The sequence below is a fragment of the Bos grunniens genome, chromosome 15 (genome assembly GCF_055505025.1).
Source record: "Bos grunniens cultivar Pamir isolate PY7600 chromosome 15, Bosgru_T2T1.0, whole genome shotgun sequence".
Classification (NCBI taxonomy): domain Eukaryota; kingdom Metazoa; phylum Chordata; class Mammalia; order Artiodactyla; family Bovidae; genus Bos; species Bos grunniens.
The window spans coordinates 1,854,385-1,915,332 of NC_141179.1; the positions used below are offsets into that span (position 1 = coordinate 1,854,385).

A 60,948-nucleotide genomic window follows, 5' to 3' on the forward strand; every position below is an offset into this window, starting at 1 on the left:
GTGTAAATATATATATAACTAATTCACTTAGCTGTACACCTGAAACTAACACAACATTATAAATCAACTCCAATTACAAAAAAAAAAAAAAAAAAGACTTGAGTCCTTCTTAACGTGTCCCTCTTTAAAGTAATCTGAAATCTAAACTCTGGATTATTACAATTATATCTTCTTAGATGTAAGCATAGGAAGCCACTTCAGTCATTTTAAAGGCATAAAGGTAAGAGAACAAGGAAGTTTCAGCAGATTATTTATAATGATATTTGCTAGTGACTGGATTGTGTCCCCCTAAATTCATATGTTGAAGCCCTAGGCCCCAGTATGACTATAGTTGAAGACAGGGCCTTCAGGGATGTGAAGTGAAGTGAAAGTTGCTCAGTTGTGTGTGACTCTTTGCAACCCCATGGACAATAGAGGTGGATTCTTTACCAGCTGAGACACAAGGGAAGCCCTTGCTGCTGCTGCTGCTGCTGCTGCTGCTAAGTCACTTTAGTTGTGTCCAACTCTGTGTGACCCCATAGACGGCAGCCCACCAGGCTCCCCCATCCCTGGGATTCTCCAGGCAAGAACACTGGAGTGGGTTGCCATTTCCCTCTCCAATGCATGAAAGGGAAAAGTGAAAGTGAAGTCGCTCAGTCGTGTCTGACCCTCAGCAATCCCATGGACTGAAGACCACCAGGCTCCTCCGTCCATGGGATTTTCCAGGCAAGAGTACTGGAGTGGGGTGCCATTGCCTTCTCCAAAGGGAAGCCCTTCAGATCAGATCAGATCAGTCGCTCAGTCGGGTCTGACTCTTTGCGACCTCATGAATCGCAGCATGCCAGGCCTCCCTGTCCATCACCAACTCTCGGAGTTCACTGAGACTCACGTCCATCGAGTCAGTGATGCCATCCAGCCATCTCATCCTCTGTCGTCCCCTTCTCCTGCCCCCAGTCCTTCCCAGCATCAGAGTCTTTTCCAATGAGTCAACTCTTCGCATGAGGTGGCCAAAGTACTGGAGTTTCAGCTTTAACATCATTCCTTCCAAAGAAATCCCAGGGCTGATCTCCTTCAGAATGAACTGGTTGGATCTCCTTGCAGTCCAAGGGACTCTCAAGAGTCTTCTCCAACACCACAGTTCAAAAGCATCAATTCTTCGGCGCTCAGCCTTCTTCACAGTCCAACTCGCACATCCATACATGACCACAGGAAAAACCATAGCCTTGACTAGACGAACCTTTGTTGGCAAAGTAATGTCTCTGCTCTTGAATATGCTATCTAGGTTGGTCACAACTTTCCTTCCAAGGAGTAAGCGTCTTTTAATTTCATGGCTGCAGTCACCATCTGTAGTGATTTGGGAGCCCCACAAAATAAAGTCTGACACTGTTTCCACTGTTTCCCCATCTATTTCCCATGAAGTGATGGGACCGGATGCCATGATCTTCGTTTTCTGAATGTTGAGCTTTAAGCCAACTTTTTCACTCTCCTCTTTCACTTTCATCAAGAGGCTTTTGAGTTCCTCTTCACTTTCTGCCATAAGGGTGGTGTCATCTGCGTATCTGAGGTTATTGATATTTCTCCCAGCAATCTTGATTCCAGCTTGTGTTTCTTCCAGTCCAGCGTTTCTCATGATGTACTCTGCATAGAAATTAAATAAGCAGGGTGACAATATACAGCCTTAACGAACTCCTGTTCGTCAACAACGAACCAGTCTGTTGTTCCATGTCCAGTTCTAACTGTTGCTTCCTGACCTGCATACAAATTTCTCAAGAGGCAGATCAAGTGGTCTGGTATTCCCATCTCTTTCAGAATTTTCCACAGTTTATTGTGATCCACATAAGGTTAAATGTGGTCATGAGGGCAGAGCCCTAATGCAAGAGTCCTTATAGGAAGAGGGTTGGGAGCGGGGGCTTCCCTGGTGGTTCAGGAAGTAAAGAATCTGCCTGCAGTGCAGGAGACCTGGGTTCAATCTCTGGGTTGGGAAGATCCCCAGAGAAGGGAATGGCAACCCACTCCAGTATTTGTGCCTGGAGAATTGAAAGGGCAGTGGAGCTTAGCTGGCCACAGTCCATGGAGTCACAAAGAGTCCAACATGACTGAGTGATTAACATTGTTTTCTATAAGAAGAGGATGAGATATCAAAAGTCTCTCTGGCTCTCTGACCTCCACCCACCAAGTCTGTAGAGAAGGGCCATGTGAAGACACAGTGGGAAGGTAATTTGCAAGCCAGGAAAAGAGGCCTCACCAGAAACCAACCCTGATGGCACCTTGATCTTGGACTTGGTAACCTCCACAACTGTCAGAAAATAGACTTCTGATGTTTAAGCCACCCAGTCTTTGGTATTTTATTGGATTTACTTTTTGTGGCAGCCCTAGCAGACCAATTCAATACCACTAGATAGACTTAAAATTATTATTTAACCAACCAAACTTGGAATTAGTAAGGACCTGGGAAAGAGTCCAAGGAAATGAAAAAATAGTAAATTGCACATGAACTAATTACTCATGTTTTATATCAGGGAATCAACAGATATTGGAGAGAATTGCTAATTTAAGAAAGGGAAAATTAAAATACAGTATTCAAAGTTAAAATTGTGCACCATTTAGGAGTGCTTTAGCTTAAGTTAATAGACAATCTAAGTGTTGTAGTTATAAGAAACAGAGTTATTTCCCTCCCCCGACCCATCACCCATAAAAAGAAGTGCAGGGGTGAACATCTACTGGCAATAGCTCAGAAGTACCCCCTGTCAGGGCCAACATCACTGCAAATCTCTCAGCCTTCTCTTAATGTTCACGAATTGGATGCTGTAGTTCCAGCCATTAAGTCCTCAATCTAGGCAAGAATAAAAAGTGGGGGAGAGGGATAGCACCAGCAGACTAGCCTTTATTTTTAGCCATAAATGTTTTAACATGGTCATTCTCAGGTACAAGGAAGAAGGGGATTAGAATGTGTATTCTGTTTCAATCTATCTTTCTGTTTGTTGGGCCTGCCAGGTGGCTCAGTGGCAAAGAATCTGCCTGCAATGCAGGAGACCTGGGTTCAATACCTGGTTCGGGAAGATCCCCTGGAGAAGGAAGTAGCAACCCCACTCCAGTGTTCTTGCCAGGATAATCCCATGGACAGAGAAGCCTGGACAGCTACAGTCCATAAGGTCGCAAAGAGTCGGACACGACTGAGCATGTATGTAAACCAAGACATTCCTCTTACTAAAATGGTTACACATACCTGCTTCTAAGGTGTGAGGCAATGGATAAAGGTAGTTGGTCCAGAGACTTTTGTTTTTATTTTTATATAATATTGAAAACCTTTGAAGGATGAAAAAAATTAATGCCTCATATTTATAGGTTACTACATATCATTGAGAATGTGACACTGGAGAAGACACTGACAGAATGTGGTCCACTGGAGAAGGGAATGGCAAACCACTTCAGTATTCTTGCCTTGAGAACCCCATGAACAGCATGAAAAGGCAAAATGATAGGATACTGAAAGAGGAACTCCCTGGGTCAGTAGGTGCCCAATATGCTACTGGAGATCAGTGGAGAAATAACTCCAGAAAGAATGAAGGGATGGAGCCAAAGCAAAAACTATACCCAGTTGTGGATGTGACTGGTGATAGAAGCAAGGTTCGATGCTGTAAAGAGCAATATTGCATAGGAACCTAGAATGTTAGGTCCATGAATCAGGGCAAATTGGAAGTGGTCAAACAGGAGATGGCAAGAGTGAACATCGACATTCTAGGAATCAGCGAACTAAAATGGACTGGAATGGGTGAATTGAACTCAGATGACCATTATATCTACTACTGTGGGCAGGAATCCCTTAGAAGAAATGGAGTAGCCATCATGGTCAACAAAAGAGTCCAAAATGCAGTACTTGCATGCAATCTCAAAAACGACAGAATGATCTCTGTTCGTTTCCAAGGCAAACCATTCAATATCACAGTAATCCAAGTCTATGCCCCAACCATAGCTGAAGCAGCTGAAGTTGAACGGTTCTATGAAGACCTACAAGACGTTTTAGAACTAACACCCAAAAAGATGTCCTTTTCATTATAGGGGACTGGAATGCAAAAGTAGGAAGGCAAGAAATACCTGGAGTAACAGGCAAACTTGGCCTTGGAATACAGAATGAAGCAGGGCAAAGGCTAATAGAATTTTGCCCAGAGAACGCACTGGTCTTGGCAAACACCCTCTTCCAACAACACAAGAGAAGGCTCTACACATGGACATCACCAGATGGTCAACAGCGAAATCAGATTGATTATATTCTTTGCAGCCAAAGATGGAGAAGCTCTATACAGTCAGCAAAAACAAGACCGGGAGCTGACTGTGGCTCAGATCATGAGCTCCTTATTGCCAAATTGAGACTTAAATTGAAGAAAGTAGGGAAAACCACTAGACCATTCAGGTATGACCTAAATCAAATCCCTTATGATTATACAGTGGAAGTGAGAAATAGATTTAAAGGCCTAGATCTGATAGATAGAGTGCCTGATGAACTATGGACTGAGGTTTGTGACATTGTACAGGAGACAGGGATCAAGACCATCCCCATGGAAAAGAAATGCAAAAAAGCAAAATGGCTGCCTGGGGAGGCCTTACAAATAGCTGTGAAAAGAACAGAAGGGAAAAGCAAAGGAGAAAAGGAAAGATATAAGCATCTGAATGCAGAGTTCCAAAGAATAGCAAGAAGAGATAAGAACGCCTTCCTCAGTGATCAATGCAAAGAAATAGAGGAAAACAACAGAATGGGAAAGACTAGAGATCTCTTCAAGAAAATTAGAGATACCAAGGGAACATTTCATGCAAAGATGGCTCCATAAAGGACAGAAGTGTTAGGGACCTAACAGAAGCAGAAGATATTATGAAGAGGTGGCAAGAATACACAGAAGAACTGTACAAAAAAGATCTTCATGACCAAGATAATCACGATGATGTGATCACTCACCTAGAGCCAGACATCCTGGAATGTGAAGTCAAGTGAGCCTTAGGAAGCATCACTGCGAACAAAGCTAGTGGAAGTGATGGAATTCCAGTTGAGCTATTTCAAATGCTGAAAGATGATGCTGTGAAAGTGCTGCACTCAATATGCCAGCAAATTTGGAAAACTCAGCAGTGTCCACAGGACTGGAAAAGATCAGTTTTCATTCCAATTCCAAAGAAAGGCAATGAAAAAGAATGCCCAAACTACCACACAATTGCATTCATCTCACATGCTAGTAAAGTAATGCTTAAAATTGCTCCAGCCAGGCTTCAGCAATACATGAACTGTGAACCTCTAGATGTTCAAGCCAGTTTTAGAAAAGGCAGAGGAACCAGAGATAAAATTGCCACATCTGCTGGATCCTGGAAAAAGGAAGAGGGTTCCAGAAAAACATCTATTTCTGCTTTACTGACTATGCCAAAGCCTTTGACTGTGTGGATCACAATAAACTGTGGAAAATTCTGAAAGAGATGGGCATATCAGATCACCTAACCTGCCTTTTGAGAAGCCTGTATGCAGGTCAGGAAGCAACAGTTAGAACTGGACATGGAACAACAGACTAGTTCCATATAGGAAAAGGAGTACATCAAGCCTGTATATTGTCACCCTGCTTATTTAACTTCTATGCAGAGTACATCATGAGAAACGCTGAGCTGGAAGAAGCACAAGCTGGAATCAAGATTGCTGGGAGAAATATCAATAACCTCAGATAGGCAGATGACACCACCCTTATGGCAGAAAGTGAAGAGGAACTAAAAAGCCTCTTGATGAAAGTGAAAGAGGAGAGTGAAAAAGTTGGCTTAAAGCTCAACATTCAGAAAATGAAGATCATGGCATCGGGTCCCATCACTTGATGGAAAATAGATGGGGAAACAGTGGAAACAGTGTCAGACTTTATCTTTTTGGGCTCCAAAATCGCTGCAGATTGTGACTGTAGCCATGAAATTAAAAGACGCTTATTCCTTGGAAGAAAAGTTATGACCAACGTAGATAGCATATTGAAAAGCAGAGACATTTCTTTGCCAACAAAGGTCCGTTTAGTCAAGGCTATGGTTTTTCCAGTGGCCATGTATGGATGTGAGAGTTGGACTGTGAAGAGAGCTGAGCACTGAAGAATTGATGCTTTTGAACTGTGGTGTTGGAGAAGACTCTTGAGAGTCCCTTGGACGGCAAGGAGATCCAACCAGTCCGTTCTAAAGGAGATCAGCCCTGGGTGTTCTTTGGAAGGAATTATGCTAAAGCTGAAACTCCAGTACTTTGGCCACTTCATGCGAAGAGTTGACTCATTGGAAAAGACTCTGATGCTGGGAGGGATTGGGGGCAGGGGGAAAGGGGGACGACAGAGGATGAGATGGCTGGATGGCATCACCAACTCAATGAACATGAGTTTGAGTGAACTCTGGGAGTTGGTGATGGACAGGGAGACCTGGTGTGCTGTGATTCATGGGGTCGCAAAGAGTCGGACACGACTGAGTGACTGAACTGACTGATTGACATATCATCATGGACCTCCAGGGTCCTTAGTGAACTGTTGAAGCCACAAATTTAAGTCATTGACTGCCAAAAATCTACCTGATGTGGGGCTACTTCAGTAGCTCTACATTCATTTAGCATCCCCAAAGTGTTTAAACCATTGTTTAAAATCAGCCTCCTCACTGGACTATCTACTCCAGGTTTTAAAGATGGCTACTAGATCATTCTTGGCAAGACCCACAGCTGCACAGAGTAGTGGTCAAGAGCATAACCACTGGAGTTAGAAAGACTTGGGTCTAACATCCTGTTAGAACTTCTCACCAGTTGTGTGAACTTGGACAAATCGCTTCAGCCTCACTTTCTGAGTCTCAATTTTCTCAGTTATAAAAGAGGGCAGTAACACTTCACCATTCAGTGTTAGCAGTGAAAATTCACTACATTTCTAGCACTTAAAATGCCTAGATCAATACTTGTTGAATAATTTCCGAATGATTTTATTTGTCTATAAAATTGCAATTTCCCTCAGAATTCTCATTTGCAATGTGCACATCATTTTCACATCAAGAGTCATTTTTGGTGACTCTTATGTAGGCTTTTAACTTGAAGTTGCACACCATCTCTCAAGTAGTTAACACATAATAGAAACTGAATTTTTAAAAAAAATACTTTAAGAAATCCTTAAGCAAAATGAATTATTGGGCTTCTGTTGAAAATGTGTGACCAAGCTGATGCAGGATGCTTCATGTCTTTTACAAGCACAAAGCAATGTTGTTTAAAACTAAGAAATGAAAAAAACCCAAATTCCACAAACAAGGAGTAAACGAACAGCTAAACTTCTACTATCAAGTCTTGATATTAGAACTACTCATTGGGAATTCAGGATTGAATATACATTTTAGATGCTGGAGCTGTATTGCCTTTGTGAGTATGGAGGCCACATTCATAGAGCAGGGAGAGAGGATGGGTCAGAGCTGGAACTTTCTACCTAAAGTTGCAAGCCTAAAAGTGGCTTCTATCAGGTTGAATGGCAGAAATGGAACTAGAATATTGATTGGTCAGGGGAAGTGGTATAGAAGCTTTCCATTTACCCTGGACCATTGGTGGGAAATAGTGTTACTCACAAGAAATCAGAGATCCAAGCCAGTTCTACACTTGAATGTGGGGCCAAATTCATACTGCTCTTGGGGTATGGAAAGCCCAGGCTGAGAAACAACATTAAAAACTCATTAAGAATCATAATAGCATTATATATCAGTTAGATTCATCTTTCTTAGTAACAAATAAAAATCTGGGAAAACATTTTAAAACATTTGTAAGAAAACATTGGAAAGTGACAAAAAAGTATATAGAAACTAGACAAGTTCAGTTCAGTTCAGTTCAGTTGCTCAGTTTTGTCCAACTCTTTGCAACCCCATGAATCCCAGCACGCCAGGCCTACCTGTCAATCACCAACTCCCGGAGTCCACCCAAACCCATGTCCATCGCCTCAGTGATGCCATCAGCCATCTCATCCTCTATCGTCCCCTTCTCCTTCTGCCCTGAATCTTTCCCAGCATCAGGGTCTTTTCAAATGAGTCAGCTCTTCGCATCAGGTGGCCAAAGTATTGGAGTTTCAGCTTCAACATCAGTCCTTCCAATGAATACCCAGGACTTAAGGATGGACTGGTTGGATCTCCTTGCAGTCCAAGGGACTCTCAGGAGTCTTCTCCATCACCACAGTTCAAAAGCATCAATTCTCCAGATCTCAGCTTTCCTTATAGTCCAACTCTCACATCCATACATGATCACTGGAAAACCATAGCCTTGACTAGATGGACTTTTGTTGACAAAGTAATGTCTCTGTTTTTGAATATGCTTTGTCTAGGTTGGTCATAACTCTCCTTCCAAGGAATAAGCATCTTTTAATTTCATAGCTGCAATCACCATCTGCAGTGATTTTGGAGCCCAGAAAAATAAAGTCAGCACTTTTTCCACTGTTTCCCCATCTATTTCCCATGAAGTGATGGGACCGGATGCCATGATCTTCATTTTCTGAATGTTGAGCTTTAAGCCAACTTTTTCACTCTCCTCTTTCATGTTCATCAAGAGGCTCTTTAGTTCTTCTTCACTTTCTGCCATAAGGGTGGTGTCATCTGCGTATCTGAGGTTATTGATATTTCTCCCCGCAATCTTAATTCCAGCTTATGCTTCCTCCAGCTCAGCGTTTCTCATGACATACTCTGCATAGAAGTTAAATAAGCAGGGTGACAATATACAGGCTTGATGTACTCCTTTTCCTATATGGAACCAGTCTGTTGTTCCATGTCCAGTTCTAACTGTTGCTTCCTGACCTGCATACAGGCTTCTCAAGAGGCAGGTCAGATGGTCTGATATGTCCATCTCTTTCAGAGTTTTCCACAGTTTATTGTGATCCACACAGTCAAAGGCTTTGGCATAGTCAGTAAAGCAGAAATAGATGTTTTTCTGGAACTCTCTTCCTTTTTCCATGATTCAGCGGATATTGGCAATTTTATCTCTGGTTCCTCTGCCTTTTCTAAAACTGGCCTGAACATCTGGAAGTTCACAGCTCATGTATTGCTGAAGCCTGGCTGGAGAATTTTAAGCATTACTTTACTCGCATGTGAGATGAGTGCAATCGTGCAGTAGTTTGAGCTTTCTTTGGCATTGCCTTTCTTTGGAATTGGAATGAAAACTGATCTTTTCCAGTCCTGTGGCCACTGCTGAGTTTTCCAAATTTGCTGGCATATTGAGTGCAGCACTTTCACAGCATCATCTTTCAGCATTTGAAATAGCTCAACTGGAATTCCATCACCTCCACTAGCTTTGTTCGTAGTGATGCTTCTTAAGGCTCACTTGACTTCACATTCCAGGATGTCTGGCTCTAGGTGAGTGATCACATCATCGTGATTATCTTGGTCATGAAGATCTTTTTTGTACAGTTCTTCTGTGTATTCTTGCCACCTCTTCATAATATCTTCTGCTTCTGTTAGGTCCCTAACACTTCTGTCCTTTATGGAGCCATCTTTGCATGAAATGTTCCCTTGGTATCTCTAATTTTCTTGAAGAGATCTCTAGTCTTTCCCATTCTGTTGTTTTCCTCTATTTCTTTGCACTGATCACTGAGGAAGGCTTTCTCATCTCTCCTTGCTCTTCTTTGGAACTCTGCATTCAGATGCTTATATATTTCCTTCCTTTTCTCCTTTGCTTTTCCCTTCTGTTCTTTTCACAGCTATTTGTAAGGCCTCCTCAGGCAGCCATTTTGCTTTTTTGCATTCCTTTTTCTTGGGGATGGTCTTGATTCCTGTCTCCTGTACAGTGTCAGGAACCTCCATACATGGTTCATCAGGCACTCTGTCTATCAGATTTAGTCCCTTTAAATCTATTTCTCACTTCCATTGTATAGTCGTAAGGGATTTGATTTAGGTCATACCTGAATGGTCTAGTGGTTTTCTCCACTTTCTTCAATTTAAGTATGAATTTGACAATAAGGAGTACTTGATTTGAGCCACAGTCAGCTCCTGGTCTTCTTTTTGCTGACTGTATAGAGTTTCTCCATCTTTGGCTGCAAAGAATATAATCAATCTGATTTTGGTGTTGACCATCTGCTGATGTCCATGTGTAGAGTCTTCTCTTATGTTGCTGGAAGAGGCTGTCTGCTTGACCAGTGCATTCTCTTGGCAGAACTCTATTAGCCTTTGCCCTGCTTCATTCTGTACCCCAAGGCCAAATTTGCCTGTTACTCCAGGTATTTCTTGCCTTCCTACTTTTGCATTCCAGTCCCCTATAATGAAAAGGACATCTTTTTTTGGGTGTGAGTTCTAGAAGTTCTTGTAGGTCTTCATAGAACAGTTCAACTTCAGCTTCTTCAGCATTACTGGCCAGGGCGTAGACTTAGATTACCATGATATTGAATGGTTTGCCTTGGAAACCAACAAAGATCATTCTGTCATTTTTGAGATTGCATCTAAGTACTGCATTTCAGACTCTTTTGTTGACTATGATGGCTACTCCATTTCTTATAAGGGATTCCTGCCCACAGTAGTAGATATAATGGTCATTTGAGTTCAATTCACCCATTCCAGTCCATCTTAGTTCACTGATTCCTAGAATGTCGATGTTCACTCTTGCCATCTCCTGTTTGATCACTTCCAATATGCCTTGATTCATGGACCTAACATTCCAGGTTTCTATGCAATATTGCTCTTTACAGCATCGAACCTTGCTTCTATCACCAGTCCTATTCACAACTGGGTGTTGTTTTTACTTTGGCTCCAAACTTTCATTCTTTCTGGAGTTATTTCTCCACTCATCTCCAGTAGCATATTGGGCACCTACCAACCTGGGGAGTTCATCTTTCAGTGTCCTATCTTTTTGCCTTTTCATACTGTTCATGGGGTTCTCAAAGCAAGAATACTGAAGTGGTTTGCCATTCCCTTCTCCAGTGGACCACATTCTGTGAGACCTCTCCACCATGACCCATCCGTCTTGGGTGGCCCCATATGCCATGGCTTCGTCTCATTGAGTTAGACAAGGCTGTGGTCCACGTGATCAGATTGGCTAGTTGTCTGTGATTGTGTTTTCAGTCTGTCTGCCCTCTGATGCCCTCTCTCATTGCCTACCGTCTTATTTGGGTTTCACTTACCTTGGACGTGGGGTCTCTCTTCATGGCTGTTCCAGCAAAGCGCAGCCGCTGCTCCTTACCTCGGACAGGGGGTAGCTCCTCTAGGTGGCAGCCCCTGACCACTGGCCTGGGGTAGCTCCTCTCGGCCGCGTTCATGTGCCATCGCTGCCGCCCCACTTCTGTGCCATTGCTGCCACCGAATGTACAAGAGTACACTCTTAAAATTCAACAATTACAAATAGTGTGATTTGTGAGGCTCTTTGTCTACTGACATTCCCCAGTGTGGAGGAAACTTGGGGTAGTAGAAAGCCAGCGCCTTACTCTGTAAGATGGCACAAGATGAAGGGCAGGGCTTGTGGAGTAGCTAGAAAGTTAGGGGGAGAAATTGTAGAGAAGTTACAGAAGAGGTGAACCAAAAAACCACAACATAAACTGAGCCAAACTTGTTGGCAGCCCACTAAACTATAGATGTTTCAGGGAGGCCCCAGGTGATAGGTGGTGGGTAGAAGTCGGAGGGACAGAGAAAACATTTCAGCTGCTGCACACCTCATGGGATATCAAGGTTAACCACCTGCTAGGCCAAAATAAGCAGAGAAGGCAATGGCACCCCACTTCACTACTCTTGCCTGGAAAATCCCATGGACGGGGGAGCCTGGTAGACTGCAGTCCATGGGATCACTAAGAGTCAGACAGGACTGAGGGACTTCACTTTCACTTTTCACTTTCATGCATTGGAGAAGGAAATGGCAACCCACTCCAGTGTTCTTGCCTGGAGAATCCCAGGGACGGGGGCACCTGGTAGGCTGCCGTCTATGGGGTCGCACAGAGTCGGACACGACTGAAGCGACTTAGCAGCAGCAGCCCAAAATAAGAAAGATAAAATCCTTCAGAGAAGCATAAAATGCAGCGTCTTTTCAACACAGCATTATGTATCCAGTGTGTAATCAATCTAAAATCAGTAGGAATGAAAAGAAACAGAAAAATGTAAACCATATGCTAGAGAAAAATCATACAATAGAAACCAGTTCTGAAATGACCATGGGATTTTCCAGGCAAGAGTACTGGAGGAGTGCTATTGTCTTCTCTGCTGAAATGACCTAGATGCTGCAATTAGCAGACAAGGAACTTGAAAACCACTGTTATTATAACTATTCAAATATTTTATAAGAAAACATATGCAGAATGAAAAACAGATTGATAATCTCAGCAAATGAATAGAAATTATAAAAAATAATAAAATAAGAATGGCATTTCTATACTGGTGGCATAAAAAGCTCTGGTAATTGCTGTTGAAGATAAAAATTATTAAAATGGAACTAAAATAAATATTTTTTAAAAATAAAAAAAACAACTTCTCCTCTGTGAAAGAGAATGTCAGGAGACTAAGAAGACAAGCCATAGACTGGAAGAAACTATTTGGAAAGAATATCTGATGAAGGACTGTTAAAATTCTTAAAACTCAACAATAAGAAAACAATGTGATTTAAAAATGGGCCAAAGAACTCAGTAGATACCTCACCAAAGAAGATACGCATGCAGAAAATAAGCATATGAAGAGATGCTGAAATCATTGGTTATCAGGGAAATGCAAGTTCAAACAACAATGAGTTACCACTACACACTCACATGAATGGTCAAAAATCTGGAACTAAGTGAAAATTTTAAAACTGAAAAATACAATGTCTGAAATACATACTCACCACTTCTATTCACGATTGTACAGGAAAATCTAGTTAGTACAATAGGACAAGTAAAAGATGTAAAAGTCATATATATTAGAAAGAAATAGAACTGTCTTTATTTGCACATGACATGATCATATACATAGACAATCCTAAAGCATCTATTGTATATATGTAATATATATAATATAATCTTTCATATGTTTTATATATAATGTAATCTATTACATATATATATATATATAATGAATTAGTGATTAGAATGGTTGTAGGATGAGAGTGCAATTTAAAAAGATTTATTTTCTGTTTTCTATAGCTTAGATGTATAAGAAGGAACAAGTTCCAAAGACTTAACAAATACTTGGGGTCTGACAGAGGTAAAAAATAAACTTTAATAAAGCAAAAATTTAGGTGAGAAAAAGTGCATCAGCAAAACTTTGTAAAATAAAGGAGAGAAGAGATTTAGCTCACCTAGAAAGAAAACCAAATCTCTGATTGGTAAGATTACTTTGACTATTTAAGATCTAAACATACCTGTAGCATTTTTTGGTTCAGAGATAGTGCTTTCTTTGAAGTGACTATGTCTGGATCGAGTACTGGTGCCCTGTCAAGGGTAGAAGGCTCTGATTACCAGAAACTCTGATTCTTATTTTATATATAAAGTTGGACCCTTCTGGTTTTAGTTTCACTGAGAGACCAATTCCATGGCTAGCAGATGGACACTAAAGTGAATGTGAAACAAAGCTCAAACCATACTTTCTCTTCCTAAATCAAGGATGTAGGGAGGACTTGGATTTGAAGAGGGAGAGAAATTTATGGAAAACATTTATTTGAAGAGAGATGTTACCTTTTAGTTCCCCTTCACCCCCGACTGCAGCTTCAGATAGGAAGTGAGGTTTTATTCTCTTATCTCAAGCCTAATGAAGGAGCTTCCTTGAGAGCCTGATATGAGTCCTCTGGAGCCTGGGGGTACTGTGGACAGGTGTCTGATTTCAGGCCATCACGGAAGGAAGGATAAGGACTGACATTGCTAGGTGGTGTAGCCAACAGAAGACCACCAGGCCACAAGAGCCTGCATGGCTCTAATGTACAGAGAAAGACAGGCTTCCCTTGTGGCTCAGCTGGCAAAGAATCTGCCTGCAATGCCAGAGACACCAGTTCAGTCCCTGGGTCAGGAAGATTCCCTGGAGAAGGGATAAGCTACCCACTCCACTATCCTTGGGCTTCTCTGGTGGCTCAGACAGTAAACACTGAATCTGCCTGCAATGCCAGAGACCTCGGTTCAGTCCCTGGGTTGGGAAGACTCCCTGGAGAAGGGCTTGACAACCCACTCCAGTAGACAACCCATGCCTGGATAATCCCCATGGAGAAAGGAGCCTGGCAGGCTACAGTCCATGGGATCTCAAAGAGGTGGACATGACTGAGTGACTAAGCACAGCACAGCACATAGAAAAAGATGTACCAGTGTTTTCTGTGAACAAAGCATAGATCACGTGGGAGAAAGAGCATGTGGCTGGAGCTATGCGGAAGAGCTTGAAGTACAGAATGTGAACTCAAGGTTGAGGGCAGAGAGTTTCAGAGAATCAAATGCATCTCTTTTGTTTTGAGGATTGTGACTGATGGTTGTTGGGGCCTTGAAAAGTCCCTGCAGATCCCTTGAGAGCACCTAGAAGAAAAAGTTGGCTTTAACCACCTGCCCATACCAGAGAGGATGAAGTCACCCCATCAAGTAGGACTCTTATCTCTCCTACTACTCTACATATACAATGAGATTGAACAGTTAAGTCAAAGGATAGCAAATGGTTTCAGATAGGTTTCTCACTGTTGGAGTGGAAATTCACAATGCAAGGGATATATGCAAGGAGAGGAGGTTAAAATGATCTATTTGACAATGGATTAAAGTTAGAGATATCAGTATGGACTCATGTCTACCTTAATAAAGGAATAGATAGTTACATACAGAAATATTTACAGATATGTGTGCATGCACAAGGTTAATAAACATGTATATATTTCTTCAGTCTTCTGGAAGTTTCTAAAGACAATCCAGTAACAATGGGTACCTCTAGCACCCAATACTTGGTTTCTAATACCATTCTCCAAAAAAAAGGAACCAGAATACCACAGTTCAAAAACATCCAACACTACAGTTCAAAAAGCATCAATTCTTCAGTGCTCAGTCTTCTTTATAGTCCAACTCTCACATCCCTACATGACTACTGGAAAAGCCATAGCTTTGACTAGATGGACTTCTGTCAGCAAAGTAATGTCTTTGCTTTTTAATATGTTGTCTAGGTTGGTCACAACTTTTCTTCCAAGGAGCAAGTGTCTTTTAATTTCATGGCTGTAGTCACTGCAGTGATTTTGGAGCCCAAAGGAAAGGAACCAAAATACTTTGAAGAAAAGCAGATTCTAAACCTGGGGCAAGAATTAAACAAGCTGATCCTAGCATATCTTACAGTGACAGAAAGTAAGGAAATACTTTAAAAAATCCCACATTGATGGGGGTATATCAAATGGATACAGGAGTCAATTGGAAGAGTTTCCAATGGCCAAAACTGGAATAATTTGGGAAACAATATAAATAAATAAATGGTAACCCAAAGTGTACAATTAATATCCATGAGTCCATGATGTTAAAAAATGGTTGAATAAGTGAATAAATGGAAGAGGAGAGACAGATCTCCTACAAAACAGAATTCTAAATAATTCATGCAGCTACTTTATCTTCAAGGTCTGTACCTGCTGACTTCCATGCTCATAATATGCATCTTTGATATGATAATGATAAAAATATCACCTTCCTCCTTTCCCAAACCCTAGTTTAATCATAAGGGAAACATCACATAAATCTCAGTTGAGGGGAAAAGTCTTCCTCAAAACTGTAAAGATCATCAAAAACAAGGAAAGTTTATGAAACTGTTAAATTCTAGAGGAGACAAGACAGGGTGACTATAATGTGCTATCCTGGGTGGGATGAGGTATAAACTAAGGAAATTTGAATAAAGTATGGACTTTAGTTCAGGGTCTATAAGATCCCCTGGAGGAGGGCATGGCAACCCACTCCAGTATTCTTGCCTGGAGAATGCCATGGACAGAGGAGCCTGGTGGGCTATGGTCCATAGGGATCACAAAGTGTTTGACATGAATGAGTGGCTGAGCATAAGCATGGTCTTTAGTTAACAACAGTGTATCAGTATTAGTTCATTAATTGTAACACATATACCATACAAATACAGGATGTTTCTAATAGGGGAAATTAGGTGTGGAGTAGAAGAGGACTCTGAGTACTCTCCTAATTTTTCTGTAAATCGAAACCTATGGAAACACTGACAAACTTTATTTGGCTGGGGGGGGGGCGCTCCAAAATCACTGCAGTGACTACAGCTGTGAAATTAAAAGACCCTTAAAAAGTTATGACAAACCTAGACAGCATATTAATAAGAAGAGATATTACTTTGCCTACAAAGGTCCGTCTAGTCAGAGCTACGGTTTTTCCAGCAGTCATGTATGGATGTGAGAGTTGGACTATAAAGAAGGCTGATTAGATGTCCATCAGCAGATGAATGGATAAGAAAGCTGTGGTACATATACACAATGGAATATTTCTCAGTCATTAAAAAGAATACATTTGAATCAGTTCTAATGAGGTGTATGAAACTGGAGCCTATTATACAGAATGAAGTAAGCCAGAAAGACAAACACCAATACAGTATACTAACGCATATATATGGAACTGAGAAAAAGGTAACAATAACCCTGTATGCCAGACAGCAAAAGAGACACAGATGCATAGAACAGCCTTTTGGACTCTGTGGGAGAGGGCGAGGGCAGGATGATATGGGAGAATGACACTGAAACATGTAAAATATCATATGTAAAATGAATCACCAGTCCAGGTTTGATGCATGATATGGGGTGATCAGGGCTGGTGCACTGGGATGACCCAGAGGGATGGGATGGGGAGGGAAGTGGGAGGGGGATTCAGGATGGGGAACACATGTACACTTATGGTGGATTCAAGTCAATGTATGGCAAAACCAATACAATATTGTAAAGTAAAATTAATTAATTAATTTTTTTTTAAAAAAAAGAAGGCTGAGCACTGAAGAATTTATACTTTTGAACTGTGGTGTTGGAAAAGACTCTCGAGGGTCCCTCAGACTCCAAGAAGATCAAACCAGTCAATAGTAAAGCCAATCAGTGCCAAACATTCGTTGGAAGGACTGATGCTGAAGTTGAAGCTCCGAAACTTTGGCCATTTCATGTGAAGAACTGACTCTTTGGAAAAGACCCTGATGCTGGCAAAGATTGAGGGCAGAAGGAGAAGGGGACAACAGAGGATGAGATGGTTGGATGGCATCACCGACTCGATGGACATGAGTTTGAGCAAGCTCCAGAAGTTGGTGATGGACAGGGAAGCCTGGCATGCTGCAGTCCATGGGGTCTCAAAGAGTCGAACACAAGTGAGCAACTGAACTGAATTGATTTTTAAAAGATAAAAGCTTACTTTTAAAAGACATAGAGACTTTCCAAACTTTCATCTAAAGATAGGGGATTATCATATCAATAAATGCATTTTAAAATTATGATAGAGTCAAAAAATAAAGTTTGATTAAACCACAATGAAACAATTCATCCAAAATTCAGGGGCCATCAATAGAGGCAAATACTATCCCCTTCCTCAGAATAATGCATATGCCTGGCATTTCCACAGTACTTCTCCAGAAAACACCACCTACCAAATATGAGCTCATAAGCAAAAATTACACAACACATAAGGAAATCCACCTTCATAAAGGAGAGTTAGCAGGTAAAACAAACAGGAAGATTTCCAGCCAAGGAAATACAGACATTAGCTTCATCCCTGAGGGACTTCACCATAAGAATCAATAAACTGTTCACATAGATAAAGGGAAGAATGGTACATAATACAAAGAGAAGACATTAAGAGAAAAGTGCAGGCCTATCTCAAAAAGGAGCACATGGTCACATTGGCAATGAAAGAAATTAGTCATTCAAATTTTAAAAATCAATTAATACATGACTAGATTCAGCTAAAGAGAAGTAGTGAATTAAAAGATCTCTGGAAAGCATGTAATCTAGAAAACAGAGATAAGAAGATGAAAAGTATGAAAAGAGCATCAAACAAGAAGCTTTAATGAATGGCAAATAAAGAGTTACACGGTAAGAAAAACAGAAAATGGGGATATATATTTAATATGATATTGCCAGGTAATTTTTCAGAACTGAAAAAAGATATGAATCTTTTGATGAGAGATTAGGCAGTTCTAAACAGAATAAATAAAAACAAATATACATCCAGATATGGTAGTAAACGTTCAAAAATTAAAATCTTTAAAGCTACCCACAAAGAAAATACAAACAGAACACTCTTCTTATCAATAACAATAGAATCCAGAAACAATAACATCCTCAAAATGTTTTGGGAAAACATCAGTCAACCTGCTATTTTATTCTTTACACAGCTAAACTATCATTTCAGAGAGATAATGAACTAATTTTCAGACTTTCAAAGACAGAGAGATTACTTCCTATGGATCTTTGCTACATGAGCTACATCATGCTGGTTCATATGACATCCATTCCAACTTTCTTATACTACAAAGCCTGGAATGCTTTTTAAGAATTACCTACACTACAACATTTGCAATTAGCAATCTTCATGTGACCTAGGTTCTGGCAAGTAGACACAGTCAGTCGGACATGGAAGGAGAAGTGAACTATATGATGTAGAAGCTGTGTGAAGGTCAAAGACCCCTCCCAGTGATTTAAACTAGCTAGAGTGGCTTCATTTTCTGTAACAAAGATTAGTAATGAATTTGTAAGCAACTAGGTCCCACTGTATAGCACAGGGAACTATATTCAGTATCCTGTGATAAATCATAATGAAAAAGAAAATGAAAAAGTATGTCATGACTTAGTCACTTTACTATACAGCAGAAATGAACACAACATTGTAAATCAACCATACTTCAACTAAAAAAAAATTTAATGCTTGAATCAAAAAACAATTTTTGTTCCAGAAATATTGACAGGTCTATAGACTTTCAAAGGAATGGGAATCCAGAATTCATTATCTAGTTTCCTAGGTTTACAGTCAGTGAAGATGGGTTAGCATCACAGGAAGAGGCTCAGGGGTTCCAGAGGATGCTTTGGCTGAGCGGTCACTTAAATGGCCTACCACAGTCATTTGGAACGGCTTGCCTATGGAAGGCAGAGCTTCAGTGGCTATGGAGATTGACCATTATAATGGACATAAGAAGTAGACAAGTTGTGAGATGGGACAGTTGCTTTTAACTCAGCTATAACAGTTTCTACAGAGAATGACAGACTGAAAACTTTATATCAGAGGATGAGGGATATTCCACGATTGCCCTAAAAGAATTTTTTGTTTCTCAAAAGTGCAGAGTTCATGTAGCTAATACAGTGGTTAATCAAACATAGTGGCCGGCTGAAGTACATCGGTTGAATTGACAGCCTCACTTGGTCTCTAATGTAAAAGTAAAGGCATTTACAGGGGAAAGGCAGCACCCTGAAACTGAAGCAGGTGTATCTGTGGGCAATTCAGACCACTTCAATAATTCCAAACTTCATTGAGCCTTTCTTGCATGAAGAAGCAATTTCCTCTCTCCACCTGCTGAGGTTGGTCCACTCTGCTTACGTACTAACCTCATCAAGAGGACTCCTTGAAATGAAATGTCAAGCCTCTTCAAGTCCCACCCCTATTAACTCCTATTTGCCTGTAGATCCCAGGGGCTGCAGGGGCCACTGACATCACCAAATTCAAAGGAGAGATATTTCATACCAAACAAATTGCGTGATTTAAATAATTGAAATCTACAAATACATAGGTAACATATCTGAGCATAGATTATCAGAGTGTTAGAAGAGGGAGGGAGAAATAAAAATGTAGATGAGGTTGAGTTTATCAACATGGGAATATACACCAGAGATTCTGGAGTCAGTGGATTAAGTTTAGGTTACCAAGAATGACTTTTTGTTTTTCACGTGCAACTTATATGCTTTTTTTACACTTGTGGTTAAAATTCATATAACAGTATTTACCATATTTTTAAGTGTATAGTTAAGTCTTGTTAAATACATTTATATTGTACAACTAACCTCCAGAACCTTTTTTCATCTGGCAAAACTGAACTCTACACCCATTAAACAACTCTCTTCTGAATTTGACTAATCTGTGTACCCATATGGAAATGAAGTCATACATGATTTGTCTTTTTGTTACTGGCTTATTCACAAAGCATAAAGCCCTCAAGTTTCATCCACGCTGTAGCATGTGTCAGAATTTCCTTCTTTTTTAAAGGCTGAATAACGTTTCTTTGTGTGTGCATACCACATTTTTCTGCCATTCATCAACTCGGGTTGCTTCTACCTTTTGCCTCTTGTGGAAAATGCTGTTATGAACATGGATGTACAAATGTCTCTTTGAAACTCTGCTTTCAGTTCCTCTAGGTATATAACCAGAAGTGAAATTTCTGGATCATATGGCATTCTATTTTTAATTTTTTGAGTTATTGCTATACTGTTTCCCACAGCAGCTATTCCATTTTACATTCCTACCAGCTGTGTCAAACAGTTACTGTTTCCACACATTCTCACCAACAACTGGTGTTCTTTTTTCCATTTTTTGTTTAATAGTAGCCATCCTAACTGGGTGTGCAATGTTATCTCACTGTGATTTTGATTTGTATTTCCCTAATAAGTGATCTTGAAATTTCTTTCATGTGTTTTTTGGCCATTTGTGTATCTTCTTTGGAATAATGTCTATTCAAGCCCTTTGACTGTTTTAAAATTGAATTTTGTTGTTATTGTTGTTGAGTTGTAGAAGTTCTTTGTATATTCTGGATATTAATGTCTTCTCAAATATATGATTTCCAAGTATATTTCCATTCTAAAGGTTGTCTTTTTACTCTGCTATTTCATCTGATGAATAGAAACTTTTAATTTTGATTAAAACTTTTAATTTTTAACTTCTTAACTTTTGTCACCTGTGCTTTTGGTGCCAAGTCCAAGAAATCATTGCCAAATACAAAGTTATGAAGACTTTTTTCCCCCCTATGTTTTCTTCTAAGAGTTTTATAGCTTTAGCTCTTTAGGTAATTGATCCATCTTGCATGGGTTCAAATTCTTTCTCCTGCATATGGATATCCAGTTTTCCTAACACCTTTTGCTGAAAAGACTCCTTTTCCTCTTTGGTCTTGGCAGCCTGGTTGAAAATTTCTTGATCATATATGTGAGGGTTTATTCTATTCCATTGATCTGTATGACTATCTTTATGCCAGTATCACAGTTTTTTTTTTTTTTCTATAACTTTGTAATAAGTTTTAAAATCAGGAAGTATAAGAGCTCCAAAATTGTTCTTACTTTTTAAGATAATTTTTAGCTGTTTGTAGCCCTGAGAATAGTTTTAATTGTTTTCTGAGTTTCTATTATCTCTGGGCTCAGTAGTGATGGTGGCTTAGTTGCTAAGTCATGTCTGACTCTTTTGCAACCCTACAGACTGTAGCCCACCAGGCTCCACTACCCATGGGATTTCCCTGGCAAAAATACTGGAATGGGTTGCCATTTCCTTTTCCAAAGGATCTTCCTGCCCCAGAGATGGAACCTGCATCTCCTGCTTGGCATGTGGATTCTTTACCACTGAGCCACCAGGGAAGTCCATGGTCTCAATAGTGGTCTATGCCAAAAAGAACTTGAGATATTATATAGTAAAAGTTAGAAAGAGTAATGCAAAGACTTTGAGAGATGGTAATACTAAAGTGAATTTAGGAGGTGTGACCCATGCATTCAACCCTAAATACATCCTCTGAGAGGGCCCAGACCTCTCCTTGAAATAAAGAAACACACCAGTGATGGAAACGCAGGGATATGTAAAACCACCAAAGTGGATTTCTTCCGAGCATTAAAAATGAATGTGAGGATGCTACCTAGAAATAGGTTTCCTGATTCCATGAGGTTCATGGGATTGGATTCTGGGGTGGCAGAAGCCACATAGTAACTCACTCCTAGTGGCACAGAAAGCACGGTTACTGTTACAGTCAGCAGGGTCAGCTCATTAGTCAATGGTCTGGCCTTTCTCCAAAGGGGCTTGTGCAATGGCCATTGTCCACATTTGGAGATAACTGGACTCTGGCTTTTGGGCCACCAATTCTTAGACATGAAAAAAGACATTGCGATTCATAGTTAAGAGGAGGACTTGTGGAAGTCACAAGTCCCCCTCTCATCTATGAATAGCATTGTCGCTTAAGTCCCACTCATACTGGATTCATGAGGTTATTCTGTGGTTAAGTCCTGAGTACCTAAGTATACAGTCAGAACACTCAGCAACCGGCAGAACCAACACACGATAGGTACAGCAGTGTTGGTGGAAGCCCCTGAAGCTCATCCTCCTGGTGAAAATCTCAAAGCAGTATCACCTGCCTGGGGGGATCACACAGGTTGGTGCCTATATTAAATACTTGACGGAGCAGAAGCAGTGATTCTTATTACAGTCTTTGACCCCTTGTTTGGCCTCTACCTAAGGTAGGTAATCTTGGGCTGCATGCATAGGACTGGGAGTCAGAAAAGCCTCCAGTTTCTCAGCAGAAGTGCTAGAACGCAGACGAGCAGTGCTGGTCGGTGGAATAACGGCCTCCCAAGGATGTCCATGTCCTCATCCCCAGTACCTGTGAAAGCATCAGGCAAAGCAGAATGAAGGCTGCCGCTGGAATCAAGACTGCTGTCAGCTGACTAAGAGGGGAGAGTACCCTGTGCTACTCAGGTGGGCCCAGTGTAATCACAAAGGTCCTGAAAGTGTAGGAGAGGAGCAGGAGAGATGGGGAAATAAGACTAGAGAAGATCAGAGAGGTGCCACGCAGCCACCCTTGAAGCTGGCAGAAAGGCGCCATGAGCCACAGAGTGTGAGAGGCCTCAGGAGCTGGAAGAGGCAAGGAAATGATCAGACCCAGAGCCCACACAAGAAAATGGAGCCCTGCCTGAGCTTTACTTTTGTCCTCCTGAGACCTGTGTCTGACTTCTGACCTGCCCACGGAAGTGTAAAAGCATACATTTGTTTTGTTTAACCCACTAAAGTGAAAGTGAAAGTCGCTCAGTCCTGTCCGACTCTTTGTGACCCCATAGACTGCACAGTCCATGGAATTCTCCAGGCCAGAATACTGGAGTGGGTAGCCTTTCCCTTCTCCAGGGGATCTTCCCAACCCAGGGATCAAACCCAGGCCTCCTGAATTGTAGGCAGATTCTTTACCAACTGAGCCATCGGCAAAGCCCTTAACCCACTAAGGCAATCATAATTTGTATGGCAGCAACAGAAAACTAAAAAAATACCTTTGAAATTCTGAGAGACAGTGATTTTCAATCTATGACGCTATTTTCAGTCAGCCACAATTTGAATTATGTGTGAATTAAACATATCTCAGGACATACAGGGCTTCCTTGGTGGCTCAGTTAGTAAAGAATCCACTTGCAAATGGAGGTTCAGTTCCTGGGTTGGGAAGATCCTCTAGAGGAAGAACTGGTGACCAGCTCCAGTATTCTCACCTGGTGAATCCCATGGACAGAGGAGACTGCCCGGCTACAGGCCATGTGGTCACAAAGATTTGGACAGGACTGAAGTGACTGAGCACAGACTCACAGGACATACAAGGTCTCCAAACAAATTTTTCTTTTCTTGAACATGAGCTGTAATATGTAGCTTCCAAAGTAAAGGAGTAAATGGAAAATGAGGAATAAACAGATCTAGGAAGTTGGAATATCTACCCACTAAGGAGAGGAGAAGGTGAGTCCTAGGAAAGCAGGTTCTCTGCTGGCTTGAATTGTTGTTGTTTAGTCACTAAGTTGTGTTCAACTCTTTTGCAACCCCATGGACTGTAGCCTGTCAGGCTCCTCTGTCCATGGGATTTTCTGGGTAAGAACACTGGAGTGGGTTGCTATTCTATTCTCCAGGGGATCTTCTCTACTCAGGGATCAAACCCTTGTCTCCTGCATTGGCAAGAGGATTCTTTATCACTGAGCCACCAGGGAAGCCCCGCTTTGCTGACTAGAGTTAGGTAAACATACAATCAGCTAGCCCGGGAGAAGCAGCACAGCAGGTGAGGTGAGGGGCACTGAGTGGCCACCTCACAATGGCGCTTTAACTGTTTTGAACAATTGGGACAGAATTAGCAAGAGTGACGGATTAGAAAACAAAAGCAAAGAAACGAGGAGGCAAGTTTTAAATCTGAAAATACAAGATTGCTTTAAAAAAATAAATGTAGTTGTCCTGTTCTACTTGTCTCAGCAGTGAACTCAATTTGCATGTTCTAATGTTACAAATACAGATGCAATTTGATTGGTGGGATGCAGGGAAGAAAGGTGAAGGCGTGGACCTCCGGGTTCCATTTCTACTGGCTTATTGTTTGTGTATAGACTGCAGAGACACAGAATTGAATGAATCATAGCTCTGGGTTTATGGCACGCTCTTAATGCTGGTCCAGCTGTGACCTGCTATTAGCTACTAGGTTAGTTATTTGGTGATTTTTAAGCAAGTAATAAGCACCCACGAATCCACTGCCCCAGACTGAAGTTAGAATCTTGACGATTATTTACAGCCACATGGTTCCCATCACCCTACCTGCCAATGCCTACCCCTCCTCCATATCCTGATAACCATATCCTGAACCCTGTGTTCATGATTCCTTTGCCTCATATGGAAGCTGAGCAACTTAAATTCATGACCAGTCTGAGTACAGAGTCCCTGCTAGGCTGAAAACAGGAGACGAGGAGGAGCTGTTAACGTCAAGTACTTTGTCCGTGTGAAGCAGCAAATGGTTTAGTCTCGGCAAGAGAGGCTCTAAAACCTGAACCCCAGGGCTTTCTCACACTAAATACCACTGGTTATTCGTTCCCCTCAAAGCCTCCAGCATTGCATGTACTGTATTTGTTCCTTTACTAAGTGTATACACCTTGACATGAGAGAGGAGGGCAGGGGTGAGGTGGCAGGGTGAGGGGGTGGGGAGGATACACAGAGGCCAAAAGAAGGTGCTGATGTCCTGACCCCACAGCACTAGGAGCATCTTCTACCTGTGGGCAACACTCTAGGACAAACATCTTTACCCAGTGGATGTCGCAAGAGCCCCTCTTCCCGGATGGCTCCGGCCCAGACACTCTGGCATGGCTCCCATTATCCTAGGGACCCAGGGGAACCTCCCAGCCCGCCTGGAGCAGCAAGGGTCCAGCCGGGCTCTGCCTTTGCTGCCTGCGGACCCTGAGACCCAGGCCGGCTGTGAGACAGCTGCTACCCCCGTCCACCCGCCACAGTCCGTAAGCAGGGCCAGGTCACTCAGCCGTGGCTCACAGCTGGTTGGGAAGATGCTTCTAACTGGGGGCGGCGGGGCCCACAAGGCAGCGTGACACTTGCCCTGCTCTGCGAGCATGAGTTCACTGACCACGGGGCTACAAGGGGCCCTGGGACCCACCAAATGGTAGTCAATCATTTCCTAAAGCGTGTAACTCAAGCACTGGTTTTGGGATAAACAAGTTTTACTCCCCAAAGAGCCCTATAAGCAAGGAAATTCATAGAACATTAAATTAAAAACAAAGTCAGGTTCTTTTCCTACATGGCTTCTCAGAACCTAACCTCAAGATTAGGCTGTAGGATCTTTACTGAGCTTTAGTTTCCTCACCTTCAGTGTAGAAATAATAATGCCCACCTTGGAGAAATACTGAGGGAAAATGAGTCTATGGACTTAGAAACATTCAGCAAGGTGTCTCACACAGGAGCTGTCAGCAGGTCCTAATTCTCCTCTCTTCTCCGTTGCCTTTCATTTTCTTTCAAATGTTCCCCAGGTACAGTAAATTCCCTTCTGGGTCATTATTTAACACTGATTTCCTGGGCTCTGGATGGCATCAGGGTAATTATGTATGCAGTGGAAGTGCTACCAAATCAGGTCTGTCTGCTTACCGCTCAAAAATCAACATGAGAGAGAGAGAAAGGGAGAGAGACAAATGCTGGTAGAAAGGAAAGGTGACTTTAATTAAAGTGGCAGGAATCTGGGGAGATGGTGGACTCAGTGTATCCCAAAAACCGGCTCTGAAGACGTTGCTCAGCCAGGGAAGTTTTGAAGGGAAAGAGGGAAGTCGTCTCAGTTAATCCCTGAGATGGGGGGTCAGAGTGGTCACCACGCCCCACTGTGTGCAGGCTTGTCGGCTCCTCGTGATCTTCCTCTAGGTGTTAAGTCTTGTTCACAAGATTACTGGAGGGGAAGCCAGGGAAGAGATCTGGTCATCTGTAAATTACTTCTTCATTTCTACTCCTTTGATTTACAGAAAGAACCGACAAGCGAGGCAAGGTATTGTGTCATTAAAATTTTGAAAGTTGTGCTTGGGCATGGGGGTACCTGGTCTAAAAGTTAGTTACAATACAGCTTTATGCTAAAGTGACAGGAAAAGGGGCTGCCTGCTGAGAGGGGCTTCCTGCAGAGCTGCTTATAGAGGCTCCTACCCAGCTTACTTGGTCGGACAAGGGGAGCCTCGGTCCAGGGTGGGCAGAAATCCTGTGACTAGCAATGCAGTACCCACTGCACCCTGCGTGTGGGAGTGGCAGCTTCATTTCTGGGATCACCAAGGAGCAGATGGAGCCCCATGTTAACTCATTCAACACAGACTCACAATCACAAAAGCAGGTACTTGCAGCCAGTGTGATGGAAGAAGTGCTACCCAGAGGCTTTCAACTGGTTCTTGACCTGCTCAGTTTGTGTTTGCTCAGCTGTAAGATGCAGAGGTGAGGCTGAAGCTCTCCACACACTCTTCATCTAATCCACATGAATCCCTATTTGAAGGTCACCAACTGGAATCACCAGTCCGGGAAGCACAGGCCACACAGCCACTATGTATTTTATTGACACTGGAACAAGTTACAGCCAAGTCTTCACGACAGCACAGTGCAGAGGTTCCAGGGTGACACATGTCACTTTCATAAACACAAAGCACTTTTTGCTGAGACACATAGGGAAGGTCGATGAAGTGGAGGGAGATGGGAGACGGAGAGTTGACAGCAGACCCAGACCTTAGTGGGGCGGGACTTCCACCAGAGAAAGACCTTCCCTGTGACTTGGCAGCATTTCTACAGGCCCTCAGAGAGGAGGAAGCGAAGGCAAACTTTTCGTCTGATTTCAGAGCAGGACAAACTTTTCATAGCTCTGCCACTTGCTCTCTTTCTGATTCAAAGGATACCATGACAGCATTAAAAGACAATAGGCTCAGGCCTGGGAGCCATTTGGGCTGGAAAAAACCTGCCTGGTATCCCTATGGGCCTAAAAGCCTCCCTCTCTCCCATGAAGGTGGAACCTATGGGCTTCCCTGGTGGCTCAGATGGTAAAGAACTTATTTGTAGTGCAGGAGACCCAGGTTTGATCCCTGGGTCAGGAAGATCCCTTGGAGAAGGGAATGGCAACCCACTCCAGTATTCTTGCCTGGAAAATCCCATGGACAGAGGAGCCTGGCAGGCTACAGTCCACAGGGTCACAAAGAATCAGACACAACTGAAGCAACATAGCATGCATGTCCCATGAAAGTCACTTTTTTACCCACTGTTCAGAAGATGATTTTTTAAACTTTACAGCTTGAAATTTTCAAACATCCCCAAAACAGAATAGTAATAATGAACCCCCAGGATTCATTTTAGGGATGCAGATGATATGACAAAGTCCAGTTAACAACCAAGAGATCTAAGTGAACCTCAGACAAACCCCTTCTCCCTGAGCCTCAGTTTTCCACTCAGCTCCATGGCTATTGTTTGCTTTCAGAATCTCTCTGGTTGCTAGAAAGAAACCTCAAACGAGCATGAGAGCAGCACTTGCGTAGGGCTGGTGAATGAAGCTCTCCTCTGCCTGGGGCATCTCTCTCCTGGGTGACATTGTGACTCACTCAGGACCAGACGGAAGATGATGAAAACACTCATCGTCTCTGGAATGAGGTTTCTCTGGAAAGCTGAGTTATTAAGGACCATCATGATGCCATAGGTTTTGATAAGTAACACGTGAGCCACCAGAGTAAGGTTGAAAGTGAGCTGTCTTGTGGAAATTGGTGTGAAAAAGTCTTACTATTCAGACAACACAGAGGAGAAACAGCCTGTCTAGCTTGGACAGTCTAGCTTGGGAGCATGTTGGAAAGCCTGCTCTCTTATCTCCTGCAAAAGCAGAGCAATATTTCATCGCATCTTGTTCTGTGAGATTGCAGGAGAGGAGGAAAGTATCCTTTGGATGAGTTTTGTTTCTGGTTTATCACAATGGCCACCATCCCAAGAGAGGTCCTTTAACCAGGCCCTTCCTACCACTGGTTGCAGAATGAAGACAGTCTGTCTGCTCTGGGCCAGTTTTCTCCTTGGGCTCTTCTCCCATCTCATCTCACTCTTCCAGTAGATATTACTCCTGGGAGAGGGGTTCAGGAGTTCTTGGCTACGCTTGTATTTCTTATTTCTAAATGGAAAACTGTAATTCAACACGAAACGAAAATCACTGACACACACATACAGAAAAAAGTTGCCAAGAAATCCAGAGCATTTTGACAGAACTTATCACAAGTTAGTGGGAGAAGGGGGTAGTTTTTATTTTCCTCTTTGTGCTTTTCTGAATGTTTCAAACTTTCAGTGAGAGTTTTTCTTTGTTTTAAGGAAACTCGGTAATTCCTGTTTACTAAAGTAAAGAACCCAGTCAGCCCTTTCTTGTCACGTGTTGGGCCTCCGTAGAACTGGGATTCATCTTGCTCCAGCGACTTCAGAAAGCAAGGCATTCAAAGCTCCACACCGGCTCTGGCTGGCGAACCTCTCACTGGCCAACGGTCCTGTCTCAAGCAGTGCTGTGCCCCTGGGTTGTGCACACCCCAAGTCTGATTCCAGGGTCCGTCACAAGTGATCAGTGGTAGGGAGTGTTGTAAAGCAGCTACCTGACTGCTGGAAGCAGTTGCCTAACTCAATCCCCATGTGAGCAGAAGCTGTCCCGGGTCCTCTGGCTCAGGGAACCAGCATGTCTCAGACAAGAAATTCACCGGTATGTGTTGAGCTGGAAGTTGCCTTTTTGTTTTCTCTAATGGAGCCAAGAGGCTGGACAGAGTCGTGTGGGAACTCAAGTGCCCTCGGGCTTCTGCAGGAACTTGTTTCTGGCATGTGAAGTTCATCATGTGTGAGGACAGACTCTTTTCCAGGCTGTGTTCTCAGGCGCTCTGCCATCCTCCTCGGCAGACAGAGCCCCTTACCCCTACCCCTTCCCTGCCTCCTCCTCTAAGTCATGGTCACAATGGGCTCCACAGACGCCAGGTCTGTCCTCCCAGACTGCACCTGGGAGGACGGCAGGAGGCTGTTGGCTGGAGAAGCCCTGCGGCCGCTGCTCTTCTCTGCCCAGGCCACCCTGAGGGAGGGCACAGGGGAGGGCGGCTGCCCCTCCTGAGGCTTGGGCGACCTCTGGCACATGTGCAGCAGTGCCTTCAGCTCGACCCTGAAGTTCTCATTGAGCCAGCAGTAGATGAAGGGGTTGTAGCAGGTACTGCTCATGGCGAACCAGTGGAAGGCAAAGTAGAGGGCGTTGTTGGTGCGAATGACCTTGCTGGACAGCAGGAGGACATAGCAGTTGAGGGGGAACCAGCAGAGGGCAAAGAGAACCACCACCAGCATCAGCATCTTGATGGTCTTCTTCTTCTTGCGCCGCAGGGCCAGGTACTGCTTCGTGGTCACGTCGCCAATGGTGTTGCACAGCCACAGCTTCTTGGCCACACGGGCGTAGGCCACGGAGATGATGAGGAGGGGCAGAATGTAAAGCAGGATGAAAGTGGCCAAGTCCAGGTACTTCCAGAAGAGGTCGGCTGGTTCAGGGAAGTCTGGCAGGCACAGGGAGCGGACAACGTCCTCACTGGGGACAGGGGAGGGAGAAGGAGAATGTGCGGTTACTGTGGAAAAGCCCCATCCCAGGAACACTGGCCTCTCTCCCCCCTGGGTTCCTGGTACATCCATCCGTTAAAGCATAGATGATGAGCAGCCTGATTATCTGACTACATTTCCAGCATTCCCACTAGTCTGGGAGTTCTATAAAGGTAAGAATAACACCTAAATGTCCAATGACAAATGAGTGGATAAAGAAGATACGGTACACATATACAGTAGAATACTACTCAGACATAAAGAATGAAATAATGTAATAATTATGAATGAATAATGTCATTTGCAGCACAAATGGACCTAGAGGTTATCATGCTAAATGAAGTAAGCCAGACAGAGATAGACAAATATTGTATGATATTGCTTATACGTGGAATCTAAAAAAATGATACAAAAATTTTTTAAAAATGACACGGATGAACTTATATACAAAACAGAAACAGACCCATAGACATAGAAGACAAACATGGTTACCAAAGGGGAAAGGTCAGGGGGCAAGGGTAATTTTTGAGTTTGAGGTTAACATTCAGTTCAGTTCAGTTGCTCAGTTGTGTCTGACTCTTTGTGACCCCATGGACTGCAGCACACCAGGCCTCCCTGTCCATCATCAACTCCTAAAGTCTACTCAAACTCATGTCCATTGAGTCAGTGATGCCATCCAACCATCTCATCCTCTGTCATCCTCTTCTCCTCCCACCTTCTATCTTTCCCAGCATCACGGTCTTTTCAAATAAGTCAGTTCTTTGCATCAGGTAGCCAAAGTATTGGAGTTTCAGCTTCAGCATCAGTCCTTCCAATGAATATTTAGGACTGATGAATATGAACTTATAAATTGTTAATATTTGACTGATGTGATTAACATATAAAAACTATAATATATAAAATAAATAACAAGGACCTACTGTATAGCACAGAGAACTATACTCAACATTTTGTAATAACCTATAAGAGAAAAAAGTCTGCTATACACTTGAAACTAACACTGCAAATCAACTATGCTTCAATTTTTAAGAAAGAAAAATACACCTAGATTACTCTGTGTGTTTACTTTGTATTGTTCCTAGCCCAGAATAGAGGCCCAATAAATATTTATTCAATGAATAAATGCACTGGTGTTTCTAGTCTTAGAATTAACTCATCCTGGAAGCACAATGGATTCAGGAAATCTTGGAATTTCTGTTTCACAACCTACTCTCATTCCAGAGGGGATCCAAGGAATGGGGGGAAAAATGATGAGTTTTAAGAATGTGAGTGGCAATGCTGGAACTCATACACCTTCAACCACTCAGACAAAAATACTTATTTTCTATGGAATGTACCCAGTCCTCTTCAAATTCTTTAAGGACACCTATGTGTATTGGAAAACCTGGAGCTGGTGGATGAAGAACATGCAGATTATGATCTGCTGAACGAGGCAGCAGGGAGCTCCCTCAGGACTTCCTTTCAATTTTGGAGAAGCGAAAACCCCAGGGCCATTTTGACTGAAGGTGCAGTTTTAACCTACTCACACAAAGGAAGTCACAAGACTATTACTTACATCCCAGCTGGGGGTGCTGTGAGCTGGGAGAAGTGCCATCCTTACTTCCAGGTCTCCAATGGGCAGGAGAGAGAGCAGGCAGCAAGCACCTGTTACTTACAAGCTGGTTGGGGTGGAGGTCACTAATTTTTCACAGGCTCAATTCTGAATGAACATTTTAAAAGATGCTCTGGAAAAAGCAAAGCAGGAACTTGTGGCAGGAAACCTAAGCTCGGGTCTTTATTTAAATATCCAGACTTTTGATGCCAGCAGGGGTTTCATCCTATAAAATCTCTAAGCAGCAACTCGAAATTGCTACTTTCTCATCATACCATGTAGCTTGTTGATCTTGTAATATCAGTACATACAGGTGGCTGTCACTAGTGAAACAAAGAAAACTCTCTTTGCTTTTGTTATCAGAAAAAAGAAATAGCCCTCCACATGTGAAGACAGATGGGGAAGCTGAATGCTCAGGAAGGGTGGGTACATGATTCACTTGGTATCCTAGAATTCAGGCACGGATCCTTCAAAAATTAGTTCAAGTTGGCCTTCAGAGCGTGTTCTTTGGTGCCCTCCTACATCACAGAAGTGTGTGTAAATGTATGTTTCAGGTGAGGCAGCACACGGGAAGACCCATCAGCAGGGCACCCCTCGCTGGTCTGAAGCACTGGGCCCCAGCTCCTGCCCACCCCACAAGACACAGCTGGTACCCAAGACTTCCAGGAGCCTAGGACCACCCGAAGGCCGCTACAGACACTTTCTCCAGATTCACTAAGAGCTAGAAGTGACCAGGAGTTTCCTAGGATATGAGAGCGCAGCTCCAGCGCCTCCAAGCTGGCAGACGCAGCTACAGTCTGTCCCGGAGCGCCCCCCGCAGGCCAGGCCCTCCCTTGGTCTCTCCCCATTTGCTGTCCTGCTTCTCCACCTAGTATCTACCACCCCTGGGAGCACTTCACTTATTTATTTTTCTAAGGGTGATTTTTTTTTTTAAGTATGTAGAAATCTATTGGTATTTTTAAAATTAATTATTTTGTTGTTGCTGCACTGGGTCTTTGTTGCTGTGCATGGGCTTTCTCTAGATGCAGCGAGCAGGGACTGCTCTTACTACAATGTGCAGGTTTCTCATGGTGGGGGCCTCTCTTGTTGCCAAGCCTGGGCTCTGGGCACACAGGCTTTAGCAGTTGTGGCACACAGGCTTAGTTGCTCTACGACATGTGGAATCTTCCCAGACCTGGGGTCGAACTTGTGACCCCTGCACTGGTGGGTGGATTCTTATCCACTGTACCACCAGGGAAGTCCAGCACTTCATTTATTTATTCAGCTGTGTCACGTCTTAGCTGAAGCATGCAGGCTGTCTAGTTGTGGAGAGCAGGCTCAGTAGCTGCAGTATGGGCTTAGTTGCTCCTCAGCACATGGGATCTTGTTCCCCAACCAGGGATTGAATCCATGTCCCCTGCATTGGAAGGAGAATTCTTAACCACCGGACCACCAGGGAAGTCCCCTGGGAGCACTTTCTTAAAACCCGTGGGCACATGCATCTTCCTTTATCTCAGGATGTATTTCTATAGAACTTCAGCTAAAACAACTATGAACTGATAAAGATCACTCTACGTTCATTCATTCATTCAGCAAATATGTACTGAGAGCTTGTGATGTGGAGACAGTCATTTAGATGCTAGGGACAGCAAGATGACAAAATCAGAAATGGAGCCAGTTCCCCCCAACCTCACAGTCTAACAGGGGAGGTCACCTTTAACGAGCTAGCAGCATGCACAAGTACTTAAATTTCGACACTGAGTGCTTTCCTTTCTAGAAGAGCACAAGACAAAGCATACGATAAATGAGAGGTGTGTGTGGGGACAGCATCCTGCCTGAGAAATTTAGACATATACAGGTTTGTTTGTAGGTGGTGCAAGAGAACTTAAACCTCATCATTTTAAAAAGGGACTAGGTGATTCTGAATTTCAGTCTGGGTGAGTATATGTCACCAGTGGCAGAAGCTGATTGCTCTTGCCTTGACCTTGCAAACAAAGGGACAGAGAATAACAAGGAAGAGCTGTAAAGTGTTTAGAAGAAAGGATGAGGGAAAAAAGCAAAACAAAGAAAGTTCAGAGGATAGGCACAGGCCTGGAAGCAACAGGATGGGAAGGAAGCAGAGAGACCAGCTTGGCACAGTAACTTGGTGCTAGTAACTCTGAGATTCAGAGGAGGCTCAAGTTTCCATCTGTCAAAGTCCTCCAGGCCCCCAGGCTGCTCTCTACTAGTCCATCTCACCTGTACTTGAAGGTAAATAATTTCTGGCAGATAGCGTGTGGGAGTGAAAAGAACGTTGCCATGGTCCAGATGACTGCGATGTAGATGACACCTTTTGTGATTGAGATCCGGGGTTTTAACGGATGCATGATGACCTGGAAAACACACAAAACTGGGCATCATTGGCAGAATGCAGCTTGAAGCAAATGAGAAATCCAGATGATGTGGCTCACTTGTCACAACGAGGCAGGTAGGTCCTACTTACAAAATCAAGTACCCCTTAATTCATTGTAGAGCCCCTGGGTTACACCACCCTACCGCCCAGCTCTGGGGGTAGAAAGAGGATGCCATCTGGACTCAGAGACTCCAGGCAGTTCAAATGGCTCATGCAGGTAGGTCATGCCTGGCCGAAGCAGGGTACAGTGAGAAAGTCAGGGAGCAGTGAAGGGAGAGGTCTGTCCCCATGACACTCACAGCAGAGTGGGCAGAGGGGCAGCCACGGTCAGCCTCCACCTCAGGGCCTCATTCCGTCTGCCCAGATCCTTTAGGTTACGAAGGGCTCTGAGGGGTCGGAAGGTGACACACACGGGGTGAGGTCCTCACCACTTACTGTGGGAAGCTGCATCGACCTTTATCTGGGGGGTCACTGCTGTTTCTGAAAGTTGTTTCTACTGAGCTGGCCAAAAAATTCATTTGGCTTTAAGTACTAATAAAAGACATATTTTTCATTTTCACCAAGAACTGTGTTGAACAACATACTCACTAACTGAATGAACTATCTGGCCAATCCAATAAAACTGCAGTGGGGCCCAGCTTTCCCAAGCCCCAAATAAAACCAGTGCTAGAAGCTTTGGGCTGAAAAGCATCTTAGAACCAATTGCTACTATATGCCAATCAATTCTCCTAAAAGGTTTAAATGAAGACTTGGGAATTTCACAGCAGCCTCATTTTAAGGTTAGAATCATTATTTCTTTTTATTAAATTGAAATATAAATGATGTATAATATATAAATTATAAGTATACAATATAGTGATTCATAATTTTAAAGGTTATACTCCACTTATAGTTATTGTAAAATATGGGTCATATTCCCTGTGTTGTACAATATATGCTTGTAACTTATTTTATACCTGTAGTGTGTACCTCTTAATCCTCTACCCAGACATTGCCTCTTCCTCCTTCCCTTTTCCCACTGGTAACCACTAGTTTGTTCTCTATGTCTGGGGGTCTGCTTCTTTTTTGTTATATTCACTAGTTTGCTGTATTACTTTAGATTCTAATATAAGTAATATCATGCAGTATTTGTTTTTCTCCATCTGGCATACTTCACTTAGCATAATACCCTCCAAATCCATCCATCTTGCTGCAAATGGCAAAATTTCATTCTTTTTTATGGCTGAGTAGTATTCCATATATATATATACACACCACATCTTCTTTATCCATCTGTCTGGTGATGGACACCCAGGTGGCTAGATTAGAATCATTATTTCCTGAAAAAGATGTTTGGGGTGTTTGGGTCAGGAGGAGAGGTCATAAAGAGCTGCCACCACCTCAGGATGCCATCCCAGGACACACTGGACCTTCTACCGTGTTCTTCCACAGTCTTCTCCCGGTCTCTTAAGGTTTATCGGAGGAATAGACTAGGCTTCAGAAGCTGCCCAGCACATCTCCATTCTGGACTCAGCCATCCTTGCTTCTCACACTCCTTCATGGCTCAGGTCAATAAAGGGAGTGGAAGCCTGGGTCAGAGACCTTGGATGCTCTAAGAACCTGTAGCCTCTGGGACAGGATCCCATGTGTGGGTTTATATCACAGTAGTGTGGCCAGTGTGTGCAAGACCTCCCCCTTGTTCCTCAGACCCACCTTTGGTCCAAGGGTGGACCCTCAGTTAGCTGTGTTAAGTGAAGTAGGTATAGCCCAAGTAAAGGTGATCCAGAGTCCTTCTTGTTGAATTAGGGGAGAAGGTCAAGAAAAGGCAGGAAATATTTGTATGCAACCTTTTGATATTTTGCACCAAAACATCTTAACATAAATGCCAAAGGGACAGTGTGCATGGGTGCTAAGCTGCTTTAGTCATGTCCAACTCTTTGTGACTATGGACTGTAGCCCACCAGGCTCCTCTGTCCATGGGATTTTAGACAAGAATACTGGAGTGAGTTGCCATGCCTTCCTCCAGGGAATCTTCCCAAATCAGGGATGGAACCCAAATCTCCTGGGTCTCCTGTATTGCACACAGATTCTTTACCTGCTGAGCCACTGAGGATTCTCCCTGAAGAGTCTGTACCTTAGAAGCTTCCTATCCCTTGGCTGTTGTTGTAATTCTTGGAGCTCTTTAGAATTAAATTTCCCTCTTTTGTCTTGATTGTCCTTATGATACTGGCCTGAAGGTGCCCCTGTGTCTTCTCAGAGCAGACTAATGATCTTCTAGAAATCTGAGCATGAGCCTGCAGCCAGCCTTGAGGCAGCCAGCCTCATGCCTCAAGGCTGTTCCTCCCTTCATCAGTCACCAGGCATATGGTGCTGTGCAGGCGATGATGCCCTTCCCTGAATCTGCGATCAGTGACTCTGCACAGACCCAAGTGTTATAACCAAGGTTCACTGAATCAGCATAAGCCAGGCATCTGTGTGGAACCACCCTTCTCCATGACAGGCGCTATCAGGTCCTTTCGGCTCCCTTCACCATACCTGCCCATGTGCGCCTGAAGGGGCAGGACAGTGAGCAGTGCCTCAACACCCTGCGGGACTCCTGCGCCTGCACACCTCCCTGTCTGCAACCCCAGGTGTACCTCTTCTACAACCAGGCCCAGGAATATCCACCTCATCTCCCAGCCAGCAGCCTTGCCTCTGACCTGCAATTATCTGCCACTCTCTTTTCATCTGTCATTTTCCAGATTTGCCTTCCTACCCCCGAAAACAAGCTCAGTCATTTCTGATGCACAGAATGCCAGCAGGGAGTCTTCACTGGAATAACAAATGGGGAGTAATGTTTTGCAGCCCCTAGCACAAAGGACCTAATATGCCTAATTTAGTGCTCATATTGGTCAGTAAGAAGACAAATAGGATCTTTGAAAAATGGTCTAGGGAACTTTACTGGTGGTCCAGTGGTTAAGACTTTGCTTTCCAATGCAGGGGGTGCGGGTTCAATCCCTGGTCACAAAGCTAAGGTCCCACATGCCTCACGGGCAAAAAGCCAAAACATAAAACAGAAGAGATATTGTAACAGATTCAATAAAGACTTTAAAGATGGTCCATATCAGAAACAGTCTTTAAAAATAAATGGGCTGAAGCACTGTCCTGAGTGCCCTGGTAAGCAACGCCGGGGCGGTAGGGCAGGGCGCGCAGCGGGTCGGGGGTGGCCCTCACCTGGTGGCGGTCCACGGCGATGGCCGTCAGCGTCAGGGCAGAGACGTGCAGGGAGCAGTACTGAGCGAAGCGGCTGACGTGGCACATGCCTTTCCCGAACACCCACGTGCTGTTCACAAAGCGGACCTGCAGATGAACCCTCAGGAGTCAGGAGGCAGACGGTTCTGGCCCATGATTCCCCCACCCTGTGTCTCTGGGCAGCGTCCCACAGGAGGCCTCTCCCTGTCTCGCTCCACTCTGCACTGCTGGACTGTGGGTCTCACATGCTTTTCTCCAGCATAACTCAGTCTCCATCACCCAATTCAGCAGACTCTGATCCTGCTACTGGGGCCGGGCCCTGCTAGGTGCCAGGACAGAGTGGGAAGGACATGGGTTCTGGAGTCAGATTTCCTGCCTCTAATGTTTTTGAACTGTGTGACCTTGGGCAAGGTAGGTAATCTGTCTGAACCTCAGTTTCCTCATTTGCAAAAAAAAAAGGCTCAAAAATCTCTTTTGTTGTTCTGTTGCTCAGTCATGTCCAACTCTTTGTGACCCCATGAACTGCAGCAAGCCAGGCTTCTCTGTCCTTCACTGTCTCCTGAAGCCTGATCAAACTCATGTCCATAGAGTTGTGATGCCATCCAACCTCATCCTGTGTCGTCCCCTTCTCTTCCTGCCCTCAATCTTTCCCAGCATCAGGGTCTTTTCTAATGAGTCTTATTTCTAATGTATCTTATTGTAAGGATTAGCTTTTTTTTTTTTTTATTTTCAGAGAAAGACTACAATGCATGGAATATAATATCTGGCAGATTGCTAGAAAGATATGATTCGAAATAAATAGGAGCTATTTTTATGATAATAACCAAATTCATTTTTGGTTCCTATGAGTTCAAACTCACAGAGGAGACATGTCTACAGAGTCACAACATAGCGTGTGGGCTGTGCCCTGGAATGTTGACTAAGCAGGCCTTGAGACACGTCATCTGGGAAGGAGATCCAGGGATCTGCAGAGGTGGGAGCAGGGGCCGGGGTCTGGGCGGAGAGAGGAGACCAGCTCTCAGGGTGTGTGGGGCTCAGGGAGCAGGCAGAGGCCTCAACCCACATCTTCCACAGCTCTTTGCTCACTCAGTGCCTGAGCTCCTGAGTGATGTTCCACACCCAAAAAGGATCAGGCATTGATTCTGATCAAGGAGCTCCCAACTTGGGAAGAGGAGGTCTCAGGTATCTCAGATGCAAGATAGAAAATATTCAATGCCCTATGGCAGGGATCCCCAATTGTTTTGGCACCAGGGGCCAGTTTCATGGAAGATAATTCATGGGGGGTAAGGCTTTCAGGATGATTCAAGTGCAGTAGGATGCATGCTCCAAGGGGAATTAATGCTGCCTTGATGGACAGGAGGAGGTGCTTAGGAGGTAACACGTGAAGGGTACAGGTAAACACAGACAGAGCTTCACTCACTTGCCCACTGCTCATCACCTACTGTGGGGCCCGGGTCCCATTAGGTACTGGTCCGTGGCCTAGGGGTTGGGACCCCTGCCCCACAGAAGGCCCAAAGGGCCACCAGGGCGGGTGGGAGTGGGCTGAGGCTGAGAGAGAGAGAGGTGACACAAAAAAATGGAGCAAGTCAGCTCGACAGGAAGAATGTCGAGCAGTGATTTACAGCAGCGTATTTGCTACTGATAGCTGTTACCTTGGGCAAGGCACTTAGGCCCAGTGAGCCTCACTTTCCTGGGCTAACCCTTATTCACATGATTACTATAAAAATCAAGTACCTGTAAAACAGATAACATAAGTAAACCAGATAAAACACTGCCTGGTACATAGCAAGTACTTAACTACTAACTGCCATTATTATAAGATACGAGACATTTGAGATGAGCTTTACAGAATGGGCTTCCCTGGTGGCTCAGATGGTAAGGAATCTACCTGCAGTGCAGGAGACCCAGGTTTGATCCCCTGGAGAAGGGAATGGCGATCCACTCCAGTATTCTTGCCTGGAGAATTCCATGGACAGAGGAGCCTGGAGGGCTATAGCTCATGGGCTCCCAAAGAGTCGACTAACACTTTACAGAATAGGTAGGATTTGCCCGTGTGCAGGTAAGAACAAAGAGCGTGGCACAAAGTCAGGAATCTCAGGAGCTGTTTGGGGAATAAGGGTTGGAATGATTTGACTAGAGTATGTGCATGAGAAACACGGGGGACAAGTCTAACCTGATCATGAACCTGGTACACAAACCATGGACACTATTCTCTACGGAATAGGCAGGTAGGAGCTCCATGGGGATGTGAGCAGCCCAGTGACACTACCCAGCAGGAAATGCTTAGGTAACCCCGCTTCTCACCTCCCATGGTCAATGCAAAACCAAAGCCAAGCAGTGCTGCTTGAAGGGTTTCCCAATCCACTCCCTCTTCTTCAGCCCCCAGGCCACGGCCTTCCTGGAGCCCCCTCATCTCTCACCTGGATTATCACAGCCTCCAGTCAGCTTTCTAGTCCTCCAGTCTGCCCCCCTGTAATTCAACCTTCACACCGCTGACAGCAGTTTCTTAACCAAAAGTCAGGTTACTGTCACCTTTCTGCTTAGAATCATCAACCGCCTTCAAGATGGAGCCAGATACCCTCCAAGCATCCATGCTGCTCACAGCCGGCTCGCCTTCCCCTGGCCGCCTCTGCTTCTTCCTGCCCCGCAGCTCCTCCATGGTGCTTCCTGCCATGACGCTGCAGCTGCAGTGAGCACTCAACACACCACGAACCTGGACATCCCTGCCTTTGTCTTCTCCAGTCTCTGCCTGTACTGAACATTCATCTCACCCTGAGAAATTCCTATTCATCCTAGCCCCTTTGAAATGTCGAGTTCTTTGAAAAGTCTCCTTTGACCCGCCCATGGGACTCTGGCAGATCAAAATAAAGGACTGACTCCTGGCTCCACCACACTCTGTGCCCACCTCTGCCACAGTAATTGTGAATAATTGTTTGCTTTTCTCTCATTGACCAGCACTGGTTTTCATGCTGACCATAGTATGTAAAGTGGACAGGAAGGGAGACCAGGGAGGAGGGATATTGACATCAACTAGCCCAAGGACAGGATTTCTTACCCATTGAGGAGCCCAGCTGAGGTGTAGAAGACCCTCCCCTCAACCCTTTCATTCACCCTGGTTGCCAGCTCCTTGGAAGCTCTGATAGGAAATTGGACTGGAGTGGCTGCACAGGTCAGGTTGAAGGCCAAGCTGGTTTGGATCAACCTGGAGCAGGGGCTGGGTCCTCAAAGCCTTGACACCCCCTCTTTTGCAGGAGATCCTCTCAGCTCCGATCTGCAGTCTGGCTTCCCCCTCCCCACACCTGCCCTGTGTGCAGATCCAGCCACGCACCCTGCTCTGGGAAGCAGCAGAGGGCTGTGCCCTGGGGCTCCTATTCTGGGCGGCCCAGCCCACCCCCCAGGACTGCAGATGGTCAAGTCAGAAGCTAAGGGGGAGCCAAGAGGAGCCAGATATGCACTTCTTGTGCTTTAAGGCAGTCGGTGGGGAGTGGATGTGTGTGTGTATGTTGTAGGGGGGAGGTATCTGGAAGTCTATTTGCCCCTGGCTACTGCCCATGGCATCCTGAGGAATCCAGTAAATGTAGGCAGAAAGGAGAGCAGGAAAAGTCCGTGGTTGAGAGCAGTGGTCCAAGAGGTCCCACCCCCTACCCCCAGTTAAGTGGCTTTATGGACAGACCTCTGGCCATACCTGAGTCAGAGGACCAAATTCTCATGCTGGCTCTGCCAGTTACCAGCCAAGCGACCTGGACAAGGGACTGAACCTCTGTACCACAGTTTTCTCATCTGCCAAATGGGAGTGATGCTCTCATAAGCAAAGACAAGACAGAGGACACAGTTTTTAAATGTAAGATTTGAAAGGATGTTCACAAACGTGTATAGGCTTGTGGGAATTCACCTTCTTTTTGCTTGTCTGTTATTTCTGGTTGAGTGTGAGTGGTGTGTGTAAGAAAGAGAAAGACATATGAACAGATAGAGTTTGGTAATAACTCAAGTATCAGTAAGGTTGTTCATAACTTGGAAAAAAGCCTAACTCATGCTGCAGAAATAGAAGGTGTTCCTGTCATGATGATTGCTTGGTCACAGTTCTTCCAGTTTCAATCATCCATGGGCACCACAGTCCCAAGACACGGAAGAGAAGTGACACCACTAGCACTCAGCAGTCGGGGCTCAGTGGAAGTTGGGGAAGAGAGGCGGGGCGGGAGGGGCTCTCCCTCTACCCATGTGCAAGTGCCCCCAGGCCGCCCCTGCCCTGGGTCCCAAGCCCACCTCACCCGCATGTCCTCAACCACACAGACTTCATACACCACCTCACTGGCAAACCACAGAAGGGAAATGCAATTTAACTAAGTGGTCTAGGAAAATGCACCCAAGGTTCCATTAACAACTAGCAACTGTTTCATATTTCAGATGGCTTCAAGCAGCATCCCATGGTGGGGGGACATTTAATGGGCTATATTTAATGGGAGTGAGGTGACCTAACAATCTTATGCTGGCATTTCAAAGGGCTTTGATTTACTGCTCCATCATCATGCAGACTCTTGGTCAGTGACATTACACAGGAAATGGTCATTGACTCACAGCTGGCTGCAGACACTCGAATCATTGACCCCAGTGCCAAGAGCTGCAGAAGCTCTGGCTTAAGTGATGAGAGAGAGAGCACAGAAAGACAAGGCTAGAGAGACAGACAAGAAGTGTTAAGGATAAGCATGAGGAGAGAGATAGGGACAGACAAACAGAGGCAGAGAGAGTCACAGACAGGAAAAAAATAGATGAAGACACAGAGAACCGGAGACAGAGGAAAGAGACGATGCTGGAGAGACAGGCAGGCAGAAAGGCAAACACGGAATGACAGCGCCAGAAACAGACACACTAAGAGACAAACAGCAGGGCAGAGCGATGAAAGATGAGTCGATGAGAGAGAGACTAAGAAACATGAAGCAGGAAGACAGGCAGAGAAGGGAACAGACAGGAAAAGGGAGAAATCGGGCGGCGAGAGGGAGGGGACCCAGGGAGACAGAGCCCAGCCCTCGGCCTCACCAAAGTGAAGGGGGTGTTGAGGAGCGTGATCATAATGTCGGCGACGGCCAAGTTGACGATGAAGAGGCTGGTGGCCGAGTGCATCCGCTGGTTTTTGAAGATGACATGACAGACCAGAACGTTGCCAAAGAGCGAGAAGATGATGATGAAAGAGTAAGCCACGATAAGCAGGGCTTTCACCGTGGGGTTCTGGGACTCGGCCCCATAGCGCCTCCGGCCCACGAAGTTCTGCCAGTCTGAGAAGGTGTAGTTGCTCCAGAAGAAGTGCGAGGCATTGGGGCCCGCTAGGGCCGCCCCAGGGCTCCGCTCGTCCGCGGCCCGCACCGCGGGCAGCAGGCAGAGCAGCACCCAGCCAGGGGTCATCTTTGCCGGAGCCCCGCGCCCGGGGCCGGCCGGGCCGGACGCCCCGCGGGCCGCGCACGTGCGCTCGGGCACAGGGAGAGGAGCGCGTGGGCCGTGCGTCCCGGGACCCCGGACCTCGCCGCGCTCGGTGGGCGGCCCCTCCCCGCCTGCCTCCCGCCCGCGATCGCGCGCTCCGGGCCGCCCGCGCCACTTTCGTGTCTCCGCTACGCCCTCCGGCTGCGGGAGAACGAGCGCCTCTGCAGATCGCGCGGCGCGGCGTCTCTCCGGGCGACGGTGACGCGCTCTGGCTCGGCGAGCTCCTCTCCACCCCCTGCCCCAGCCCGCTCTCGCTCTAGAAATAAAACTCCAGTTGGGCTTCAGGGCTGTTTCGCTAAAGACTCGTATCCGCCTGCCTTCTGCTTAAGCCTAGCCGTCTGAAAGGAAGCGGGAGGAATGCGCCCCGGGGCAGTTGGGGTTTCGGAGGGCGCGCGGCAGCGACTGGGTGTGCCTGCTCCAGGCAGCACCTGGTTCCGCGCTGGGGCTGCTCTGATCTTGTCTGAGTGTCAGTCTTGGCAGGTTGCAGGTTGAGATGTGTCCCTGGGCCCTGGGGATTCTGGCACAATGTGAACAATGAAATCGATGTAGACTTTCTCCTAGCGTCTTCGGTGACCAGACTTAAGATGTCCTGGGAGGCTGGCCAGACTTCGCTTCCTTCCCTTCACTAAGATTTAGACTTCGCTTCCTTCCCTTCACTAAGATTTAATGGGGGGTGTGGGCTTGTTTTTCCAGGAAACACTTCAAAGCAGTTCTCCTGGTGTGATCCAGGAATCAAAGGAGGTAAATAGCTCTGTGCCCACTTCTTGGGTAACTGAGTTTTCTGCCATGGGCGTTTCTGAAGCTGTATCTATAAGGGATGTTATGCATGTTGTTTTCTGTTCCCACCTACTTCTCCACGAAATCTTGGTATTTTACTCACCTGGTCTTTCACACACACATACACACGCAAACACCCACCCAAGTCACTCCTGCCCTGCCATCCATTCCATACAATCCTGTTGAATCAGAGTCAAATCCTAGTGTTGTCATGTCCTACCTAGCTCTGAGAAGGAAATGGCAACCCACTCCAGTGTTCCTGCCTTGAGAATCCCAGGGATGGAGGAGCCTGGTGGGCTTCCGTCTATGGGGTCGCACAGAGTCGGACACGACTGAAGCGACTTAGCAGCAGCAGCAGCAGCAACCTAGCTCTGAAATCTTAAGCAAGTTGTTTCACTTTTCTGGCCTTAGTGGAAAGCTTTCCTTTTCCTGTATGTGGAGTTTTCAGTCCCACAGGGCTACCCCACCACATTGCTCTGGGCTCTGTATGTAGTAATTGGTTGACTACTTGTAACTGCCCCCTCGCTTGTTTTATTGGCAAAGCCCAAGCAGACGTTTTTTTGTAATGGCGCCCTGCTGAGAAATGCCCTTAGGTCTCCACCAAATGACTCAAGCCCAGGTCCCTTCTGAGATGTCCCTTTCCTTCAGGAGAAATCCTTTGTCTTACCCAATCCCTGGAGAACAGACCCCTCCCACCCAAGTCCTCTTTTCTCACTGAGGGAAAGCCTAGCCACCTCTCATTTTGGAAATTTTCTAGGAAATTTGGACATGAGCTTCTGTACCCCCTTGAGCTCCAGGGACACAGGTCAATAAGCAAATAGAAAATAGTTTGATTAAGTGTCACCAGAGTAAAGTACAAGGTGCCCTGATCTACATGAGAGGAAATCAGGGAAGTCTTCTCAGAGAAAGTGACACTTCAACTCAGTCCCAAGGGACCAGCAAGAGTCATTAGGTCACGGAGGAGGCAGAGGGAAGAAGATGGAGAATTCCATAAGGAGAGAGTCTCTGTGGCACATGCGGAGGCACGGAGATGACTGTGAGTCTGACTCATTCAACTGCAGGAGCAGGAAGCGCTTGAGTGTTATGCAAAGAGATGTGGACTGAAGGAAAACGTACAACTTAGAAAATGCCAGTTATGCTTTATTCAGGGACCTTATTGAAGACTATAGCCTGGGATACAGACTCTCAGATGGCTCTGAGAAGCTTCTCCAAAGAGGAAAGAGAGGGCAGGATATATAGGTGGTGGTAGTGGTGATTGCTCAGTCGTGTCTGGCTCTTGCGACCCCACGGACTGTAGCCCTCCAGACCCCTGTCCATGGGATTCTCCAGGCAAGATTACTGGAGTGAGTTGCCATGTCCTCCTCCAGGGGATATTCCCAACCTAGGGATTGAAACTGCATCTCCTGAATCTCCTGCATTGCAGGTGGACTGTTTACCACTGAGCCACCTGGGAAGCCCAGGATACATAGGAGTTTTTGTTTAAATAAAAACAAATAAGCAAGTTGTCAAATATCAAAAGATGATTGCTAATCAAGAAAACAGACATCTCAAGTTAATGAGTTTCGTGCTCTTCTATGTATGGGAAGATGCAAGAGTCTGGGCTCATTGAAATCATTCCTTTGACATACATCTTAACTATCTAGGGCCAGTATCCTCTTCTTCATTCTGAATGCTCCTTAGTGGCTATGGCTTGATGGCAGACAAGTCTTTGTTTGCTGAAATGGCAGGCAACATTTTTATTTTTTTCCTGAAGAGTTGAGTGGAGAGAGAGGACTGGAGAGGTAGGCAGGGGGCCAGACAAAAAGGGTCCCATCAGTTTTGAAATCCTCATAAAGATCTGAATGATTTCCAGAGAGCAACAGGAATTCACAGAATGGCTACAAGTAGAGACTGATAAGATCAGATTTGCATTTTAGAAAGAACACTCTGGCAATGGGAAAATAGAGAGGGAAGGCTGTTCAAGTGATTCAGGAGCAGACTGGAGACCTGGATCCTGGTGCCAGCAAGGTGGGGCTCAGGGTTGACAGAGACTGGAGCGGGGAAGCAAGGATGATTGCCACATTCTTGGTCAAATACAAGAAACACAAAAGATCCTCCTTGGACCTTAGCTCCCTCCCAGAGCTTTTAGCCTACCTTTCTCCATTATTTTACAAGAAGTTCAAAGAGGTCCGCTCTTATTTCATCACTTTACATTCCCTTGGTAAACAACTATGTCTGGGAGCAGAAGCTGATATGCAGATGTCCTCTGATTCTGCTGATGGACCTGGTGGGTCTCATGGAGTCATGTGGTTGGAATAGGGGAGTATGTGACTGATCCTAGAAGAAGCGACAGGGGTACCAGATTGATGAGATAATAGATACTTAGGAATCTAAATATCAGGAAAAAAACTAAGAGACTGCCTGTGAACATGCAACTTAAGAGCCCAGGTAGATTGGATGCTTGCCAGTATCTCAAGATGACTTGCCAGTATTACAGGGAGGCAAGGCTCAAATGTGATGGTGGCTTAGAAAACGGAACCCTGGTTAATTGAATTAATCTCAGCATTGAGGAAGAGGTATGGGCAGAAGAAGGCTAGTCAGCATCAAGTACAGAGAAAGAAACCCAAGATAGGCATTGCCTTCTGAGCTCTGTTATCTAAGTACTTTGCTTGGTGCTCTGGACCGCACACTAGTCTGGAGCACTCATGCCTTCATGGTGATTTCCTGCTTGCCATGCCCACCTTGTGGGCGTGACAGCATTTGTGCCGGAGGCCTGAAACTCTTTTTCTGAAAGATGAGGTGACATATTTCAGTCCTTACCTTTCCACAGGAGTAAATCCTGAGACAAAGTTTTTAATGCAAGTTTACTGGGGAAGTGGAAGCAAACAGGAGTAGGGAAAGGTGGAAAAACGAGACAAGGAAAGGAAGGTGGCCGATAAAGAGCGTATTGTTAGACCAGTTACCATTGTGGGCGACTGGGCGTAGTCCTGCTGGGGAAGCTGATACAAAGCACGCACAGCAGCTGTGCAAGCTCTGCGAGAGAGCCGGAGTATCTACACACCACCTCCTTTAACTACGGGTTGAAGGCTTCTCCCAGGGGTGTGATAATTTTCCTCTACTTCCTGCCTGCCAAGTGGGTGGCTGAAGTGAGCCTCAGAAGCCAGAGAAGGCCCTCAGGCTGCAGTTGGAATTTGGACCGGTGTGCTCTGAAGGGGTCAGGAGTATTCACAATACCCAAAATATTAGTCGCTCAGTCATGCCCGATCCTTTGCAGCCCCATGGACTGTAGCCCGCCAGGCTCCTCTGTCCATGGGATTTCCCAGGCAAGAATACTGGAGTGGGTTGCTATTTTCTTCTCCAGAGGATCTTCCTGACCCAGGGATCAAATTTCCTGCATTGCAGGCAGATTCTTTACCATCTGAGCCACTAGGGAAGCCCCCAATATCCAAGTGAAGTAAAAGTCGCTCAGTCATGTCCGACTCTTTGCGACCCCATGGACCATACTGTCCATGGAATTCTCCAGACCAGAATACTAGAGTGGGTAGCTGTTCCCTTCTCCAGGAGATCTTCCCAAGCCAGGGATCGAACCCAGATCTCCTACATTGCAGGCAGATTCTTTACCAGCTGAGCCACCTGGGAAGACCTATATCCAAGGGGAGGTATAAATTCTAGAACACTTCCTCTTTTCCAGGCTTCCAGCTCTCCACTTGGCCAGGATTGGGCCTCCCGAGTTCCCAGTCCAGCAGCACTGTCGTTGACTTCCCCTGAACTGATGGAGCAGTCCAGTGCTTAGTGAAAGAACATCTCCCACTCGTTCCATGTTAAGACTAAACTATTAAGCCTTCCTCAGACACTTTGTTGGCTCTGCAGCATTATTATGTCTATAACTAAGGAGACTTCCAAATAGGAAAAGGACTGCCTTTATTTTGGGGGGCTCCAAAATCACTGCAGATGGTGATTGCAACCATGAAATTAAAAGATGCTTACTCCTTGAAAGGAAAGTTATGACTAACCTAGATAGCATATTTAAAAGCAGAGACATTAGTTAGTCAACAAAGGTCAAGGCTATGGTTTTTCCAGTGGTCAAGGCTGTATATTATCACCCTGCTTATTTAATTTATATGCTGAGTACATCATGAGAAATGCTGGGCTGTATGAAGCACAAGCTGGAATCAAGACTGCTAGGAGAAATATCAATAACCTCAGATATGCAGATGACCTTTATGGCAGAAAGTGAAGAAAAACTAAAAAGCCTTGATGAAAGTGAAAGAGGAGAGTGAAAAAGTTGGCTTAAAGCTCAACATTAAGAAAACGAAGATCATGGCATCTGGTCCCATCACTTCATGGCAAATAGATAGGGAAACAGTGGAAACAGTTTCTTTATTTTGGGGGGCTCCAAAATCACTGCAGATGGTGATTGCAGCCATGAAATTAAAAGACTCTTACCTCTTGGAAGGAAAGTTATGACCAACCTAGACAGCATATTTAAAAGCAGAGACATTACTTTGTCAACAAAGGTCTGTCTAGTCAAGGGTATGTTTTTTCCAGTGGTCATGTATGGATGTGAGAGTTGGACTATAAAGAAAGCTGAGCGCCGAAGAATTTGTGCTTTTGAACTATGGTGCTGGAGAAGACTCTTGAGAGTCCCTTGGACTGCAAGGAGATCCAACCAGTCTATCCTAAAGGAGATCAGTCCTGGGTGTTCATTGGAAGGACTGATGCTGAAGCTGAAACTCCAGTACTTTGGCCACCTGATGGAAAGAACTGACTCATTTGAAAAGACCCTGATGCTGGGAAAGATTGAGGGCAGGAGGAGAAGGGGACAACAGAGGATGAGATGGTTGGATGGCATCACCGACTCAATGGACATGAGTTTGATCGAGCTCTGGGAGTTGGTGATGGACAGGGAGGCCTGGCGTGCTGTGGTTCATGGGGTTGCAAAGAGTCAGACACGACTGAGCGACTGAACTGAACTGAGCTAAAGGAGACTTCAGAAGACACGGAGCTTCCAGAATGAAGCAGCTCCTTCTTGTGTGCCTTCTGAATAGAACCAAGGATGCTGTGTACAGTCAGTACATGCTGTTGGGGACAAAAAAGTTTCTTCTACCCATTTAGGTTCTTTGGGCTGGTCTATTAATTAAATTGACATAAAATAGATTAACGGGCCTCCCTGGTGGTTCAGATGGTAAAGAATCTGCCTGCAATGCACTATACCCGGGTTCGATCCATGGGTTGGGAAGATCCCCTGGAGGAGGAAATGGCAACCCACTCCTGTAATCCGGCTCGGAGAATCCCATGGACAGCACAGCCTGGCAGTCTACAATCCATGGGGTTGCAAAGAATCAGACATGACTGAGCACTCATGAACCAACAAACAAATGAAAACAAATTAACATGAGAAAATCACATTTAATTACATACATATGGGAGCCCAAAGAAAGATAGTGAGAGGCTCCCTGAAAGTCGGGCAGTTGAGGCTGAGAGGCCATATTCTGAAATAAGAAGAAGGCAATAGGTGTCTGGAGTTTAAAAGGGGAGGAAGACAATTCACAGCAAGACAGCAAGAGCCAATGCTGGTCAATCAGTGCTTGCTGTGCCTCACAGAGACAGTGGGACAGAAAGGACTTTGAACAGAGAGGCTCTGCTGGGTTTCCCCCAGCTTTCCAAACAGGCCACGGCTCTTAGTTACCTCTGGCAAAAGCTATCTTCCTGGACCAGACTCTCCCTCTGAATTCTTTCAGGCAGTTAAGGGGGAGGTAAAACAACAATAGCAGCAACAACTCTTCCCGAGTCTTTTGTACCTTAATTGACTTCAGTTCAAACTAATCAATAAGTGTAAGTGGCATATTTTAGGGACATTCATTCTGAAATCTTTCAATGTCAAATAGTAATTATATTTTCATCTCTAATAATAGTCATACATGTTGAACAAACCAGAGAGCAGAGTTTAGTGTTTAACTATTTCAAATGGACTTGAAACCAAAAAGAAAAATAACAAATCATTTCACAAATATTTTTAATAAAAACTAGATAAAGAATAACAATATCACACAGATCCTTAGAAAGTTGTTTCTGACAGCTGCACCACACCAAGATTCCTGGTACCACAAGCAATTGCTCACTTAACACCAATATTGTTTCCTGAAAATCCCTACTTGATTAAAAAAGTCATCACCCCCACATTCCTTCTCTGGTGACAATCACAGTGGCAGAGGGAAAGAAAGAGCACTTAGCATCACTTCCAGTACATGATAGTCACACAGAATCTGTCTGTTTTCACGGCAAAAGTTGAATGTCATGTTACTTAAACTACAAATAAACCAAGTAGGGCTGAAATATAAACCATGGCTGAAGATCATCTCAAAAGCAATAAAAGTGGAAATGTTATGCAAGGAATTGGCTTCCAAGTTCTAATACACTGGAGCCATAGGGTAAAATGGTATATTTAGGATAAGCAAAAGGAAGTACACACAAGCAACCTACAGTTTGTGGCTCCAGGTTTTTCTTTTTCTGTTTTTCTTTTTTGTAAATTGTTTGATTTCACTCTACATGTTTACATAGGAGCTTTTAAAATGGTGGTCTGGCACTACTATTCAACATAGTTTTAGAAGCTGTGGCCACAGCAATCAGAGCAGAAAAAGAAATAAAAGGAATCCAGATTGGAAAAGAAGAAGTAAAACTCTCACTGTTTGCAGATGACATGATCCTCTACATAGAAAAACCTAAAGACTCCACCAGAAAATTCCTAGAGCTAGTCAATGAATATAGTAAAGTTGCAGGATATAGAATTAACACAGAGAAATCCCTTGCATTCCTATACACTAACAAAGAGAAAACAGAAAGAGAAATTAAGGAAACAATTCCATTCACCATTACAATGAAAAGAATAAAATACTTAGGAATATATCTACCTCAAGAAACAAAAGACCTATATATAGAAAACTATAAAACACTGATGAAAGAAATCAAACAGGACACAAATAGATGGAGAAATATACCATGTTCATGGATTGGAAGAATCAATATAGTGAAAATGAGTATACTACAATTATTGCAATTTATAGATTCAATGCAATCCCTATCAAGCTACCAATGGTATTTTTCACAGAGCTAGAACAAATAATTTCACAGTTTGTATGGAAACACAAAAAACCTCAAACAGCCAAAGCAATCTTGAGAAAGAAGAATGGAACTGGAGGAATAAACCTGCCTGATTTCAGGCTATACTACAAAGCTACAGTCATCAAGACAGTATGGTACTGGCACAAAGACAGAAATATAGATCAATGGAACAAAATAGAAAGCCCAGAGATAAATCCATGCACCTATGGACACCTTATCGTTGACAGAGGAGGCAAGACTACACAATGGAGAAGAGACAATCTCTTTAACAAGCAGTGCTGGGAAAACTGGTTAACCACTTGTAATAGAATGAAACTAGAACACTTTCTAACATCATACACAAAAATAAACTCAAAATGGGTTAAAGATCTAAACGTAAGACCAGAAACCATAAAACTCTTAGAGGAAAACATAGGCAAAACACTCTCCAACATAAATCACAGTAGGATCCTCTATGACCCACCTCCCAGAGTAATGGAAATAAAAGCAAAAATAAACAAATGGGACCTAATTAAACTTAAAACCTTTTGCACAATGAAGGAAAATATAAGCAAGGTGAAAAGACAGCCTTCAGAATGGGAGAAAATAATAGCAAATGAATCAGCTGACAAAGAATTAATCTCAAAAATATACAAGCAACTCCTGCAGCTCAATTCCAGAAAAATAAATGACCCAATCAAAAAGTGGGCCAAAGAACTGAACAGACATTTCTCCAAAGAAGACATACAGATGGCTAACAAACACATGAAAAGATGCTCAACATCACTCATTATCAGGGAAAGGCAAATCAAAACCACAGTGAGGTACCGTCTCACAATGGTCAGAATGACTGCTATCCAAAAGTTTACAAACAATAAATGCTGGAGAGGGTGTAGAGAAAAGGGAACCCTCTTACACTGTTGGTGGGAATGCAAACTAGTACAGCCACTATGGAGAACAGTGTGGAGATTCCTTAAAACACTGGAAATAGAACTGCCATATGACCCAGCAATCCCACTGCTGGGCATACACATTGAGGAAACCAGAATTGAAAGAGACACATGTACCCCGATGTTCATCACAGCACTGTTTATAATAGCCAGGACATGGAAGAAACCTAGATGACCACTGGCAGACGAATGGATAAGAAAGCACAATGGAATATTACTCAGCCATAAAAAGAATACATTTGAATCAGTTCTAATGAGGTGGATGAAACTGGAGCCTATTATACAGAATGACGTAAGCCAGAAAGAAAAACACCAATACAGTATACTAATGCATATATACGGAATTTAGAAAAATGGTAATGATAACCCTATATGCGAGACAGCAAATGAGACACAGATGTATAGAACAGTCTTTTGGACTCTGTGGGAGAAGGCGAGGGTGGGATGATTTGATAGAATAGCATTGAAACATGTATTTTATCATATGTGAAATAGATCGCCAATCTAGGTTCGATGCATGAGACAGAGAGCTCAGGGCTGGTGCACTGCGATGACCCAGAGGGATGGGATGGGGAGGGAGGTGGGAAGGGGGTTCAGGATGGGGAACACATGTACACCTGTGGCTGATTCATGTCAATGTATGGCAAAACCACCACAATATTGTAATTAGCCTCCAGTTAAAATAAATTAAAAATTAAAAAATAAAACATACACAAAAAATAAAAAATAAACTGTACCCCCCCAAATAAATAAATGGTGTTGGTACTGAACCAACTCATATCAGCCTATTTAAACCATGATGTGGATAAATGGTGGCATTTGTTGTAACCACCACAGGGCTGCTAGTTAGTGTTGGTGATCCAGGGTGCCATCCTCTGTTATCTGCTCCTTTTGAATTAAACATCCGAGAGTGATCTCAACCATCTCTACTGGTTGAACCATCACTCACTATTCTTTCCGAATTATACCTCCTCTTACACTTTTGTTGAAAGCTCCAGATCAATGCTATATATTCAACTGTTGGTTGGACATTTCCACCTGGAATATCCACATGCCTTTAGAGTTCAACCAGCTTTAAACTAAACATATCCTACTCTTCCCTCATTTTCTTAAACTTGCCCCTTTTCTTCTTCACGGCTCACTATGGATAGAATTTTGGGGTCTTATCGCAGCCCACCAATTTCATGATGCTATGTATTTGAAGATACTATTTCCCTGTCTGGAATCATCCTCTCCCACCCCTGAGCCAGGAAAAGATCTCTTCTTTCTCTAAGATCCAGCTCAAGGGCTCTCTCGTCAGATTCACCGACCCCTTCGACTGCCACCATCTCAGAACAAGCAGAGTCTGTGCCCTCAGATCTCATTTAAAACTGCTCCCATACCATGTTGTCTGTTCTCTGACGTCTCCTTTACCTTGTGGTTGTCAATTTGTAATTTATCTGTCTTTCTGATTGTCAGCTCTTCTGTGTATCTCATTGTTATTACCTCCTAGACCCTAGCCCAGGACCCAGATAGGGGAAATGAGCAGAAGTATAGCAGAGATTTTGAACTTGGAATCAGACAACCCAGGATGCAAGCCTTAATTTTTCTGAATACTCCTTTTTCTATCTAGTAGGGTTCAGAGACATAGCTACATTTTAATCATTTAAAATTATACAAACTGTATCTTCTGAACTCAATATAAAGTCTACTTTCTATGAAAATAACTATATTTTCTGGTTCTACTGATGGTTAACCACTTAAATGAGGATTTCTTCAGTAAATCTCTGAGGAGGCAAAGAGAAAAAGATACAGTTCCTCTATTGGTAGAGCCATGGAATGGATGTTACAAGGAGATTTTCTGTAATCCTACAGGTTGAGTCATGTTCTTAGCACCAGCTCTAATTCTATGCTCTTAATTGCTCTTGAGCTATTTTTTCCTCTTTCTCTTTTACTTCTGCTGTGCGCTTTGTTTCAAACCAGATCCTCACAAAGTGAAAGAGGATAATTAAGCCTGATATTTAAGCCTTTTTATTAATTTACATTTTATAGAGGGAGGAATGATGACTAGTTTTTTTTCTTATAGCAATACCAAATAAAAATTTTGTAAAGTTATTTCTAGAAAGCATTACTAGATCTGCAACTTATTTTCACAGGATATAAGTAATAGCTATCATTGATACACTTTGAAAAATGCTTTAATAAGACCTTTTTTTTTTTTTGAATTACCAATGAAGCCATTGGTTTTGAGCACCAGAAAAAAATTCTTTTCTCATATTAATTTTACATCGACTTTTATTTTATAAAGTTCATGCCATGATAAAGACAAATTCTAGTAATTACAATTGAAAATTCAGCTTGCAGTCGAGGGAACCAAGGAAGGTTTGTGGTGTTTGAAATATGATGATCATACATCTTTGAAGAAGAAACTATTTGCAATGGAATAAACATGTTAGATCATAATGTAAAGGTCAGATCCTGGGCAATCAGTCAGATTATTTTTAAAAATCACATTAAGGATACCATAAAAGCCTGACATTAAGGGCAGAAGAGTAATATGTAATCTAAATTGTGAGATGAGAAAGACCCTACCATTTATTCTATACCTGAAAGTTTAATTGCTAAGTGAAAGATCTTAGCAGCAAGTGAGTTCGGAAGAGCGTGTGGATCCTCAGCGTGGGTTTGATGGTTCATCCTGAGCTTACTTCTGCCTCAGCTTTTCCTTATTTATTTTTGGCTGTGCTGGGTCTTCGCTGCCGCACACAGGCTTTCTTTAGTTGCAGGGAGCGGGGGCTACCCTTCATGTGGTGCATGGGCTTCTCATTTCAGTGGCTTCTCTCGTTGTGGAGCACAGGCTCCAGGCACGTGGACTCAGTAGTTGTGGCTCATGGGCTCAGTCGTTGTAGTGCATGGACTTAGGTGCTTCCTTGTAAGATCTGCCCCGACCAAGGACTGAACCCGTGGCCCCCGCACTGGCCGGTGGGTTCTCAACCCCCAGACCACCTCTAGGAAGCCCTACCTCAACCTTTCTATCCAGCGTAACAACTATTTACCTCAGCCTCTCCTATTAGACTGAACTTTCTTAGATACGGGCACTTTGCTCTTTTCATCTTTTTTTTTTTTCACTTTATTTTTTTTAATTGAAGGATAATTGCTTTATAGAATTTCGTGGTTTTCTGTTATATATCAACAAGAATCAGCCATACACTCATGTCCCCTCCCTCCCGAAACTCCTTCCCACCTCCCTCCCCATCTCACCCTTCTAGGTTGTCACAGAGCCCCTGTTTGAGTTCCCTGAGTCATACAGCAAATTCCCATTGGCTGTATATTTTACATATGATATTGTAAGTTTCCATGTTACTCTCTCCATAAATCACACCCTCACCCTCCTCCCATCCCCCTGTGTCCATAGGTCTGTTCTCTATGTCTGTTTCTCAACTGCTGCCCTGAAAATAAATTCATCAGTACCGTATTTCTAGATTTCATATATATGCATCAGTATACAATACTCACATTTCTCTTTCTGACTTACTTCACTCTGTATAATAGGCTCTATAGAGGTTTGTTGACATCATTAGAACTGAATCAAATGGGTTCCTTTTATGGCTGAGTAATAGTCCATTGTGTTTATGTACTACAGCTTCTTTGTCCATTCATCTGTCGATGGACATCTAGGTTGCTTCCATGTTCTAGCTACTGTAAATAGTGCTGCAATGAACATTGGGGCACATGTGTCTTTTTCAATTTTGGTTTCTTCAGGGTGTATCTCTTCATCTTTTAAACCATGCCTAGCATGGTACCTAGCATAGAGCAGGCTCTTACTAAATACTTAATGAATCTATATATGAAAACATCAATAGAGTGTTTTTAAAGACAAAAAACTCCAAACATTCATACAACTAAAGCAGAGCTGTTCATCATCACTCCTTGAAAATGGAACTGTCTCTCACAAACACAACTGGCTGTGTCCTGCAGAAGTACAGGGTGTAACTTATAAAGCCAGTAGTTTTATTTCCTTTCCAACGGCCTCCTTACATGTAACCAAAACCTGTCACCCAGGTCACATTGGTTCAGTTGGCTGATGAGACCAATAACCCATCTCTGACAGTGACAATAGTAAGGGACCTGTTAGATGTAAAGATTGCCTGCATTGTTCTATACATCACTCTCTTTTTTTCTGAGTATAAATGGTATTTATAAAATAATATAAAAACATATAAATAAGGTAAAAAAATCACCACAATCTTTCTATTAACTTTTTGGTGTTTCCTTTACATTTTTAAAATAATTGAAGTTTAATTTTATCAGTTTTGTGTCTGGACTACATCATTCTGAGAGCATTTTCCATGTTACTATATTTTTCTCAAAAACATCCCTTTTAATAGCTGCATATATTTTGCCTTAAGGAATACCATACTACAGTGTATTTTTCACTGCAATAAATAATGCTTGATGGAATCATCTTTTACATAAATATTTTAAGCCTTTTTATATAGAAATATGATATAATGCACTTACATGTATCCATTAGCCAGGTCCAATCCATTTCCCTTCCTCTGGTCCAAATTGTTTTAAGGCAAATTCTAGACATTCTATTATGATGTAATTTACTTTTATTTATGAAATAAATTATTCCATATATTCTATGTATTTACATATATTATGTTTTTATAATAATACATATTGTTAGAGTATAATATATACTCAATTTTAAAATCAAATATCCAATCAGTTGTTCAAGCATACCAAATTTTATGGCACTTCATTTATTGTACTTTGCATATACTGTGTTTTTTTTTACAAATTGAAGTTCTGTGCCAATGCTGTATCAGGCAAGTCTATCAATGCTGTCCTTCCAACAGCATATGCTTCTTTTGTGTCTCTGTTATATTTTGCTAACTCTCACATTTCAAACTTTTTCATCATTATTATATTTGTTATGGTGATCTGGCATCAGTGATCTTTGATGTTACTATTGTCATTGTTTTGGGGTGCTATAAACCATGCACACAGATGGCAAAACTTATTGATAAACATGGGTTCTGACTGCTTCACCAATCAGCCCTTCCCCATCACTCTCTCTCTCCTTGGGCCTCCCTATTTCCTGAGACATAGCAATATTGAAATTAGGCCAATTATAAGCCTCTAAGTGTGCAAGTGACAGGAAAAGTCACACATTTCTTCTTTAAAAGCTAGAAATAATTAAGCTTAGTGAGGGAGGCTGAAAGCTAGGCCTCTTGCACCAAAGAGTTAGCCACATTGTGAATGCAAAGGAAAAGTTCTTGAAGGAAATTAAAAGTGCTACTCCAGTGAACACACAGAGATGGTTAAGAGAAACAGTCTTATTGCTGATATGGAGAGTTTTTAGTGGTCTGGACAGAAGATCAAACCAGCTGCCACATTCTCTTAAGCCAAAGCCTAATCCAGAGCAAAGTTTAACTCTCTTCAATGCTCTGAAGGCTGAGAGAGGTAAGGAAGCTGCAGAAGAAAAGTCTCATAGCAGAGGCTGATTCATAAGGTTTAAGGCAAGAAACTATCTCCATAACATAAAAGTACAAGTGCTAGTGTAGAAGCTGCAGGAAGTTATCCAGAAGATCTAGCTACGATAGTTACTGAAGGTGGCACCATTAAATAACAGATTTTCAATGTAGATGAAACAGCCTAATATTGGAAGAAGATGCCATCTAGGAATTTCATAGCTAGAGAGGAGAAGTCAATGCCTGACTTCAAAGCTTCAAAGGACAGGGGATAATGCAGCTGGTAACTTGAAGTGAATGCCCATTTACCATTCCTAGGGCCCTTAATAATTATGCCAAATCTACTTTGCCTGCTCTCTACAAATGGAACAAGTTCAGGATGATAGCACATTTATTTACAACATGCTTTACTGAATGTCTTAAGTCCACTGCTGAGATTCTGCTGCTCAAAAAAAAAAAAACAGATTCCTTTCAGAATATGACAGCTCATTGACAAGGCACCTGGTCACCCAAGAGCTCTGATGAGGATATACAATAAGATTAGTGTTACTTTCATGCCTGCTAACACAAGGTCCATTCTGCAGCCCATGGATCAAGGAGTAGTTTTGACTGAAAGTGAAGCGACTCCTTGTGACCCCATGGACTGTAGGCCACCAGGCTCCTCTGTCCATGGGATTCTCCAGGCAAGAATACTGGAGTGTGTTGCCATTTCATTTTCCAAAGGACCTTCCTGACCCAGGGATAGAATTCCAGTCTTCCACACTGGTGGTAGATTCTTTACCGTCTGAGTCATCAGGGGTTCCAGTTTTGATTATCAAGTCTTATTACTTAAGAAACATCACTTTATAAGACTATAGCTGTCATAGTGATTCCTCTGATGGATCTGGGCAAAATCTATTGAAAACCTTCTGGAATGAACTCACTATCCTAGACGTCATTAAGAACATTCAGGATTCATGGGAAGAGGCCAAAATATCAACATGAACAGGAGTTTGGAAGTTCACTCCAGCCTTCATGGATGACTTTGAGGGGTCCAAGGCTTCGGTGGCGGCTGTACCCGCAGATGTGACGGAAATAGCAAGACAACTGAAAGTGGAGCCTGGAGATATGTCTGAATTGCTGTGATATCGTGATACAGATTTAATGGATGAAACGTTGCTTCCTATGGGTGAGCAAAGAAAGTGGTTTCTTGAGCTAGAATCTACTTCTGGTGAAGATGTTGTGAAGGTTGTTGAAATGACAACAAAGGATTTAGAATATTAAATCAGCTAAGTTGAGAAAGCAGCATCAGGATTTGAGAGGACTGACTCTAATTTTGAAAGAAGTTCTATGTGGGTTAAATGCTGTCAAACAGCACTGCATGCTACAAAGAAATTGCTCCTGAAAGGAAGAGTCGATCAATGGAGCAAACTTCACTAGTCTTATTTTAAGAAATTGCCACAGCAACTACCCCGACTTTGAGGAACTACAACACTGATCAGTCAGCAGCTATCAACATCAAGGCAAGACCCTCCGCCAAAAAAAAAAGACTGACAACTTGTTAAAGGCTCAGATGACAGTTAGCATTTTTTAACAATGAAGTATTTTTAAATTAAGGAATGTACTTTTTAAAGACATAATTCAGTTGCGCACTTAATAGACTACAGTATATAGTGTAAACATAACTTTTACATACACTTGGAAACCAAAAAATTCATCTGACTCACTTTATTATGGTATTCGTTTTATTGCAGTGGTCTGGAACTGAATCCACAATATTTCTGAGGTATGTCTGTTGATTCCCAGGTGGTGCTAGTGGTAAAGAACCCACCTGCCAATACAGGAGTCAAAAAACAGGGGTTTGACCCCTGGGTTACAAAGATCCCCTGGAAGAGGACATGGTAACCCACTCCAGGATTCTCACCTGGAGAATCCTCATGGACAGAGGAGCCTGGTAGGCTACAGTCCATGGAGTTGCAAAGAGTCAAACACTACTGAAGTGGCTTAGCACACATGCTCACATGTCTGTACATAAATCTTTGATCACATTTCTGATTCTCTCCTTGGGATAGAATGTTAAAAAATGGAATTCTGGGTAAAGATGAAAGCTCTTGATGGATTATGATATCTCGCCAGATTGCTTTGCTGAAAACATTCATCCATCTTCACTCCCATGAGCAACAGGAGAGCCCCATTTTCCTTCACCCTAACCAACACCCAGTCATTGAACTGATAGTTTGAAATGCATTCTGAAAGAATCCTCTTCACCCAGAAGTTAACGGTGAGGTCTTTGGAGTCAGTCAAGGCTGAGATTCAATCCTTAGCCTGTGTAGCCCCATGATATGTGAGTCAGTCTCTGAACATCTGCTTCCTCATTCAGTAGATAAAAATACATACCACATAGAGTTTTGTGATGATTAGATGTAATAATATTTATAAAGTGCTTAGCATGGTCCTGGCAAATAGTTAAAAAAAATGCCTATTTTAGACTAAAAATCCCATGAGGTCATGTCTATTGTGGGTGGTTGTTTGTTGTTATTGCTGTTGTTTTGCCTTCACTTAGTGTCCAGTGAGGAGCTAGCACTCAATAACCCATGCCTGAGGGCTCAGATGAGGAAGGGTGAGGAGTACAGCCCTGATGGGTCTCCAGTCAGTCTCTCTGACAGCAGGAGGGAGGTGACCCTTGTATTGCGGAGCCTCAGGCCCTCCAGCTCACTCTGGCCCTGACCAAGCCTGCAGCTGCTCGTCACTGATCCTGGAGGCTGTTCATCTGCAGATACAGAGCAGCAAGGTCCTCACTGTATGAATGAGAGAAGCTCTGTAGAGAAAGGGATATTGCCAGAAGTTTTACCAAGAACATGAAGGGTGTTTTCTCTGTCAGAGGCTGGGGAAGTTTATGGCCAGTGGCCTATGTCCTTGCCCTCAAGGACACCACCCAGCTCTGGGGGACAGTGCAGGGACCCACCAGAGTGTTTCAAGCATGCTGCCTGGCCCCAGATTCACTTCATGGGAGTTTGGACCTCACCAATACCTGTAATACAACCCCTGACTTGGATGCTGTGGCTTCAGCTAGTAGGGAGAGTGCAGCTTCTTCCCTGATGCTGGTGAACAGGCTGGTGTGAGAAGAGAAGCCCCAGTTGCTCTGTGCCCCTGTGTACTGAGTCCCAGAGGGAGGCATCCTCTGTATAGCTGGAACAGGGCACAGGGCCGGCCGGATGCAGGCCAGTCAGTCTGTGAGGACTGGAGGTGTGGCTTGGCCTTTCTCACAGACCTCTGGTCCAGAGCATTCTGCTAGGACCAGGGATTCCTGGGGCTCCTGTGGCATTTCTGCTGAACATCACCACCTATGTGAAGGCCTAGCTCCTGCCTACCTTCCATTCTAGAATTTAACTCTCTCTCTACCTCGTCTTTGGAATGCTCATGGGTGGTTCAGAGAAATGATGGCTCCTTTTTTTTCCTGAGAACTACTTATCTTTTTTCAAGGAGGAGCTTGTCTAATTGACTTGCCTGAAAAATGCAGTGACTTTGTATTAGTAATACATGGTCTATTTTCTTAATGAAAAGTCAATATCCCCTTCCTAACATCATACATAAAAATAAGCTCAAAATGGATTAAAGACTTAAATGTAAGGTCAGAAACTATAAAGCTCTTAGAGGAAAACATAGGCAGTACATCCTTTGACATACATCACAGCAAGATTCTCTGTGACCCACCTCCTAGAGTAATGGAAATAAAAACAAAAATAAACAAATGGGATATAATTAAACTTCAATGCTTTTGCACAGCAGAGGAAACTGTAAGATTAAAACACAATGCTCAGAAGAGAGAAAATAATTGCAAATGAAACAACTGACAAAGGACTAATCTCCAGAATATATAAGCAGTTCATACAGCTCAGTATCAGGAAAAAAAAAAAACAGCCTTATCAAAAAATGGGCAGAAGACCCTAAATAGACATTTCTCCAAAGAATACATACAGATGGCAAATAAATGCATGAAAAGATGCTCAACATCACTCATTATTAGAGACATGCAAATCAACACTAGAATGAGGTATTGTCTCACACCAGTCAGAATGGTCATCATCAAAAAATATACAAACAATAAATGCTGGAGAGGATATGGAAAAAAGGTAGCCCTCCTACACTGTTGGTAGGAATGTAAATTGATATAGCCATTATGGAAAACAGTATGGAAAATCCTTTAAAAATAGGCATAAATCTACCATTACGACCCAGCAATCCCACTACTGGGATATATCCTGAAAAAGCCATGACAGAAAAAGACACATGTACCTTCAGTATTCATAGCAGCATGGTTTACAATAGCCAAAAAATGGAAGCAGCCTAGATGTCCATCAACAGATGTATGGATGAAGAAGATGTGGTA

The 60,948-nt window shown here is 43.6% G+C and overlaps 1 protein-coding gene and 1 pseudogene across 2 annotated transcripts; one reads left to right on the forward strand and one right to left on the reverse strand.

The window, feature by feature from the left end:
- Positions 1–26,638: 26,638 nt before the first annotated feature.
- On the reverse strand, positions 26,639–42,677 carry GPR83 (G protein-coupled receptor 83). Of its 2 annotated transcripts, XM_086338828.1 has the most exons (4): positions 41,879–42,568; positions 36,827–36,952; positions 33,481–33,614; positions 26,639–29,664 (listed from the first exon to the last, which is right to left on the reverse strand). In XM_086338828.1, exons 1-4 carry the CDS (start codon positions 42,239–42,241, stop codon positions 29,040–29,042), a joined length of 1,248 nt encoding a protein of 415 aa, XP_086194954.1. In that variant the 5' UTR covers positions 42,242–42,568; the 3' UTR covers positions 26,639–29,039. The 2 variants fall into 2 exon arrangements, with proteins under 2 accessions (XP_086194954.1, XP_086194955.1); XM_086338829.1 differs by lacking the exon at positions 36,827–36,952 and having other exon boundaries at positions 41,879–42,677.
- A 16,672-nt stretch (positions 42,678–59,349) lies between these two features.
- Positions 59,350–59,941, forward strand: LOC147357249 (nucleoside diphosphate kinase 6, mitochondrial pseudogene; annotated as a pseudogene).
- The last annotated feature ends 1,007 nt before the right edge of the window (positions 59,942–60,948 follow it).

Excerpts from the sequence above, each read along its gene's own strand:
- GPR83 (XM_086338828.1), bottom strand. The coding sequence starts at position 42,241 with ATGACCCCTGGCTGGGTGCTGCTCTGCCTGCTGCCCGCGGTGCGGGCC. Across the intron at positions 36,953-41,878 it reads TCAACACCCCCTTCACTTTG|GTCCGCTTTGTGAACAGCAC; the intron begins GTGAGGCCGAGG and ends GTTCATCTGCAG. Across the intron at positions 33,615-36,826 it reads TCGCCGTGGACCGCCACCAG|GTCATCATGCATCCGTTAAA; the intron begins GTGAGGGCCACC and ends TGTGTTTTCCAG.